Raw genomic sequence first — 68,920 nt, forward strand, 5'->3', positions numbered from 1 at the left:
AATATTTCACACGAGAGGGGGGTTTGAGTTGACGCTACCCACGTGGGTGGCGGCCTGGGTTGGTGGTGCCCCCTGGTGGCTGGCAGGAGCAAACGCAAATCTCCTCTGTAGAGAAGTGTTTTGTCTGATTTATCAAAGAGAACAAACAAACAAAACACTCAAAAGGCCGGTGCGGTGGCTCACGCCTGTAATCCCAGCACTTTGGGAGGCCGAGGCGGGCGGATCACGAGGTCAGGAGTTCAAGACCAAGCAATGAGTCACCATTAGCAAGAGTGCAGATGCAGAGCCAACAAGCAACAGATTGAAACCAGGATGTCTTAATGTAAATGCTATAAACATTTCGGACCAAAATCCTTTACTGTGGGGATGCTTAGCAGCAGCCCTGGTTTCTACCCACAAGATGCCAGTAGCATCTCCACTGCCACCTCCAGTCAATGCCACCAAAACTGTCTCTAGACATTGCCAAATGTCCCCTAGAGGAAAAAACTGCCCCCAGCTGAAAAACACTGATTTAGATCGTCAAAGACTTCAAATAATACAATAATCAGATAGGTTATAAAATAACAAGGTATTAAAAAAGTAAATGATGGAATAGAAACAAAGGATCGAGGAATAAGGGACAACAAAATGTACAGGCAGATGTTTATAAAAGGATCAAGTAGAACTTCTGGAAAAGAAAAAAAGAAATCTTTGAAATTAAAAATTAAATGGATGTGCTTGACACACAGATAAAGAAAGAATTAATGAATGAGAAGAGAGATTTGAAGAAATTACCACAAATGCATCAGGGAAGCCAAAGAATGGAAAATTTGAGAGACAGGTTAAAAGACAAGGAAAATATGAGAATGGTTAAGCTATGATTAATCTGTGCTCCCTCAAAAAAGTAAAAAGACAGTGGGAAAGAGGCCATATTCGGAGAGATAATGCCTGAGACTTTCCAGACCCACATATGCAGGAAAACTGAAAGATTCCAGGCAGGATGAAAGTGCAGGTTGTTGTGAGTTGCATGTATTAACAGAAAAGTTGAGGACTGGCTTGGGTGTGGTGACTCCCTCCTGTAATCCCAGCACTTTGGGAGGCCAAGGCAGGTGGATCATTTGAGGTCAGGAGTTCGAGACCAGCCTGGCCAACATGGTGAAAACACATCTCTACTAAAAATACAAAAATTATCTGGGCATGGTGGCATGTGCCTGTAATCCCAGCTGCTCCAGAGGCTAAGGCAGGAGAATTGCTTGAACCTGGGAGGTGGAGGCTGCAGTGAGCCAAGATTGTGCCATTGTACTCCAGCCTGGGTGACAGAGACTCCATCTCAAAAAAAGAAAAAGAAAAAGAAAAGAAAAGTTGAAGACTGAGCCTCCAGGGTTCCTCATTGAGACTGAGGCACAAATTCAACCCAGGGATCCATGGGAGGGCCACCCTGGCATCAACAGCAGGGGCCATGGAGTCCTCAAAGGGAGAAATCACTGTGGACAGCTGGCCAGAGCACAGCCTTGAAGGATGGGCTTGTCCAATGATGAATCAAGAGACCTTGGTCTGAGCCTTGTATTTTACAGGGCACCCAGGAGGTTCCCTGGGGATGGAATTTAGAAGGGTGAAGAGAGTGAAGAGGAAATGGGATGGTGTTCTAAGCAGGGAGGAAAGCATGGGCAAAGGTGTGGAAGCTAAACACTTCCTGAGCCAAAAGGGAGTCCTGTTGGGTCATACTGGGGAACACTCAGGGGAGTAATTAGAAACTGGATTGGATGAAGAAGGTAAGACCAGGCTAGGGAAGTCCCTTGAGAGAAAAGCAGAGGCTTTGGACTTGAAACTCGAGGCCAGGCATTGGCAACTATAGCCTGAGGGCCAAATCTGGCCCACTGCCTATTTTTATAAATAAAGTTTTATTGGAACAGAGCCACACTCATTCATTTGGTATCATCTATGGCTGTTTTTGAGCAACAAGAGTGGAGATGAGTAGTTGTGGCAGAGACCACATGGCCTGCAAAGCCTATAATATTTATCCTCTGGCCCTTTACAGAAAATGCTTGCTGGCCACTGCTGTAGGTGGGCACAGCCAGTCAATGAGGCTTTTCAGCAGCCACCAAGATGGTAAAGACAAGCCTAGCAGTGGCTGAAGGACAGGGTGTATTCTAAGAGGAAGGAGAAAAGTGCCTAACTTCTATTGAGTTCCTGCCCTATGATTTTCCTTCACCCACATTATCATTGTTACTTCTCCTAACCACCCTGCCCAGAAGCTGTTACTATCTCCATTTCAGAGATGAGGAAAATGGGGTCCGGAGAGGTTAAGTGACTTACTCAAGGTTACCCAGTGCTTCAGGGCAGAACTGAGATTTAATTTCAAGTCGGTCAGATTCCAAAGTCAACGTTCTTCCCACCACACCTCATTGCCTTTCAGGGCACTGAATATCCCAGGTGGGAGGGGACAGCCCCAAGTCAATGAATTGGCTACTGTGTGTCACAGCCTGCAACAGTCCAAACTGGGGAGATGGTACGTGTTTCACTTCCCTGAGAACAAATGTAGAGGCCAAGTCTGATCTGCAGAGGGGACTTCTGCCCAGGGTTCTTCCAGCAATTGCTCTCAACTTGTTCAAACATGGACTCCACCCTGTCCCCTCCACCCCATGCCTCCGGAGGCACTGGCTCTGCCAGGAATGCATATCGTTCCATCTTCCCCCAGCCTCATCTCACAGCCAGATGCTAAAGGCAGTTGGGAGATACCATCTCCCCATCTACAAAACACACACACACACACACACACACACACACACACACAAGGGTTGGAAGGCCTGCATGGTGTCACCCACAAGAGATGACCCAGTTGATTTGCAGTGAAATTGCAACACAGCCTCTGCTTCCACCCCAGCTGATCCTAAGCCCTGGAGCAGAGGGGAGCTGGCCTTGTTTCCACCCCTAGCCTGGCTCCTGTTCCTCTCGTGACTAATTCAGATCCTCATCTGACAGCCACCCATGACCACTTCATCCAGAGAGGCCCCAACAGACCTGCTTCTTGGTTTTGCGGTCAAACTGGTTCTTGAAACTTCCCCAGAGGTCCAGCAGGGTTTACTCTGTCTGTGGGGAACTGTAACTGGCTGCCCCTTGGGGTTGAGCTGGTTGAGGACTTGAGAAACCATGAGAAGGAGGTCAGGAAAGTACAACTTCTACCTGAGACCTTGGTTATCTGTATGGTGTGTAAGACAATAGGAATCCACCCAGTAGATCCCAATGGATGGGTCTGTTCCTTATCAGCTCCCCATTGGCCCAGAAGCCAGGCCAGATAAGCCTCTGACCCCAGTGTTTCTATCAGGAAATGAACACAAATATAGGCAGACAACCTCCCCAGAGTAGGTGGGAGGAACCCTGTGACCCCCTAGGCTCATTGGCTGGCTCTAACGAGCAATTGCTACACCCTCCTACTCTCTTGCCTTGGGAAACAGTTAGAGTTACCTGTCAGCTCCAGGGGAGACTAGACCCACACCTACTCATGAGCTGGGGTGTAGCTCTTCTGGATGCAGAGGGAGAGGACAGAATGAGAGACACCTGCCCATGCTACCCACCAGCCTTCCTCAGACATGGTTGCCAGCTCCTTGTCACAGCCCCACTTTGTTCTGCTGTGACCACAGTGTGTGCTCACATAGGAGAGTAGAAGGAAAAAGACCAAGAGAGGATAAGGCAAACAAGATTTCATGAGCATCTATTATGTGCCAAGCTCAAAGCTGGGCACACACAAGCATCATCATTTTTTTTCCTTATGCAGTGACACATCCATGATTTTTTAGACTCTGCGTGTGCATCATTAAGACACAGCATAACATAAACGTGAAAGGCAGCTGCAGAGACAGCCCTTCCTAGATCCCTGCTCTGCTGCTAACTATCTGCGTGGTCGCAGTTTACACATCTATCACATAGGAACTAAACAATAATAATTATTTCATACGGTAATTACAACGATTGAATGAGGTCATTTATATAAAGTACTTGGAATAATGCCTGACACATTGAGAATAAAATAGTAGTGTTAATTGTGATTTTTTTTTTATCATTACCCTCTTTTACAGCTGAGGAAATCAGACAGGGCTAGTGACCTATGTAAGGTCACACAGCTAGAAAACCGCAACACAATTAGCCAGGCATGGTGGTGCACGCCTGTGGTCCCAGCTGCACCAGAGGCTGGGGTGGGAGGATCCCTCGAGCCCGAGAGGTGGAGGCTGCAGTGAGCCATGATCTTGCCACTGCACTCCAACCTAGGTGACAGAGCGAGATCCTATCCAAAAACCAGCCAAACAAAAGAGAAATGGCAACACTGGTATTCATATCCGGGTCCATCTGATACCACTACTCCCCATTCAAAGATTTTAGTCCTTAAGGGTCAAGTTAAGAAGAGAAGCTCTGGAGTCCTTGAGCCCCAGAGCAAGGCCCCTGCAAAGGCAGCTGCCAGAGACTATGGCAGTCCCCAAAGAAGGGAGAGAGTCATCTTGATAAAGTCATGGGGGTAAGGCACTCTAGAAGGGCCTTGGGACTTCTCAGTAGTCCCAGGGCAATGGCTCTGGAAGAAAGCCATTTCCAGAGGTTGCCCATCCATGAAGACCAGCCAATGATTATGCCGAAAACACTCAGGGAGACAGCTCAGCAAGGCCAGTGGGTGGTGAAGGGCAAAGTCAGTGGGTGGTGAAAGGACCCCTGACCACAGATAAACATAAAACCCCACTGCCCAACACCAGAGCAGATGCATGACTAGCACCCACCTGTAAATGGTGGTAGCTGAGCATTGTATCACTCAAGACCAAAGTGGCAGAAGCCACTTCTGGTGAAGCATCCTTCCGTGGCAAGCCCACATCTAGACACAAAGTGGGCCAGGTGTCTGGAACCTAAGGGGAGCTTCCCAGCTCCCTGAGTATCCATTTTTCCAGCTGTGAAATGCAGATGATCAGACCCAGCTTCCAGGGCAGTTCTGAAGACTAAGGTTGGGTATACACAAGACAGAGTAGAAGGTAAGGTACAGAGTGTGATTAGCTTTCCTCCATGCATATCAGGGTGCTGGTAAGGTGTACTTGTGACCCTCTGCTCACCACTGTGCTCCTAATGCTCCTGCCCAAACCTGCTTCCCATTCCTTCAGAGAACTGGCTTCAAGATGGGCTTCTTCTGAGCTTCTCTCAATGTGACCCCCACACCTAATGGAGAATAAAACTGCAACTTGAATATCCCTGGACAGGTGTAGCTGATAGTTTTGTCTCCATGTTCTGGGGACCAATAAACATAAAAACCCTGACTTCCTCCAAAGATACTGAGTTTTCCATCATCAGTAGGTTAAAGGCAGAGGCCAGCACCACTTAGAGAAGAGACTGCAAAAGGGATTCATTCATTGAATAGAAGCCTTCAAAATCCACAAGGGTCGTCCTGAGCCTCTGATGCCCTGTGGTTGGACTTCATAACTACTTGGAAGGCAGAGCTCAAAGCCTTCTTGATAGAGGGCTTTCTGCCTATTGAAGGTATTTATGGGCACACAAGTTCAAAGCCAGTACAATATTGGCATGCAAGAATGAGAGAAGAATGAGGAGACAGGGTAGGAGTAGGGTGCCCCCATGGCCCAGCAGACCTTTCTGCGAAAAGGGCTTGCTCACTTCTTGAAATTCCTGAAACTCCACCTCTACAGCCCCAGAAGGCTGAGCTGTGATAAAATCTACCCTCTCCCAAGGCCTGAGGCACACCAGGTATCCAGGAGGGAGATGAACTCACACTCACTTCCAGAAACATCTTAAGATTCCACGATGGTTGCTCTGAAAATCTGTTGGAGGCTCAGAAAGGCACCAAGGCCGCTCTTTGGAAGACAAGCAGACAGCAGCGAAGGGAACCAAATCCTCAATGACTCTGGGGACTGGAGCCTTTGAAAAGAGATGGTTTAATGAAAAGGTGCTGTCAAGAGCTAGCCGCCTAGAAGGCAGCTAGTCCTCGGCTGGCTGCTTTTTCCCTGTTGCCTCCCTTCTCGCTTAGTCAGGAGCTCCTGCTCAGCCCTGCAGACCCCCAGACCTCAGTGCCTGAGAATTAATCCTTGCTGGTTTGGACAAGAAGGAGCCATAGCCCTCAAATGCACAGGCCTCCTTGATGCCTGGAGACTGTCCTGTTACCCAGCCTGTGGCCCTGGGTTCTAGACCTGTTGTCCCTGCCGACGCTCCATCTGCCACTTCCCCAGCCAGGTGGTGACCATGGCAACCGTGGCTTGGAGAAGACAATGCAGCCACAGATGGTTTTCTACAGATGGGTCAAGTGCACAAAGTTATTCATTGTTTGGCCAAGGGGACTTCTAGCTTAGAATTAGAATGCACCTCTAGGGAGGACTTAACCTTGACAAGTAATTTCTTATTTAATTTTCAACACTCCTTTGATATGGGTACTATTATGATTCCCATTTTAGAGACAGGGAAACTGTGAAGGAATTTGTCCTTGGTCACACAGCTAGGAAGTGACAGAGCAAGGATTTGAACCCAGATTGGTATTATTACCAATTATTATTACCAATCTGGGTTCAAATCCTTGAATCCAGTTCAAATCCTTGAATCTGACAATAGATAGATTGGCTTTAGAGTCAAGCTCACACACTTTCCTCCTTGCCCGGAGCTCCCTAATGCTGACACACTGTCTTGGAGCACCCTCTAGATGCTCATCTGATGCCTGATTCCTTGGCCCCATCTTTAACCTCCAAGTACTTCCAGGCCTGGCCTTCCCCCCGGGCTCAGCCTCCTCCTCTACAACTGCTCTCCCTGCTTCTGTTCTGCCTCTGCTCTTCTTCCTGGGTTCTGGAGCTGCTGCCACCTGCAGGCCTCATGTGCAAAGATGCTTGAGCTCTAATACAGGATGTCAGAGCAGGAGGGCTGGGGACTGAATCCCTGCTATGTATGCTCCGCCGTGGTGGCCAAGTGAGGGCAGAGGCCCAGGAGTTTTAGTCTCCTGGAGAGATTTGCATCTGGGCTATTCTGCAATGACAATCTGGATCCCACAGGAAAAAATGGGGGTGCACTAAAGTCAAGTGCACATAAGCAGTAGGAGGCATTGAGATGAGCTCCAAGGGAGATCTTACATCTGAGATGAGTCAGTCTCCTGCTGTAGTCCTGCCTAAATGCTCTCAGAAGGAATATTTTGTGTGTGTTTCTATACTACCTTTCTTTTCTAGTTCAGGAAGGTCTTTACTCACTGGACCATAATGCAGCTGGAGGAATGTATGAAGCTATGAGATGTCCCCGTGATTGAGATTAGGATGGGCTCTTTCCCTCCAAGTCATAGATACAATCAACACTGATCAGTGAGGGATCAAGAGAGCCACAACCTCGTGGTGACAAACAGATTTAGAATCTGCGGCTGAAATTCAGACTGCGCTGCAGAGCTGGGCATTGTCTGCCAAGGGACCCAGTCCAGTAGGAGAGAAAGAATAAGTCTACATAGCTCTGGTTTTATTTCTAGATTTGCCACTGGGACACTGTGCCAGCCTCGGTGGCCACCTCCCTTGCCCTCCATAGGTAATTCACATAGAGGAAGAAAGTGGGTGGAAGAAAGAAAGAGTAGTGGTTAACTTTGCACCCTGTAAGAGGTAAGCACTACGGGAGTTGCTTTACATAAACTACCTCCCAATCCCCTAGGGGGCAAGTAGCAGATTCCCACTTTAAAAAGGAGGAACTGGGCTCAGAAACATAAACCCCAACATCACACAGCGACTTAGTAATATGTATGGAATGCAAAGCAATAACAATAGCAATAATAGTAATACCAATCTGGCAACAGTTGATATGTATGTAGAACAAGCTGTGTTCTGGACAATATATTGATTCCTTGAAACCTCACCCAAAATCCATCAGGTCAGTATTATTATCCCCATTTTACAGATGAGGAAAATGAATATCGAGATCTGTGAATCCCACCCAGTGCCAGCCGCCCTGACATCTTTCCTCTTCATGTCACAGAATTGTCATGAGGACCAATGGCATCGGGCAGCAGAAAACATTGCATATTCCCCAAAAGAAAGTGGCCCCTGGGCTTTCCTTTGCTTCCTTCCCAGAGTGAGCCATGCTCTGGAAGGGATATTTCCATAGCTGTCCTCTTACAGCATCAGTAAGCACCATGACTTTCAGGAGTACAGGATTGCACCTTTGACGGCTCCAGGCCCACAACCGATTGCATTCCTAGACCACAGGGAAGGGCAGCAGATCACTGCCTCATCTGCCCAGAGCTGTGGAGGCAGCAAAGGGTGTTTAACCTCTGCTGGTGAATTGAAAGCCCAGGAGCTGGTGCAGATTCATTTTGTTTTATTTCTTCTGTGCTCCCATAAAACGGAGTAGGGGGTTTCACAGGTGCAAGTACTGCTGGGGAAAATCCTGGGGGTGGGGGCAGGGTAAGGGTGGGGAGGAAGAACTGGCTTAGCTGCCAATCTGGAATGGGTAAGCAAGTGGGAGAACGAATAGGAGATGAAGGACTGAGGATAAGAAGGGTAGGAGAGGGAGACAGACAGACAGAAAGAAAGACAGAGATGGAGACATAGAAACAAAGAGACAGAGACCAAAGCAGAGAGATAGGGAGAGAGAGAACACCAGGGCCGAAACTCTCCTCACTGACGCTGCTACTAGAAGGTTGGGCTGGGCCTGCGTCTGCCCAGGGCATGTGATTCTTGGCCTCTACTGGTCCTAGAGTTCTACCACCTTCCAAAGAACAGAGCAGAAAGGCTGCTTCTAGTCCAGGAACTTGCAGGATGAGGCTCCATCACGGTGACTGTACTCTAGATCAGCCTCACCACACTACCTGCAGCATGCATGGCCTCCTGAGCATGCTCATGTGTGCCATGCAACCTCCTACAGGAATGAGGTTAGAGAATGGAAATTTAAGCTTAGAAGGAGAGGCAACATGTTTAGGGTCACCCAGGAAGTTAGTTTCCTGCAGAGATTGGAGCCCCAGCCAAGGAGTTCACCATCCTGCAGGACCAGGGACCTGCTGATTCTTGGAGGTGAGTCAAGGGACAGAGTGCCTAGAATGAGGGCGAGGGTGCAGAAGTCTCTCCTACCTCCCTATCCCACTCCAGCCAAAAATCCCAGCCAAATAAAACACAGGAGCCGAGGTGTTTGCATAATCTCCATCTCTCACTATGCACTCCCATGCCATGGTATGGTGCAGTCCACTTGGTCCTTGCCGCCTGCTCACTCACACAGTCAGGGACCCAAGAGCATACCTGCCCACCAATCCCTCCAGTGCCCCAAACCCTGCTCACTCTGCAGGTTGAGAGGGGACTGAGTACTTCACTGCATCACTTTTAACTCCACATGGTCCCAGCATCATCCACCCTCAAAAAAACTCCTCCATGGCCCTGCCCTTACAGAGCTCACCAAGTAGCAAGAGACAAACACACATCATAACTCACCCGGCACAAGGAGAGAGTACAGAACAGAGTGCTGGGGAGGACAGGAAGAAGCAGGGGACAGCGAAGCTGGCAAGGGCTGGGGGCTCAGTGTGTGCAAAGGCACAAAGGAGAGGGAACAGGTGGTCTGGGGTGGCTGGAATGCAGACTGCATACTAGGGTGGAATGGAAGGCCCCAGGGGCAGGAGTCCTAGAGGCAGGGTCAGAGAGATGGCCTGGGGCCAGCTTATGAAGCATCTGGTCCCCTTCTCTCCGTTCTCCACTGCCATGGGGTCGAGGCTCATTCCTAGAGGCAACAGCCAGATGCAGAGGGTGCACGGGCCGCAGAGCGAACGACACTTTCCCACAGCATGAACTCAGGGCTGTGTCCAGGACCCGGTGCTCAGCCAGCCCCTGTTGCACAACACACTGCCTTCTGCATCCCCCATCCTCCCTCAGCTCCTGCATCCTCACCCCCTGCTGAGGATCACTGATGCAGGGGGGACCGAGCCTTGGCTCCCTGCACAGCAGCCCACACCACCTGCCACCCTTCGTAGTCAAGAGATCATGTTGAAAGGGAATCTTTTTAGGGAGGTCTTTCTATAGGAGGCAAGCCTGCGGCTGCAGGAAAACCGTCAGCATTCCTATCTCCTATGTTAAAAGCTGCTAAGTCCACCAGCTGATTCCTCAGCGGTATTAAAATGTGCAATAAGAACTGGCCCAGTGGGTTTTCCTAGCATTGGTATAGAAAACCCCAGGGTTTCCTCTGTGTGTTCCTGCATGTGTCTCCTAGCAGGGTGGCAAGCACCAGCAGTGTGCAGAGTCGGGGTGGACGAGAGTGGCTGAGATTCTTGATGCCAGCTGTGAATCCCATAGAAGTCCCAATACTCAATAGCCAAGCCTGGGGAGACTGGTTTTTATTGTGGTGGCTTTGTTTGTCGGGGCCATGGTACCAGTGCTGGGGCCTTAGGCTGTCAGGCTATGCCCCAAGGGCTTCAGGCAAGATTTCACAGGAGTCTGAGTCAGAAATCCTGTCCTTCCAATGCTTCCCCCTGGCCAGGACACAGATGCCAGGATCGGGCCATCATCTTCTGCTCCTTCTTTGGGGTCCCTGAAACTGGTCAGGGAATCCTCCATTGTGTGAGCGTCTGTGTCTCCTGACCTAGGCCCTGACCCTACTCTTGGATTCCTTCGGGACTGGGATCTACAGGATCCAGGATCAGGCCAGAGGGCATGGGAGAAACCTGAGGCGGAAGTCAGACAGAACTGCACTGTGAGACACACCTCTTCCACTTACTCACTGTGTGGCCCTGGGTGGGTTTCACAACCTCTCTTGGCCTCAGCTCCCTCACCTGTAAAAGGGAGATTCCATTGTTCCCCTTCAGGGATGATGTGTGGGCTGAACAAGGTGATGTCCAGACAGTCCTAAGCACAGCAGTAACTGGCCCCCAGCGGAGCTCAGTAAACTTCGGCTGTAATTATAAGCTGTTATAAGGCACTTGGCAATGGAGTAGATACTCCATAAACAAGCATCATACAAGTGTAAATAATTATTAATTATTATGATGACTAATCATCATTATTATTGATGATAAATGTGAGAAATGCTACCCAAACACCAGCTCCCCCACTCAATCTGTTTGCAGACAGACATCACTCCTCAACCATGCAGAAAAAGTCTGGGACCCAGAAGAAGAGCTGGTTCCAAGCACCCCAACAGGGAGCACTGTCCTCCCTCCAGTCTCCATGCAGCACTGTGCAGGCTGGTGTCACCCAGGCAGGTGACATTCACCCAAATGCATCCCATCTGTCTGTTCAGTCTGCTTATGGCCTGCGTCTTTTCAGCTTGGCTCCTCTGTGTCTAAGTTGTTAAATATTTTGGATATCACCTCAACAAGAAATGTCTTTGTGATTTCTTGAGTCCTGGCTCATGAGCAGCAAGGCTGACCTGAGTGCAGAAAGTGACCTGGGGAAATCCTGGTCAAGCTCCCAGAACTCTGCTTCTTAGATGAAGTCAGATAGACAAGGAGTGAGCTTTGCCGAGCAAGCAAATTTTACCACCATCCTGAAAAATGAATCAAGGCAAGGCCCACAGAGGTACCCAGGGCCTAGCTCAGCACCCAGCAGTGCAGGAGCTCAATAAGTACATGGATGGGTGGATGGGTAAGTGGGTGAATGGATGGGTGGGTGGGAGGATGAAGTATATTAACCATGCCTTTTTTCTGTAGCCCTTGTGCTTTGACATCTGGGGCCTTGCTGACCCTGGAGAGACTGCCGCAGTCTCTATAGATAGTCCAGCCAGTCCTACAGATCGTGAAGGACTTGCCTACGAGTGTGCCTTGCTTATGTGTCTGAGTGCAGTCATGCTGCTATAACAAAATACCACAGACTGGGTAATAGATAAAGAACAGAAATTTATTCCTCACAGTTCTGGAAGCTGGAAGTCCAAGATGAAGATGCTGGTGGGTTCCATGTCTGGCAGGTGAGGACTAGTCTCTGCTTCTAAGATGGTGCCTTAAACACCGTGCTCCAGAGGGGATGATACTGTGTCCTCACACAGCAGAAGGGCAGAAGAGAAAAAGGACAAAAGAACCTAGCTAGTTCCCTCCGGCCCTTTTGTAGGGCACTAATCCCATCCGTGGGGCGGAGCCCCCCTAAAGGCCCCACCTCCTAATATGATTGCATTGGAGATTAAGTTTCAACATAATTTTGGAGAGGATGCAAATGTTCTAACCATAGCAATATGCAAACAGTCCTGAGACTACCCCCGCCCCCCACCTCCTCTACTGGGCTGTCACACTCAGGGCCCCTATGCCCCTTCCCCAGTCACCCCAGGGCCAGGTACCAAACAACTAGGGACTGTGTCCCAGAACCTTACATTATTCAAACTAGCCGATCCTAAACCTGCTTGCCCTGCCCTGCCCATCCATTCCCATAGAAACCACCACAAAAGTTCCTGCCCATGTTTTCCCCTCGCCCCCTGCCTCCTGACTGCCCCTGGTGTTTCCCCACGTGGCCCCGCATGGTGTGGCATGCTCCCTTCTCCTGGAACTGTGAGTAACAAGTTTTCCATGGCATCAGCTCCTGATTTATTGGCCGTGCCATACCTGAATGATAATAAAGCCTACATCTTCAATGTAGAGGGAAGGAGGAAGGGAGGGAGGGAGGGGAAAGGTGGATGGAAGAAAAGAAGGAAGGAAGGGGGTTAGATGGATGGATGGATAAAAGGAAGAAAGCAAGGGAGGATGAAATCAACCTGGGCCTCAAGTTTCCACAGGAATGATCTGACTATAACTTTGCTCCATGGTTGAAAAGAAGCAGCTTTCTCCTACCAAGTTTTGGCTGTGTTTGGGAGAATGTACCTTCACAGTGCCACAGGCCAGCAATCAATACAGCATCTTCTCACTCCCTTTGCAGACAGAAAGACCTGGATCTGAATCCTGGCCCTGCCATTCACTGGCCATGAGACCATGGCCAACTGACTTAACCTGTGTGCGAGACACACACATGTATATGTCTACCTTCCGAGTTCCCTGATGCTAGAACCAGAAGATGCAGGCATAGCATGGTTTCCAGCACAGAGTACGCACTCCCCGACATTCATAATGAGTATTATTATTCGGCTATTCTGCAGTCCCGCACCCCAAGTGCCATCTGTTAGAAAGACTGTGCTATTTGGTCTAAATGTCTTCCTCACCCAGAAGCCCCTATTTGGGGCTCTTGGTCTCTGCCTCACCAAAAGCCATGCTAATCCCTTCCTGGTCCCCAGTCCGGAGTTCAGGGCTCGGCAGGCAAACGCGTGCTCCCTATCCAAAGGACTAGAAGGGCCCTACAACGCACCACATGCCTACATTTCACAGACCTCTCTTCTGGAGTTACGCTGACCCCTCCCCATTGAGAGGCTGCTTGGCTTTCCCTGCTGCTTTTAAAGTGAGAAGGGGGAGGACCTTTACGCTGGAATCGCATTTCAATTTCCCCATCTCCCCTGTACACCATCACTCAGTAAAAATAGCTAATTTTAAAATGGCTGCTCTTATGATGGACGAGATTAATGGATCTTGAAGAGCAGCCAGTATACCAACTGCTCCTGCAGCCATGATGAAAGCTAATAATGTAGAAAATTCTGCCAATTCCTTTAATTCATGAATATTTAAGCCTGTGAAAAATCTGTCAGATTATATCATTTTTTTCTGGTGATTTTCCGCCTAAGTACGTTCATGGCAGCCTGCCAGTTGCTCAAGAAACTTCAGCAGGAGCAAAATCATTTTTGTTGTTGTTGTTACTATGGACGGCCGTCTTCTCCTTGCTGAATTTATCCCCTCATCCCCGGGTGGAGGATCAGGTGCACTCGAGACAGCTAAAGGCAACCACGGTGATTTCCCCCAGCAGGCACAGATTCCTCTCCCAACCCAAAGGCTGGCAGGGGCTTTTGTGAAAGGAGACCATGGTTTTCAAATTGTGTTCCACGGCACCCAAGTCTTCCTCCTTGGGGCCCGGGGGGATCACTGGGAGGGGTTTGGGCTGGACATGCTGCGTGCATGGGGCTGCCGGACCCAACTCCCACTTGCACCAAGCAGTTCTGTTTGGTGCATTGAGATTCCCTGCAAATAAGTGTTGCCCCAACTTAAAACAATTTGAAAGGCATGAGCATGGAAACCACAGCTCTAACCCACCCCTCCCGGCTTGAACAACAAAGGGAGAAACTCAGCCCCCATGATGGTAACTGGTAAGCCCACCTCATGGGAAGCACTAGCAGTGGCACCTGAGCGGCAACCAGGATCCTTAACTGCAAGTGAGCGCTCTCTCCCCATCTCCAGCACACTCTGGGTGACCTCTTGGGCTCTGCCTGTTTGGGGAAGGCAGGAAATGAGGCTCAGATGGGCCACGCTCCCCAGCCACAGTGGAAAGTCCTCTCTGAAGCCAAGATGTTTCCTTGCAAAGACAAGAGAGAGCGAGAGAGAATGAGCATGTTTAGTGACTTGAGAGGGAGGGAGGGGTGGCCAACTTCAGAGATGATTATCATTCAGGGACTTGTTGGCTGGAGGAAGGAGCGAGCTTCTTTTTATAGGAGCTCCAGTTCCTCGTTTTGTTCTCTTCGGGTTATTCTCCAAAGAAAGCCGGCTCTTGAGTCAGCTGGCAGGAGAGCGAGGCGAATGCGCTGGTGCTGGCCGCAATGGCCCCGGTTCAACGCTCGCTCCAGCTGGTCACGTCCTCACCGGGGCGGCCGGCGGCCTGCCTGCCCACGCTCTGCCAGGAGCCCAGGTCAGCCCTTGCCTCGCCGGGGCCGGAGCCCGTCCAAAATCAACAAGTCTTTTGTGCCTCTCCTTTGGACGCTGTATAATTACAGCAAACATGTATTGGCGGTGCACAGCGATTGTGAGGCAATTGTTGAAGGATCTCAAATGCGCTTGGCATTTGGTCTTGGAGAGCAATTCGAGGAACCACAGCTCCAGTTGGCTCATGCTGGCCAGAAAACAAGAGATTTTCAGAAGTCGTGAGTGGTGTGTTGGCACAGCCTCCATGTAGTTCATCAGCTATTTCCTTGATAGTGGGTTGCGTTTTACCACCAAGCCAACTGACTGACTCATGAGTCAGGGACTTAAAAAATAAATAAATAAGGGAGGCCATCGGTGCCCGCTGAGCAAAACACGTCAGGCTGCCGACAAAATGGGCCCCTGCTGCTTTCCGGGTGGTTTCATTTTTCCTCTTTTTGTCTTTTTGTTTGAAAACTATGAAAGTGAAACTGCACACCTCCCCCCTCAAGCTATTCTGTTCCCATGGGCAGCCAGAGGAGATGGGTGGGTGACGGGGTCTCCCAGCAACACCATCTCTCGGCAAATTCACATTCCCATCAACCAGGCTTGAATGAGGTGTCTAGTGTGTGCCCGGCTTTCAGAGGGCCTCTGTGGAGGGAGATGATGTTCATTGAGCTGATATTAATTGAACACATGACATGGCCGAGGGCACTCACCCAGGTGTGGCTTGCTTTAGCCTATCGAGAGCTTAATAAGGGCAACAGCTTTAGCCTCAATTTATAGACGAGGAAACGAAGGCTTCTGAGGCTAAGATTCATAGGTCACACACTTAGTAAGTGGCAAAACTGGGGTTGGAACCCAGATCTGTCTGATTCCAGTACTCCTCCTACCAATATTCATGTCATTCCAAGGCTCACTTTTCCATAAATATCCAATGTTTTCAGTGCAGTGAGTTCCTTGAGCTTACAGGGGTGATTCAGACTGACATGGTCCTTGCCCCTCCAAGGCTGACATTTAAGCTGGGAAGACAGAGTCAAGGATGAAGTAGACAATTGATCCTTTCATTGCAATTGTGGTTCTTGCCCTCAAGGAAAAGGACAGAGTGGTTACAGCACAGGGCAGGGAACTTGGCCTGGCCTCACAGGCCTAAGAAATTTGAGGGATGATAGGAATTCAGTGGATAAAGCATTCCTGGAAGTGGGAACCACTGGTGCAAAGACCCCTGGGTGAGAAGAAGGGTGTGGTGTTGTGGGGGAGCTGACAGGAGGTCAGGGAGCCTGGAGTGCCCAGGGTGAGGGAGCCATGTGGGTGGAGAACCTGGCCTGGGCCCTGAAGGCCAAGGAAATGACTGCAGGGGTTTATCCCAACAGCAAGGGGCAGCCATTGATGGGGTCTAAGCAGTGCCATGATCAGATCTGCATTTGTAAAAGGACCCCCCAAAGGACCCCCTTGGTTGCTTTTATGAACAATAGACTAGAGTGACAGGAGTAGGTGTGGGGAAGGTCACTGAGAGACTAGTGATACTAGTGGCTCATGGTCTAGGGTCTAGTTCAAGACACACGCTGCTGAGCACAGCCAGGCCTTCTCTCCCCATCCACCTCATCTCCCCTCAAAGGTGCTCCCAAGGGTCCACCCGCTAACCAAGGTCATCTCATAATTGGGGAATAATCTTACAAATGCAGAAACAACGCCCAAAGAGCAGAGTGACTAGGCTGTGGCCTCACAGCCAGTGAAGGACCCCTATTCCTTGCACCTCTCAGTCCTGTGCCCCAGCCCCTCATCAGCACCTCTGCTGTGCCGGGAAGGGCTCCAGTGCATGCACCCAGCTCCCACTGAGGCCAGGGTTGTGGCGGCTGCAGAAGCCATGTCCCCTTTCTCTCCTCCCTCCTGGCTTCACACTGTTGGAAGCCATTCTTCTAGGCAGTCCCTTGTGGACCCTTCAAGTTGGCTTTTGAAATGGCTTAGCCAGATTTCTTCAGAGTTGAAAAGTGACTCCTTTCACATCTTCCTGCCTTTGCACCTGCAGTTTCTTCTCCAAGCAGTGTTTTTACTGTCTTACCCATCTGGTGACTTAGTGTGAAGTGGAGATCCAGGGTCCAGCGAGAGCTCAGGGATCCTTCCCCCAACTCCCACCCCAACCCCACTCCACCTCACCCTTTACTCTTGCCCAGGATGAGTCAGTCACAAGGGACAAATTTCACATTTTGTAGGGTGCAGGTTTCAAGGAGAACAGAGGTCACAGGACTATAAATGGGTCTCTTTTCTTTTTCCTCCCTGGCAAGACTATCTTTGGATCAGTCAATGCCTGATTGGCATGCTCTCCCCTCCCTTCCCATTCCCTCCCTTCTCTTTTTCTCCTCCCTCTCCTATCCTCTCTTCCCCCCTCCCCATTCCCTCCCCATAGCAGCTGGACCCAAGACCCTCTTTTCAGGACTAGGAGGCCGCAGGCTAGCCAGGGCAGTAGGCTTGGGGCAAATGCCTTCTCCTGCCCTCTGTCTTGTCCTCCCTTTGCTGCTCCCACTCCCTTAGAGGCCAGAGCCAGACTGAGATTTTGTCCCCATGTGGGTTAGGGGGAAGGGGCTCCTAGAGCTGTTCACTGCTGGGTGCCAAGCTTCTACCTCTCTAACGTGTCACTTTGGCTGTTCTGTACCATTGCTATGAGGAGCCGTCAGGGAACTCCTGGGGAAGGGCAGCATCCAGGGTCCCTGGAGCTTTTGACCTAACACCATCCTCAGAGCATCCCAATCTTGCTGCAATTTCTAATCCCCATTTTGCAGGAGGCTCAGAGGGGCTAAGGAACTCTCTTCCTGCTAAGTGGAAATGAGCACGTGAAGCTGAGCCTGTTCTATTGCTTCCCGGATCATGGAGGAGGAGGAAGAGATGGAGGAGGAGGAGATGGAGGAGGAGGAGATGGAGGAGGAGGAGGGAGAAGAGAAGAAGGACACAAGGCTCTGTCCCTATCAGCCATCTGGTGCCCAGAGTAGGGCTGTGCCCCTCAGAGCACATGAGCCCTGCAGAAAACTGGGACATGGAAACGAGCCTCCCCGCCCAGCACCCCACTCCCAAGAGCCCACATGGCAGGGCAGGGCCTGGAGACTGGAGGGCGAGCCCCTGAGACCCCAAAGAACATCGACCAGTCCCAGGAGGGCTGCTGAACCCTGTTCAGGCTCCCCGGCCAAAATACCACTGAGGGCATCAGCTTGATGAGGTGCAGCGACTGGGATTTGATTACTCTGGCCCTGCCTCAGGCTTTTCCCACTCTTTCCTGTGGCTCCAGACAGGAGTACCCGGCCCTTCCCACTCACTGCCCCTTAAGTCTCCCTCAGCATCCCTCCCACCCCAGCGCCCCAGCCCCTGCCAGCCACCTGCTCAAGGCAGGCCTCTCTCCCTCCCTCCGGGCGCCTGCCCTGCCCTCTCCGCCTCCCGATGGCTAGGACAAGATGATTTACAAGAGCGTGGCGGGAGGGACGGCGAGCCAGATTAATGCACCAGTGAGCGGCCGCCTTGCTCACCAAACACACATCATGAAAACTTATTGCTCAGAAAACAGCACAACGCCACTAATTCATAAATGTTCAATGCCCCCCACAGTGGAGCAGCCAGGGCTTATCGCCTCCAGGAAAGAGGAGGCTGGTTCTCCCCAGGCCACCCTCCTCCCACTCGCCCTGCCTGGCCTGGTGGCCTTCCCACCGGCTCCTCAGCCAGGCACCCGCCCATGTGCTGAGCAGGTGGTTTCACTTCCTGGTGGTTTTTATTTTATCTGGCCCGAGGATGCTTCTGGCTGAGCCCTGGGTGGTGTCTTGGGGCAAGGAGGTGGCACTCAAGATGGCCTCCAGGCCTGCTCAGTCAGCTGGTCCTCCACAGACACCCAGGCTCAGGGAGAGGGGCCTGGAGAACGGGACAGAGGAGGGCAGACAGAAACCAGGAGGGAAACCACAGCTGTCACCCCTGCACAGAGGGCCTGCCTCAGCTGACTGTTCTGGAGAGGGGAAGACAGAGACAGAAACAGAGAGAAAAACAGAGACACACACACACAGAGAAACAGAAGGAAACGAGAAAGAGCGGCAGAAACAGAGAAAAGAGAAACAGACAGAGAGAGAGAGAGAGGGAGGAAGCGAGACGAGGGAAAGAAGCAGCCAGCCCTTGAGCAGGAAGACTGGCCTTCAGGCTGGGGCGCTCTCCTGGGTGAGGAAGGATTCATCTTGCCTGGAAGCCTTGGGGACTTGGGGAAGAATGGCAGGCCCGCTGATGGTCCCGTCCTGTTTAGGACAGGCAGGAACAAAAGAGACACGGTCCTCACTGATTCTCTCCCATCCCATGGGTCTAGCCACACCTCTATTGTTTCCACAATGGTGGATGGCGTAACCACCCACCCGCCTCGGGTCTCTGTGTGGCCAGTCTCTGCCTGCCCCTCCCTCCCATTCTCCAGCCCCTGCAGACTGAGCTCTCTGGAGTGCAGCTTCCCAGCTCCTTTGCCTGCTGGCTTCAGTTGGGGTTCAGCCATAGGGAGTCGCCAGCAGGAGATGAGGAGGTAGGAGAGAAGTTAGGGGGTGTCTCTGGCATCCCTGCATCCTCTGTGCCCATGCCTCCTCCTCCAGGGGTCCCACTGTCACCAGGTTTCCATAACAGGCCAGGGCTGGTAGCAGCTTCCCACCGTCGCCGGGCTCTGGAGGCAGCTTCCCGCCGTCGCCGGGCTCTGGAGGCAGCTTCCCGCCGTCGCCGGGCTCTGGAGGCAGCTTCCCGCCGTCGCCGGGCTCTGGAGGCAGCTTCCCGCCGTCGCCGGGCTCTGGAGGCAGCTTCCCGCCGTCGCCGGGCTCTGGAGGCAGCTTCCCGCCGTCGCCGGGCTCTGGAGGCAGCTTCCCGCCGTCGCCGGGCTCTGGAGGCTGCAGCGTCTCTCCTTCACCCCTTCCACCCTGCCCACCCCTCGGTAAGAAGTCCCTGCATTCACTCTCCTCATTTGAGCCATCCGAGTGAATCCGTTCCCTGCCAGGACCCTGACAGGGGCTTGCTTCTACTCTACCTCTCACTTCCTCTTCCTCTAGGCCCTAAGAGAGGAGGTAGAGAGGGCAAGGTCAGGTGGGAAAGAGGGCCAGCTGTGGGGATCGGGCAGGTCTCGCATTGAGTACTGGCTGTGTCATTTAATAGCCATGAGAACTTGGGCCAATCCCTTAATTTCTCTGAGTCTCAGTTTCCTCGTCTGTAAAACAGAGATCATGAGAGCAGCTTCCTCTCGAGTTGAAAAGATGAACTAAGACCCCTGTTCGCTTGGATTCTTCACTCCTTTGCTCAGCACGCGGCCAGTGGGGAGTGGGCAACGCTGCAGAGAGGCCCAAAGGCCAGGGCTCCCCAGCCACTGTTATGGGTCCTGCAGAATCCCCCTGCATCTCCTAGGCCCAGCAGGCTGAAGACTTTCCCCTATGGGCCCCAAGTGTCTCAGGAACCCTCACCCCCCACCCCCAGACCTCAAAGCCACAAAGAAAGAGATGACTATCGCAGTTCCTGATGTTGCCCTCAGACCACAGGGAGACAACTGACTCACCCTGATCCCCAGAAATGAGGCCACCCTGAGCCAACTCTGGGCACCCCACCTGCCCCCAGCCCAGGGAGCTCCCAGGATGAAAGGAAGGGGACTACGAAAAGAGTCTGTCTGCCTGCCCCAGTGAGTGGCCTTTCTCCCTGTTTCTGCTGTGTCCCATCGCCAGGCTGTCTAAGAGTAATAAAAATAGCCTCTATGTAGATGCCACCTCTGTGCCACATGTGGAGCACAAATGCAGTGAGTGGGTGAGTGGGCAGAACGGCACAGAGATGAAGAGATTGGTTCTCAGCTCAGCCTGCCTGGGTTCCAATCCCAGAGAGAGGCTTATCAAAGGGTCATCCTGCTTTGATGAGCCTGCATTGCTGCTCAGAACACAGCAACAGTCACATGTCAGCTCCCAAGGGGCCCTGAACCAGCCTCAGTATCCAGGAAAGCCACCCCTGCTGCTTTGTTACTTTTTTTTTTTTTTTTGGAGACAAAGTCTTGCTGTGTCCCCCAGGCTGGAGTGCAGTGGTGCTATCTCAGCTCACTGCAAACTCCACCACCTAGGTTCAAGCAATTCTTGTGCCTCAGCCTCCCAGGAAGCTAGGATTACAGGCATGCACCACCATGCCCAGCACGTTTTTGTATTCTTAGTAGAGACGGGGTTTCACCATGTTGGCCAGGCTGGTCTCAAACTCCTGACTTCAAGCAATCTGCCTGCTTCAGCCTCCCAAAGTGCTGGGATTATAGGCATAAGCCACCACTCCCGGTGGTCCGCTACTTTTTTTTGAGATGGAGTCTTGCTCTGTCACCAGGCTGGAATGCAGTGGTGCAACCTCAACTCACTGCAACCTCAGCCTCCCTGGTTCAAGCGATTCTCCTGCCTCAGCCTCCCAAGTAGCTGGGACTACAGGCGCATGCCGCCATGTCCAGCTAATTTTTGTATTTTTAGTAGAGACAGGGTTTCGCCATGTTGGCCAGGCTGGTCTCGAACTCCTGGCCTCAGGTGATCTGCCTGCGTCAGCCTCCCAAAGTGCTGGGATTACAGGTGTGAGCCACTGTGCCCGGCCCCACTACTTTTTAATAGTCAAAATAATCTGACCAACTGGCCATTTCTCTTATACCATATGTTCATTCACTCAAAAAGTATTTACCAGGCACCTACTATGTGCCAGGCACTGCAATGAATGTAAGACAAAGAAGCAAGCAGAGGCCTGACCACGCATGCCTTGTACATCTTGCACAAGTTTTCTCTTTGTCAAGAGCAGTGGCAGGCATTTTTTTTTTTTTAACAGAGTTTTGCTCGTTGCCCAGGCTGGAGTGCAATAGTGCAATCTCGACTCACTGCAACCTCTGCCTCCCGGGTTCAAGCGATTCTTCTGCCTCAGCCTCCCGAGTAGCTGGGATTACAGGCACCCGCCACCATGCCCAGCTAATTTTTATATCTTTAGTAGAGACAGGGTTTCACCGTGTTAGCCAGGCTGGTCTCGAACTCCTGGCCTCAGGTGATTTGCCGGCCTCAGCCTCCCAAAGTGCTGGGATTACAAGTGTGAGCCACCGCGCCCAGCCTTTTTTTTTTTTTTTTTTTTGAGACAGAGTTGCACTCTTGTCACCCAGTCTGGAGTGCAATGGCGCAATCTCAGCTCACTGCAATCTCTGCCTCCCAGGTTCAACCGATTCTCCCCCCCAGCCTCCCGAGTAGCTAGGATTACAGGTGCCTGCCACCATGCCCAGCTAATTTTTGTATTTTTAGTAGAGACAGGGTTTTGCCATGTTAGCCAAGCTGGTCTCGAACTCCTGACCTCAGTTGATCCGCCCGCCTCAGCCTCCCAAAGTGCTAGGATTACAGGAGTGAGCCACCGCGCCCAGCCTGGCAGCCTTTAAAGCATCATGGGAAGGAAGGCTGCGTGATCAAGTTTGCGTTATTTCCTTGGCTGCAGCATAAAGAACAAATGGGTGGAACTGAACAAGGAGGGAGGGCATGGGGTGCCTCACAGCAATCAGGTGGGACACAGTGGCCACGTGGACCAGTGATGGAGATGGCGATGGAGCTGGAGAAGGGTGGATGGATTGGAGACTAAATTAATAGGGGTTGCTAAAGGACTTAAAATGGAAGGGTGTGGCACAGAGAAGAAAGGGTCAAGCGAGACTCTTGGGTTTCTGGATCCTATGACCAGATGGATGGTGCTGCTATTCAGTGAGATGCAGAACTCTGGAAGGGACCAGGGGTGGAGGGAAAAAGGTCATGACTTTGGTTTTAAGCATAATAAATTGGAGATAATGTTGAGGTATTCTTGAGAAGATGTCAAGTAGACAGCAAAACACGTGAACGTGGAGCTCCAAAGCAAGTCAAGTCTTCTAGGTGAAGGGGATCGTTCAAGGCAAGGCAGTGGATGAGATCTGCTGAGGAAAGAGGTCCACGCCCTGAGAATCTCCAAAATGCGAGGCCAGGTAGAAAAGGGGAAAAGTTGCAAAGGAGCCAGGGAAGCAGTAGTAACGCAAGAGGTAGGAAGGAAGTCAGTTAAACGATGTGTGCTTGAACCAAGAAACATGTATTAAGAAGGACAGTGCAGTGTGAGAAGCAAGGTTAAGGAAAATGAGGACTGAAAAGTGTCTACCAGATGGAGTAACATGCAGGTCACTGGGGCCCGAGCAAGAGCTGTTCTGGAAGGATGCTCAGGCTGACACCATCTTCATCAAAAATTTGCTCCTCCCCTACTCTGCCAGGCACAAGGTATATGATGGTGACTGACAGAGCTGCTCACCAGATCCTCTGGCTCCCCATGTTCCAGGTACATGGTGAACTCACACCTTCTAGTCCCCTCCAGCTGGTGGTGCCATGTGACTAGTTCTGGCCCATGAGTTGTGAGCAGAGCAGAACTCACAGAGGTCACCTGCAGACACAGCATTTAATTGCAGGTGCGAGACCCTCCAGGCTCTGTTTTCCTTCTGGTGTGGAGACTGGTGAGGGTCAAGGTGATGGCTGCTCTCTCAGCCCGAGCCTCAGTGACTGATGAGCAGAGCCTGCTTGCCTCATGCTTTGGGACTGCCGTGATTTTCTTCTATAGTAGCCCACATCCAGCTCAGTGTTCTTCCTGCTGACATCTCTCTCATAGTGGCACAAAAACAAACAAGTAAATAAGCTTTACCCATCAATTGAGGTTTGACTTCTCACAGCTGAGAAGGGTCTGTGGCACAAGAGTGAGCCACAGCCCTCTGGGTGGGAATCCCTGCTTGAGCAGATGGCCTAGGGATATAACAAAAGGAGGAGGTGCACCAGGGAGGAGCGGCTGATAAGAAGAGGAAGGAAGAAGCAGCAAGAAGAAAGATCATTGACAAGCCTAACTGGGAGCTTCCACACTGAAATACGCTTTTCCTGGCCAGGGAAAAAACTCTCAGAAGGCAGGGGAGTTTTCAGAATGCAGGCTTTGTTACTGGGCTGACCTGGGTTCCAATCATGTCTCTTCCACTTAGTTCCTTTATGTTGGTCAAGGAATGAATGATCTCTCTAATCAGTAGTCCAGGCCCCATCATTTTCCTGCTTAAATTCTTCCCATGGCTCTGCAGCTCTCAAAGCAAAGCAAAACTGGAAAATGCATGACATGCAGGTTGTCGCTCCAAACTCCCTGTCCCATGGAAGATATCACCCATGGATCAAAGCACTTTTTCCTAAGACCAGATGCAGCCTCAGAATCTTTCTTAACACAGTGCTTCAAGCAGTCACCACTAATCCAACACAGTTGGCTTTTAAGATAAAATGTTTTTGCCATCTTTAGCCTTCCAAATGTCTATAAATGTTGTAATTTAGGTCCCATCTGCTCTCCCCGCCTTAACTCCCAGAGGTCTTCCTCACTTATTTTATCTTCCAGTCACATTGAATTAGCTGTCATTCCCTAATTAAACCAGGTTCTCTTACCCCTCTTTGCCCTTGCTCATGTTGCTCTCTCCATCCCATTCCACTCCCCACCCTGAGCCCAACCTCAGATTCCTGGAGACCCTGCGTAAGTGTCAGCTCAAGGGTTCTCCACGTGCTTATTGCACCCTGTGTGTATTTCTGGTGGGGTGCCACGCTGGATGGCAGCTGTGCACTGCTGTGACAGTGACCCCCAACAACCTGAGGTCTCCTAAGGGCAGAACCATGCCTTTTCATGTTTAGATGCATCCCTCTACCTCTCCCTAGCACTGCTAGGGAGTCCTCCCAGTGAGTCCCAGATAAAGATGAAGAGAGTAAAGAAATGATGAAAATGCCAGGGAGCAGGCAGAGACTACAGGGCCCACACTCCTCCTCTGTCAAGTGAGGGTAAGGACTTCTCTGTCAAGACTGGCATAAAAGAGAGATAACATATGTAAAACACAGTGCCCGGGGCATGGGAGGCACTTCCTAAATATTTGTGGAGGAAATTAAGGCATGAAGGAAGGATTAAATAATGAAAGATGAAGAGAGGAAGAATAAATTGGAGAAGGAGGAAACTAAAGGCAGAAGGAGAGAAGACAAATTCTGAACAAGCACCTATCATGTATCACGCACTGTTCTAGGCCCCAGGTATACTCAGTGGTGAAAAACAACCCCAGATACATTGCTGCACCTAGGAAGCTCACAATCTAAAAGGAAGAAAAACCACCTTCTTAACCCAAGTGTTGGATCTAGGCCCTGCCATCCTTTCCCAAGACTTGAATCTCTTCCCATGACCTTCAGAATCAAGGCCAATCTCCTTAGCTCAGCATTGCAAAGTCAGGGTAGGTAGACTATGCTGCAGTAACAAACAGCCCTCCACATTTCAGTGACTTACACAAGTGTATTTGTCATTCAGACAAACCCACTGCCGTTCCAGTGTGGACTCCAGAGTGCTATCCCCACTGTGTTGACTCAAGATTTTGGGGTGTTTTGTTTCAGTGGCACCTCCATATGTCATATTGCCCATTTCTCTTCTGCTCAAGACAGTGAGGTTGAAACTCCAAGCCTCATTACAGAGCATTTGCTGGGCTATCTCTGAACCATTGCACAGCCTTGCCTCCTGTAGAGAAGAGGTACAACCCAAGTGTCCCACAATGGATAATTAGATAAAGATACCATGATATCTTTATCTATCTATCTATACACACACACACACATACACACACACACACACACACACACACACACAATGGAATTCCATTTAGCCATAAAAAAAAATGGAATCCTGTCATTTGAAGCAATGTGGATGAACCTGGAGGACATTAAGTTAAGTGAAATAAGTCAGGCCCAGAAAGATACATACCACACAATCTCATTCATATGCAGAATCTAAAAAGTTGATCTCGTAGAAGTAGAGAGTAGAATGGTGGTTACTAGAGACTGGAGAGGAGAGGGCGAGGAGGCATGGTGAGAGGTTGGTCAATAGGTACAAAGCTACAATCAGGTAGCAGGAATAAGTTCTGCTGTTCTATTACACAGGAGGGTGACTATGGTTACAATATTATATTGTATATTTTAGAGTAGCTAGAAGAGAGGATTGTGAATGTTCTCACCACTAAGAAATGATAATGTACGCGGTGATAGATGTACCAAATACCCTGACTTGATCATTACAGAATGTATACATGTATAAAAACATCACACTGTACCCCATGAATATGTACAATTATTGTGTCAATTTAAAAATTAAAAATAAATAAGTAAATAAAGGCATGGACAATTAACAAGAAGACACAGCCAACTCACTCCCACCTTGCCCAGCTGGAAAGTGTTGAAAGATCCTGAGATTCTGATGCCATGAGCTCAGCTGCACAGGAGGGCATGGGAGAGAGAGGCGGAAGCAAAGTGTCCGGCAACTTCCCTTTGGGCCTCATCTTCTCCACTGAAAAATGGGTAGATCTGCCTCTGGGAAGGGTCATACAACTCCAAGCAGCTGGAGTCTACCTCCCTGCAGATAGTTCCTACCCAGGGGCAGCTATGAGCCTGGCCTGTGAAGTGGAGAGAGGGAAGAAATTCTTCTTGAGGTTGGACATTCTCAGCCCATGGCCACCATGTGTCAGCTGAAGGGAAGCAAGCCAGGGAGTTCAAATAGAGAAACAGGAAGAAAGCAAACCAACCCATCTCCCTGGTTTCCCCCACGCCGCTGCAATGCACTAGAGGATGAACCAGCTCGTTCTCTTCACTTCTTTTTCTCTTGGTGGTAGCGGTAGGGCCAGAGGGTGAGTAAGCCAGAAGGTTCCCCAGTGTGGTCTCGGTTAAGGTTACTGGATACTTGCTTCAGTCCCATGGGTGATGAGTTCAGTGTCAACTCACACCTACCCCACCCCACCCCTGGAGGCCCTCTCCTGGGTTTTTCTTTCCTCTCCCAAGTTCAAGTCAAAACATGGTCAACCCCCCACACTTCCCTCACCCCTGGCCCGGCCCAACCAGCCCCTAACCAGAGCACAGGGCGCAGTCCATAACCACATCTTGCAACATGATTCACTGCGTCTGTGGAGGGACTGATGCAATTGTGGGTGAGGAGTCATTTCTACTGATGGGGAAACCACAGCAACCTGGCCAGGGGTGGGAGGGCAATCCATGGGGACCTACCCTGAGACAGGCCGCGATCAAGAACCCTCAGCGTCCCCAGAGCAACCCAGCCACACCATGACTGAGGCCAGAGAGCAGAGGCCCAGGACATGCTGTCCTCCTGCGGAGAGGCAGTAGGCTGGGGGCCGGGAGGAAGGCAGGGGTCTTGGCAAGAGAGGGACTGTTCAAAGACAGCAACTCTTCCAGGAACCCCCAGAGTGATCCATCTTTCTCTGTGAGCAACATGGACGTGTGAGGTTCTTGGAGGAGGCCAGGAAACCACAAGCAGGAAAATCGCTTTCTCTGGGTGCTGGGTCCGTGCCTGGACCAAAGATTGAAGCCACATTGCTGCTCACTGCACTACATGGGAAGCACACACACATGCCTGGAGAGCATGTACTCCCACCGCCAGAGCAGGTGCCCAGGAGACACACAGAACTGAATCTGAAATTGCAGGGGCCCAGCAGCCTACATGCTGTGGCCTGGATCAGCTGGGCACACCTGCCTTGGGTGCCTGATCTACTGTTCATTTCCAATGCCCAGCTCAGCCACCTGCCCAGTGGACCCTGCGCTTATCCCTCTGGCTATGTGAGCTCAAGCCAGCAATTTCCCCTCTCTGGACTGCCCTCTCTCTCTTCCGAACCCTAGTGCTCACTTCTGCAACTTAGCAAGGGATTATATGATGCCCCGTGACAACACTTGCTCTTTCCCTGTGTTTCTATCTTATTTCTCCATTTTCATCATAAGCTATTCTAGACAGGGCTGGGCTAGCCTCGAGAAGTTATCCCTGCCCCACCTCTACTCACTGATCTTGACGCATCTCTGCAGAGGAGGTATTTTTACCCTATTCCACTGAAGAAGAAACTTAGGCCCAGGAGGTAATAGAGCCAACAAGGACACTAGTAAGGGGCAGACTTGGAGCTAAGACTCAAATGCGCTTCAAAACCCCTGCCCAGCATTCTCTCCAAACCCCAGCCACCTAACCCAATTCCTTCATGGAGTCTCCTGGTGAAGGGCCAAAGAGATGAGGATCTCTCCAGAAGGTACCAAGCAAGATGTAAATATGAGAGAGAATAACGTCTGACCTCCCAGATCTGCAGGTCACAGACCTACAGCTCCAAGATCCACATTTTTTAAAATGTGCCACCCCCCATCCTCACCGTCCCTTTGGCTCACAGTCTGGAGGCTCCCTGGAGCACCATAAAAGACAGAACTTAGCCATCCGTGTGCAAGCCTGACCCCTGGTGACCAGAACCTTGAACTGCATGGCCAACCAGGCAGGCCCAAGAAATTAAGAGATCTGGCACTCACTCACTTGCCCAGCAAACTTCTGACCAGCACGGAGCTTATGGATTAGGCCACATCTACCTACCCTTCAGCCCAGGTGACTCTGGAACCACAGGCAATGGAGCCTTATTAACCTAACCCCTCACATGGCTAGCACATATGTCCATGATGAGCATAACTCATGCATCATGAATCCCACAGCCACCTGGGAGGCAGATGAAGTCCTAGCCCCCATCTAGAGAGAAACAAACTGAGGCCAGAGCAGTGAAAGCAATGCTCTGAGACGTCACAGAATCAGTGACAGATGCTACGCTCAAACCTACAATTTTCTGACTTAAAATACCATCCCTTCCAATTTTCCTAACATCCCCACCCTCTGGTCACTAAGGGGCAAGAAAGAGATGAGGGAACATGGTTCCCAGGACACCCCACTTAAAACAAGCGGATTTTTCCAAAAAAAATAAATTTACTTAAAATAGATATACTTATTTAAAATAAAATACATGGAAGATAGCTTTCCCCCTTCTCTCAATCAATAGCCCAGAAGCACAAGATCCTTGACCTGAGAGATTTCAGGTCCAGAGGGGATGGACTAGACTAGGGCTGCCAGGTTAGCAAACGACCATACAGGATGCTCAGCCACATGTGAATTGCAGGTGAGTAACACCTACACCACTTGGGATATACTTATACTTAAGTGTGGTTTACCTTGAAGTTCAAGTTTAACTAGGATCCTCTATTTTATCAGCCAACCCTAGACCAGATGCCACTGGGGAATGGGAGAGAGGGGCAGCCAGGCCAGAGGGGTGCAGGAAGAGCCTGAAGCCCTGCCGCGCGGGGAGAGAGGTGGGAGATGAAGCAAGAGACCTACATGGGAAGGTGGGAGTCACGGAGGCCTTGAGTGGGATGAGTGTTTTCTTGAGGATTATTCTGACAAACATGTGAGGAATAAGCTGAGGGGGGAAGTGGGGACGTGGGGGGTTCAGCTGGTTAGGGAGGGATGCCAGGGTGCCTATGGGATGGCGGTTTGTGCATGGTTGCCTGGCGGAGGTTGGGGGAAGGAGTGGATTCTGGATCCATCCCGAAGGTGGAGCTGGCAGAAACGCCGCCTTCCCCTGCAGCTCCCTTTGAATCTCTGGCCTTGGTCCTTCCCAGTTCTGCCCCTCAAACACCCGCTGGGTTCCCAGCCCCAGTTCTGACTTCCCCTCTCTTTCTTCTCCCCTGTGTCCTCCTCACCCCATTGCACTCTGAGTTAACAAAGGCAAGGAGAAAGAGTCACTTTGTTCTTTCTTTCCCCAGCTCAAGGCCTCCATGCCCCTCAGAGGATCCAGCGATATGGCCCAGGTCCCACTTTCCTGGGAGAAGCTGTCTCCACTTCTCCCCAGAACCCGGTGCCAGAGTAGGAAAGGGGTCCTGCCTGCCATCCCCAGAAGCAGGAGGCTGAGGCCCTCGAGGGGCTATGGCTCACCCCTTCCTGCCTGGGGAGGACTAAGATACCAGCGCACCCAGAAGCTCAGCACTTACCAGCCCCACTGCTGGGAAGTGCTCCCTGCTATCCAACCCCTGTTTCTGCTGCACTTTATACCCATCTCCTCGGGGCCGAATCTCAGAAGGAGATGGAGAATGCGCGTCCTCCTGCTCTAGACCAGTGGTTTCAGATTTGTTCCCCAGTTAGGCCACTGTAGGGGTGGGGAGCTGAGGGACAGGTCCCACTCCAACCATCCAAGTTCCACTTATCCATACCTAATAAACTGGGGCCCCTTGCAAAATTATCTTTTTTAAAGGGATCCACTCGTGAAAATATCCACCCATGTACATGTGAAAACCACAGATAGATGTGTAAGGGATGCTCTGCTCTCTACATAAAGACTCCTCAATTTCAGCTTTCCCAGCTCCATGTCATCTGACCCCTCCTCCCTGAGCCTCTATGCCTCCTCCTGTCACCGTCCCTGAGGCTTGGGCTCACTGACCCTCTCTCTGAAGATCTCTCTATCAGAATCCCTAACACCACATTGGGCGTGGATTATTGCCCCATTTTACAGATGAGATCACTGAGGCCCAGAGGTTGCAGAACCTGAACTGGATCCTGGGGGTCTGGCTTTGGATGCTGGCCCCACATGGGCTTCTGCTGCATCCCCAGCCCAAGCTGCCCATCAGGATACGGACCCAGGGTTCAGGAGTCCCAAGGCTGAGGGTGGCCTGACCCCTTCTGGAGGAGTCAGCCTCAGAGCTGGGAGTTCCCTGGGGGCCATGCTGTCATCAGTGGGGGCCAGACTCTCCAGCAGGGAGAAGAACAAGGTTTCTGCGGTCTCAGCCCTGGAGACCAATCCCTGGTGTGCCCTCCTTCCTACAGCACCCAGGGACCCGCCGCTGCCCCTCACCTATGAGCTGATGGGAGAGAAACGTCCGCCATGCTGGGAGACAGCTTCCAGCTGAGCAGGATGCTCCATCAGCTCTGTCGCTCACCCACACACATGCCGAGAGAAGCACAGCCCAGCTAACAGCAATCTAGTGAGGTCCTATGTCGCTGTCCTGTGCCAACCATCAGGGAGCCCAGAGCCATCCAGTTCAGTGCTTCTTGCCCTTCACTGGGCATCAGAATCAAAACCACAGAGGCTCAGAAGCACCCACAGAGGTTCCTTGACCTAAGGTGAGGCTTGGGCCTCAGAATTGTTTAAAAGTCGCCCCCGTGATTCTCCGGGCAACCAGGGTTGAGAACAACCATCTGGTCCAAAGCGTCCGTGTCACAGAGGAGGAAAGTGAGGCCCAGAGGGAAGACCTGGTGACACATCAAGATAGGGCCCAGGACCACTGGTCTGGATTCAGCAATCTTTGCACCCACAAACCAATGTTCCCACGTATTCATTCAGCCCTGGGTTGTGAAAGGTGCGGAGGGGAGGGGAGAATGGCCACTGTGGAACCAGCGTCTGAAGGAAATTCTGGCCTTCCCTCCTGTCCTCAACCCAAGTCCTCCCTCTCAGATACTGCTCCATGAGTCACACAGTGAGAAGGTGATTCTGTGTAGGCAACCACAGCTGTTTCTCTGCCTCAGTTCACAGTTCTAAGCACCTACTTCATGCAGAAACTCTTGCTAAATGCTTTGCTAGCATTATCTCGTCTAGAAGATCTGCTGTTTCCAGCCAGAACTGCTCCACTTTCACCAAGAGAAAAACACGAGCTGGCTTCACCCGACTTAGTAGTCTTGCCCTGCTTAACACAATCCAAAAGGTCTCTCTTGGACGTTGTGACAGCCAAGAGGAGCCGCAGTTCCTGCTCAAGGCAGGCAGCATCCGGTCTGACTCTGAGCCCCACCATCTGCCTGGGCAGAGCTCAGGAAGGCACAGAGCCAGCCATCAGGACCCCTGAGTTCCAGTCCCAGCTGTGTCACTGGGCAGCTATAGGGTCTTGGGTAGGTCATTTCCTTCCCTGGGCCTAAGTTTCACCATTCCATAAATGGGAACATTGAACTCAATCAGGGATATTGAAATGTGTTTTGTGGGACAACACTTTCTTCGCATAAAACCGCAAGCGGAACACACAGACCCCCATGGGAGTGGTAGAGGAGCAGCCAGGGTTCCAGAGTTGGGCACTTGGCCCCTCCCAGCCACTTGCTCTCTGAAGACACTCCCTAGAACTCTCCAAAGCCTCCTGGTTTGGTCTATAAAGTCTCCTTTGATTCCGTCATGTCCTCCTGGTGTATGACCGGAGACAGGGGTTCGGAGGAGGGCAGTAGGGAACATAGGGGTTCTGGTAAGGTAAGGGACAACTTAGGGAAAAAAAAAAAGAATATCTGCCGTAGGGTAGGGTCCAGAGTTCCTTTTTTCCGATACAATCAGGAGAAGAAATTCCATACTCATTTGGTGTGACTCTAATGGCTGCAGAGGCAAGACGGGAAGGAGGTGACAAGGCCCCCAGTGCACCCAGGTAAGGGGAGGGGGCCCCTGGGAGGAGGTGGGGCCTGCCAGCATCCTCGGTTCACACCTGGAAGAGGTCACCGATCTGTAATACGTAGGCCGGGGCTCCCATCGTGGATCCCCAGGAATACTCTGGTCTGTTTCCTATTCTGTGAGAGGGGCATACCGGGGCTGCTGGAAGGCTATGGGAAACATGCAGAGGCTCAGAGCAGGGCCTAGCCTGTCTCCAGCAGTTATGACTTCTCAGCTGTGGTTTTCTGTGTTGTTATTTTGCTCGCTTGTGGTTTGTAGGCTCCTTTGATTGGGTGGGGGCAGGGCAGAGTCATCTAATTCTTAGAGCTGGTGGAAACCTCATTTTAGAGATAAAGAAAGAAAGTGAGGCTCAGAGAAAGAAAGGTCCTTGCCCAAGTTCACAAGCTGGGGCTCAAGAACCCCAAGTCAGAACCAAGCTGGGCTCGGGCCCCAAACTCCAGACTCCACGAGACCCTCCCCACAGGCCAAGCACAGGCCTCCCCATGGCCACCGGCTTCCTCCCTGCTGCTCAGCCCACTGCCTGCCTGCGTGGACGCGTCCTCCCATACACCCTCCACCCACCCGGCCAGTGGTGAAATCACTAACCCCTAGGGCAGCCTTGGGTTCCCGGGTCCTGATTCAGCCTCCCACTGAGAGCACAACCCCCTGGCCTCACTGTGCCAGGGCCTGTAATTGCTCTAACTGCCCCCTGGGGAAGTGGGGCAGCCTGGTCTTTGTCCACATGAGTCAGGTTTCCAGAGCAGAAACCTCAGGCAGAGCCACATCGCACAGCCCAAGCCCTGCCACCACTCCCCACAAACCACTTCCTGCCCCTTTCCTGGCACCACCGGCCTGAGGCTCGTGGCAGCTGCACGGCCCTAGTCTCTGCTGCTCCACTGGCCCCAGCCCACCCCTAGCCCACTACCACCCCACCCACCCACAGGCGGGGCAGGGCAGGACTCTGTCTGTCCAGGTGGGCGGGCCACAGGCTGGGTCACCCAGGCAGTGGAAACCCCCAGCAGGAAAAGCAGGCCTGGCTGTTCATCAGTCCTGTCACTGTCTGTAATTTGGTTGTCCGCAGGTCCTCCACGTCTGTCCACAGCAGAGAAAGGAATGAAGATGCTGGGCTGGCAGCTCCCACCCATTCACCCAGGGCTGGGGCCCAGCTGTGCCAGTCTTTCCAAAGGAAGCTTCAAGGAGAATGGAAAGAGCACTGGATATAGAGTTAGATAGATCTGGGTTTCAACTCCACCTACCTCATTGCCTTACTGTGATCCTGATCAAGTGATTTCAGTTTCTTCATCTGTAAAATGGGGAGCATAACATCACCCCTTCCAGATGTGTTGGGAGGAGTAACTGAGCTAATACACAAGCCTACACAGTATCTGGCACATAGTAGATGCTCAATAAATATGAGTGTCCTTCTTCTGCAGCACGATGACAGGGGTTCTGGTGAAGCAAGGACAGGCAGCAAAGTGTTGGGAAGAGCCCTGCAGTGGGAGTCAAGAGGCTTTGGATCCAATCCTGGCACTGCCTCCAACTTGCTGTGTGGTGTTAGGCCAGTTGGAGCACCTCTCTCATCTTTAGTTTTCAAGCATAAGTCTGGGATATGGGAGCAGATGGTTTCCAAGGTCTCCCTCAGCGGTGACACTCTAGGACAGGGGCTTGGTGCTGATAGGATAGTGACACTGCTCAGGGTGATGGGAACGGTGAGAGGGATGTGGTCGTGACCATTACTAGGTGCACGGTGCAGCTCATCGGCAACAGTGAAGACAGCAAAGCCAGTGGTGGCCCGGGCTGGGGCCCAAGCTCGCTCAGGCAGGGCCCAGGAGGTATCTCCAAGGACACTATGCTGAACAGTGAGAGTGGCCTGCGCTCAGGACAGGTGGGCACCCTCCACCAGCCAGCCTAGCCTCACCCACCATGCTCAGGAATCAGGCCCTTGTTCCCACCCAACAGGTGAGCACCAAGAGTCCCACGAAAGACTGAGGACCTCCTCTACCTTCAGGGAGTTTCTGCTGATGGAAGACAGACTTCACAATGCATGCTCATTAATTATTAACCATCATAACCACACATCAGAACATTGATTTACTGCTTGAGGTCGTGCCCTGTGTTAAGCCCTTAATGAGCATTATCTCATTTAATCCTCCTGACAACCCGGGATGAGGTCATCACTATCATTATTTCTATTCCGCAGCGGGAGGAAAATGAAATGCAGAGAGGTTATGCTCCCTGGCTCCACTGTAAGCAGCAGAATAAGGATTCCACAGAGGCTCAGGGGGAGCCTTGGGGCCTCCAGAGGAAAGGATCTTTCTGCTGGGAGATTGGGAAGGTGTCCCAGAGGTGGGGACATGCGAGTCAGGTGATGACAATCCTGGTTCTCATTTATCAAGCACTTGCTAATGTCACGCACTTCTAAGTCTTTAGGGGAGATTCTCATTTAGTCCTTACTTCCACCCCTGTGGCAGGTACTATTATTATTCCTGTTTTACTGAGGCACAGAGAGGTCAAGCCCTACCCTGTGCAGGGGAAAAGGAGGCCAAGCAGAGCGAATGGCTTGGAAGGTACCATGCTCAGGAAATGACAGGCGGTTGGTGTGGCTGGAGGCTTAGGTGCTGGCAATAGAGGTTAGAAAGGCAGGCAGGTGGGGCCAGGTCATGATTCCCCCACCTTCCCCCACAACACCCCCTGGGAGGAAGGGACCCAGGTCCTAGCCTCGCTCAAGAAATTGGCATTCAAACTTAGGGGCCTCCCCTTCCCGCCCAGTTCCCAAGGAGGCAGCCTGTTAGTCACCCTGTGACTGATACATTCAGACTCAGAGTAAGCAAACAGATCATAGGGGCCCCTAATCCCCTCACACCCAGAAAGCTGGGGAGAGGCTAGAGAGACAGGCCTGGAATCCATGGCCTCCGGGGGAGATAAGGAAACCTCATTCCACCCTCCTTCCCCAAACCAGTAGAGCAAAATGCCAGCGTGATTCATTTTTTGAAGACAGAATAAACAAGTCCAGAGAAGAGATTAAGTCTTTGTTTCACCCGACTCAAGACAGTTGGAAAAGCAGAATTAGAAATGCTGCAACCCAGGGTTGGCAAACAGAAAATTAGTGGCAGATTAATTTCATTGTCTCACTGGGGAACAGAATCCTGTATGTTAAGTATAGGTTTCAAGGGAGATTAATTTCCCATCTCACCAGGTTGGAGGGAGTCGCCTGCAGGGAGTTCACTGGAGTTCTCTGCCTCTGGAGAGCAGGGAGACCAGTTTCAATGGGGGAGAAGCAAGAATCCCCAGGGTATCACGACGGGGCTGAATGGGTTGCTGGGTCCAGGCCTCTCCTGTCAGCCCTGATAGCTGGAAGGGAAGCTCTGAGCTTTCAGCAACCCAGTGTACTACATCACAGCCCCTCTACATAGCTTTGCCTTCACGCGAAGGTATGCTCAGACCCATTCCTTCCTACTCACAAGCCCTTCTGTGCTCATTCTGCCCTTCCTTGGAACAGTCTTTATCTAGTGTTTACTAAGTGCCAATGCTTCCCTTAGAATCATTCGGTTAACTCTTGCAACAAAACCAAGAGGAATAACCATTATTATTTCCACTTTACAGATGAGAAAACTGGCACACAGAAAAAGATAAGTAGTAGAGCTGGTAAGTGGCAGAGCCAGGATTTGAGCCCAGGCCATCTGGAAACCAAATCTGTGCTCTTCACTTCAAGTTTATGCCGCTCCAAATACAGGGTTTGCTTAAAATGGAGCATGCTTGTACTACGTGGTGTTTCTCTGGGCTATTGTAGTGGCCCGTCTTGGAATGGTCCCCACCCTGCCCATAGGCTCTGCCCAAACTGGAAGCTTCTCGGGGAGAGATTGGAAAGTGGTCATTGGACCTAATGTGGTGGCCCCAGCTGCAGCTTCTACAGGTGGAGAGTAAACCAGGCTGGGCCACGCCAAACCTGCTCCTGTAGGGGGATCTGCCCACCCAAGCAGTCCAGTGCTGGCCAGGAATGGGTGTGCCACTGCCCTTGCTGTGGGGAAGGCAGGGTGGAACAGCCCAGGCTCAGCCAAACCTCAAATGGCAGGCTGCTCCGGCTGCCTCCCAGACCATGGGTAGGACAGATCCAGAGAAGGCCAGCATAAGAAAAACAAAAAACTATGTCTTGTCAGCCAACTGAAGCCAGACCACAGTGTGGCAAAGACAGGAAGGGTTTGATAGGACTCCCAGCTGGGTGCAAGGATGTATGTCTGGTTTCAAGAAGGACCAACGTCTAGTTCTCACCCAGAGGGGGCAAACAGCCTTCAACTTACATGTCAATGCCAATCAGTTGGTAGTGGCTGCTGAGAATGATGCTAAAGTCACATCCTGGCTCAGCAAGGACACATTCTATCATTGATTAGCAATGTCTCCTTGGTTGCAGCATCAAGGTGATGGCACGACTGCAGCTTATTAGCCACCCGTTAGCTCCATAGTATGACACTTCAGACCCTCCCCAACAGCGCCACAGCTTCATCTCCCCCTCCTCTCCGTCCCTCTCACCTCTAGCCCTTTAAGCTCCAGCCGCATCTAGCTGTTTATTGTTTTCTGGTAATAGTCTCAAAGGCAATGTGGACATGCTTTGGAGAGGCCTTTGTTCCTGCTGCCTTCAAAGCCCTTCCACCCTTACCTGCCTGGTGAACTCATTTCATCCTTCAAAACGCTGTCCTGGCATCACAGCCCTCAACCCCTACCTTGACAGAGCTCATCACTTTCTCTTCTGTACATTACAATCAACAGAGTCAACATTGCTGAGTGGTTCCCAGGCCCGGCCTAGCACCAAGTTCATTACATGCATCATCCTTATAACCCTGTATTACCTTCTCAGTTGATGCCCATTTTACAGAGAAGGATGTGACACTAAATGGTGTTGAGAACTTGCTCCAGGTCCCCTAGCTGGGCCATGATGGGACAAAGATCTGAACCTGGCTTGTCTAATTCCAGAGCCCAGATTTTAATCATTGTGCTGTGACGTGGCAGCTGTCTTCTCTCACTCTATTGGCCCGAGCTGTAATTTATTATGTACATATCTATCTTCCTTTATACATAGTTGTTTCCTAGATGGCAAGGGCCTTTACTTTATCCCATAGCCTCCGCAGCTAGCCCAGAGCCCTGCATACAGTAGGCACTCAATAAATGCTGGCCGAACTGGATTTGACTGAGTGCAGAGAGCTTTCTTGTCCTGTCCCCGGCCTCACAGGCCAACCCAGTCCTCCTCCCAGGAATCCCCTCAGCCCCACCTGTCTATTCTGGGTAGTGAAAGTTTACTGGTGCCTAATGGGGTGGAGTGTTTGTGGGTTATCTCAGGATGGGCGAAGGCAGGAACCTTTTCTGTGTGGGTAATTTATCTACCTAGAAAGATTACAAACTCACAGCAGAAGAAGGCAAAATATACATCTTCCCTTTTCTTTATTTTCTTCCTTGCTCTTGCTGCTTATTTATTGAATGCTTCCATTGTATGAGGCACGGGCTGAGTCCTAGGGGAGCATGCCTCCCCGCTAAAGTAGCGTTACACCAAGTGCACTCTGTGGACAATCCACTGGTTTAAAACAGAGTCCTTGACTTGCCACCAACCCTCCAGATTCCAATTCTGCAGGGCCAGCCTGAAGCCCTGCCCTGCCTGGCTTTAACAAGCCATTTCTGACGTGAAGCCATCAACAGCTGCTGAGCCATAGAAATCCCCAAGCTGGCATCTAAGCCATCAGCGACATGGCAGTTCGGTGATTCACTGAAGGTCTGACTGTACAGGGAAGGGGGCTTTGGGCATCCTGGCCCCCTTGCTGCCCACAGGGAACTAGGGCCTCCTATCTCCAACTGGCTCACTTGAAACGTCCCTTCCCCCAGGAAGTTCTCTGATTTCTCAGGCCAGGTTCCATGCACCCTTCCTTGTCCATTCATAGGCCCCACTGCAATGGCCTGGTCATTTGCCTCATGCCTGCGCTGGACGGTGAGATGCTGGAGGGCTCTGATTCACTAATGCACGGTGTCTGGCCCACGTTGCTTGTTTGTCCAAATAAATAAAACATTTTAACCTGCCCAATACAGCCTGGCTTGAAAACATATGAGCCACCCATCCATCTGGGTTCCAGAGGGCAGTCAGGGTGGGGGTGGAATCAGAGAAGAGGAGGGACTCAGTGGTGCTGGCACCAGCTCCCAAGGGGGAGTTGACAGGGAAGCCCGGCGGAGCTCCAGGCAGATCAGGTGAACACGCGCAGCGACATGCTCTGGTCTGAAATGCAGCCCCAAATTCTGCCCCAGAGAATCCTGAACAGCCAAGGCCAAAAGGGACCTCAGGGAAGCCAGCCCCTATGGTGGTCTTTTCCCCGTGAACTCCACGTGGTAGCTGCCTTTGTCTGCCTGGGGTTTGTTGAATTGTCACTTGGCTTTTCCACACTCGTTATGGAGAGAGAACACTAACTGGCAACTCCATTAGCAAGCACAACCAGGAAAGCCACATGCCCAGGACACCATGGAGCAGGGGAAATAATGCAGGCCTCAAAACCAAATAGATCTCGGTTCTCCTCCACAGTTTGGCTCCTAGCTGTGTGACTTCGGGTCATAATGTGCCCTTTCTGGGCCTCTATTTCCCCACTTGTAAGATGGAAATAATCTTTGACTCAAAGTTGGGGTGAAAAATAGATGATAAAGCAATTCTAGAGGGCCTAGGAATTCTTCCCCACCCTGCTATGACTGTGTCCCACCTCTTGTTTGAGGACTTTCCCAACACTGATCATTCATCTGCCTGAATGTCCTCTCCCAGTGGGGTCTTCCACTGGTTTTTGGTCCAGTCCTCCATGATGTGGGCAACCTGTTGTTGCAAAGCTCTGGTTAGGGCAGAGGTTATCTCTGCACACCCCTTAGATAATGCATCACTTCTTCCGAGGCTGAAACATGTCTTTCCTAAGTGGAGGAGAGCACAGGGCATGATCCCCCAAGAGGTCGTGAGCTCCATACACCTGCACTGGGCTCAGTGACACCTCTGCAACCTGGTCAAATTCTTAGTGATGTCTCTTCCTCAGACAGGCCTCAGAAGAAGGGTATCTTCCTTTCAGTATTTGTAGGGGAAGCTGAAGCCCCCGGAGACTTTGAGCCAGGGAGCACCCAGAATTATTAGCACCCTGGGGTGTGGAGGCCCCTTCCATCACTGACATGCACACATCTGATAAAGTGGTGTGGGCTCTTCCTGGGCACAGCAGAGGCCTCATGGTGGCCAAGGAAGACCCTGAACCACTCCCAACAATGGCAGACAGGCCCCTTCCCTTCCACAGAGCTGCAGTGGGCACAGATGATCATTACAGCAAATCGAGAGGCTGAGAATTAAGGGGAGTGTCCTCTGGATGGAAAACATAAAGAGGGGATAATGACGTGTGTGTCACGAGAGCCTCCTGCATGCCAGGCCCTGGGCTAAGGCTGTTTGCAGACATTATTTTCTGGCTGACCCTCACGCCGATCCTTACAGGGAGGAGCTGCCACTTGCTCCATTTTGCAAATGAGGACACTGAGCTGCACAGAATGTAAGTTACATGGCCCACCACAAGTTAGCGAACACTCACGATCCAAAGCCCCCAGGCCTGATTCCAGAGCCCTAATGCTTTCATCCCCCAAAGTGCAAATTCAAGGAGCTGGTTCTTGTGGGCTGGAATCTCGTTTTTCAGCTCCTCCCTAAACAAGCTCCATTCCACCCACCCTCAAATAGGTTCCCATCCACATCCAAGGGAGGAAATTGACATCCCCAAGCCAGGTGGCCAGGAGCCAGCATGTTCCAAACCTGGCCCTGTCACCCAGAAGCCATCAGCGCCTGCTGCTCCTGCAGGAGCCACACAGCACTGTGCTCACAGACCAAGCCTTAGTGCCACCGGGACCCAGGCCTGTGTCCCGGCTCCAACAGCCCCCAGCTCTGTAACTGAAGGAAAACAACTTCAACTCTCTGAATGTCAGCTTCCCACCTGTGATATTTGGACAAGAATCTTTATTTTAGACTCATATAAACTAAATAAGATAAAGAATACATGAAGAGTCTGGCATGTAGCTCATGCTCGGCTAATGCTAGTTCCTCACGTGAGTTCCCTGTAAGGCAACACCCCCCCAGACAAAGCACATCATTCCATCAGCTGCTTCTGATTTTTTCTGGTACCCCTCTCCCTCACCAAGAAAGGAGATAACTAAATATTTCTGGGTAGGAGGCAGGAAATAACTAGGTAGGCCCCAGCTGCCTTCGCATATTACTTTAAATTTTTATGAAATGAGGAAATTCTCTCTCTCACCTCCAAGTTCCTGGGCTTGATGAATCCAGCCCCGGAGGAAAACATTCGCTGCTACTCTCTGGTGGGTGTGTGGGTGGAAAAAGCAGATATTCCCTGGTCCCACCACCCCCAGGCCCACCGAAGCAAAAGATGAGTCCTTTGTCTTCACTGATGCCAGGCAGGGAGGTGGGCATATCTTGAATTATCCTACAGTAGAGCTCACACCGAAATGCACTTCTAGGCTTTAGGAATATCCAGGATATTAAAAGCCAAATGTACAGAGGAATTCTATCAGGAAATGGGCAGACGCCATCCCCATTTCAAGGGAAAGGACATGGACATGCGTATAAAGACTTGGAGAGTCCCCAGACGTCAGAGGCACCAGCAGCCTCCTCTGACTGGCCCTGCGACCATTCCTCAGGCCAAATGTCTTGACAATGTGCATCAGAAAGCCTGAATCTGCCCGGGCACAGTGGCTTACCCCCTGTAATCCCAGCACTGTGGGAGGCTGAGGTGGGAGGCTCTTGAGCCTAGGAGTTCGAGACCAGCCTGGGCAACACAGCCAGACACTGTCTCTATTGAAAGTTAAAAAAAAAAAAAAGAAAAAAGAAAAAAGAAAAAAAAACCCTGAATCTGCCCATGTAGATGTGGCTTCCACGATCAGACAAACAGCCCTTTATAAAAACTTGTAAGAAACAGTTCCTTGTGGGGGTGGTGGAGTGGGTAGGAGGGTTCCAGGGCATGGGGGCAGCAGGCGAATAGAGGCACCCATCGTCTCCCACTGAGAGGATGCCCAGGCACCCACATGCCTGCCCTCTATGCCTAGAACCCACCCCCTCACCCGGACTGGCCAGTCAGAGTGGTCGCGCTCCCACAGACTCCTCAGGCCTGGTGGTATATAGTGTCTAAGGGTGGTAGGGTGGGGATTGGGCAGAGGGAGGAGAAGGAGCCTCATCACTTGTTGGTGCTTCAAGAGCATGAGGCTCCCACACATAAATAGCCCAGAGTCACCCAAACCTGGCTCTGGAGCCAGACTGGTTTCAGATCCCAGCTCTGCCACAGGCTGTGTGACCTCAAGCAAGTCACTTAACCTCTCTGAGCCTTAGCTTCCTCTTCAGAAAAATAGGGACAATAAAACTACCTGCCGTGTTGTCAACATGGATTAAATAATAATGAATGTGCCTGAGGTATTGTTTGAGATCATCTGGAATCTATTATTACGGTAACGCTTCTGATCAAGGGGAAGGGGTTGGGCTGCCCCTCTACTTCCTCCCCCAGTGCCCACAGTTGCTACCCTCCAGGGGCTTCTTCCCCTTTCGTGGCTGCCCTGTCTTCAGTGTCCATTTTACCTCAATGTCACCTGCATCTTGGGTCATCAATTGGCCTCAATTCACCTGCAGAAAGCCCATGAAATGTCCCAGCATAAGCCTCCTGGCTGCAGGAAAGGTTCAGCTCTCTGTGCAGATACCAAGATGGGCTTGTATGAGAAGTGACAGTGAACACCAGAAAGGACCTGGGTAGTCAGGGAAGAAGAGGCCCCATACCAGGAGTCAGGGCCCGTGGGCGCCAGCCCCAAGTCTGAGCCACTTCTCCGCTCTGGGTCCAGCTCTTCTTTGAATAAAACAAGAAGGTTGGACCAAAGCTGTAGATTTCAAATTGTGCTACTTGGTGACACCTCCATACCCACGGGCCCAGGAGGGCAAGGCTGAGATGGCACAACTCTCTCTCTGGTCTGTTTGATATGGTATTGGGGCCCCATGGGTGTTCTCACTTGAGACAAAATCAGCTCCTGCAAAACCACCACTCCACCAACTGCCCTGGACATCTGCCTAGACCCTGGGCCAAGTCAGGAGGAGGTGGTCAGTTCAGTTGCTGAATGAATTATGGGAAGAGCGGGCCACTGATATGGGAAGAGCAAGTCCTGATGGAAGTGCATGGAGAAAGGAAAAAGAAGAAAACCCGGTAAGCAAGAAAGAGGGTGTCTAGAAAAGAAAAGGGATTGAAGTGGAGGGGGCTTCCAGGGTCCCCATGCACCAGCGCCCACACCAACCTCACGAGGGGCTGGCCAACCTGTACGCCAAAAGGGGCTGCTCTCTCTCTCCCAGCAGCTCCACCATCTTCTGCCCTGAATGTCTGATGGCCCCGCAGGAAGGACGGTGCTTCCCAGATCTGGAGCAGTGGAGGCCGAGCCGGTAATGAGACCCCCTGGGTCCCCTCCTGCAGTAGCCATGCTGCATCTGGCAACCAGCTGGGCCCTCCCTCCCTGCTGCCACCCCCTCCATCCACGCCATGCTTGTTTGTTTCAACTGAAGCTCACAGTGTAAGAGCCACAGATCTCACTGACGGCTAATGGCCAGGGCTGGGCTGCCCGGCCAGGTTCCCATGGCGGGCTGGTCAGACCGCCATCCCACCTGTGCCCACACCAGTCCCTCCACCTACTGCCTCCTCCACTTAGCATTTTTTTCTGGGCAGAAGAACCTTCTAGAGAGGTCTCAATGCTCAATAATGACAGGCACTGGCACCTGCCACTTCTAGCATCTGAGAGATAGGTAGGTCCATTTAACAGATGAGGAAAATAAGGTCCAGAGAACAACTTGTCCAGGTCCACACAGCTACTTGGGTAGAAGCAGCACTTGAACCCCGGTCTTCTGATTCCAAAGCGAGCACCCTTGCCAACAATAACAACCACTGCATATCAGCCATACTCATGTCAGTCTTTCTGACATTCATTTACATATTTACATCACAAGGTGAAAAAGAAACTAGTCAAAAGTAATAGGCAAGAAAACTTGAGACACTGATTCTCACAGTGTCACATGGAAGGAGAGAAGGGGCCTTCCATTTGTCACCACTTTCAGAGTGGGCCTTTACATCCTCAGTATTCAAATGTAGAAACTGAGGCCCAAGGAGGTTAAAGAACCGAAGTCGCCCCATGTTTCATGCAGCAAGACCATCACAGGCCAGAAAGTAAGCCATTTCCACTCCCCAAACCGCCCCCCAAGCTGGGCAGAGCGCTCACTGTGCACCTTCTGTGCTCTCTGCAGACAGCAGAGTGCTGGATGCTGAGGCTCCTGTCTCAGGGGAGCTGATGGTGTGAAGGAAGGGGTTAGAATAATGTCGCTTCCTGCAAGAAGCTTCCTACAAGAGTCCCCTGGCTCCCTGGCCTGGGGCCAGGACTTGGTCACACCCTTTCCTCGCACCCTGTCCCTTTTCTTCACACCACAAATCACAGCCTGTCATTCTACATAGGGGGGGTTAACCAGGTGAAGCTTCTGTCCCTTTTCTAGAGTGTGCAGAGACCCAGTCTCTGCCCAGCACAGAGCCTGGCACAAGGAGACACCCATAAACAGCTGAATGAATGAATGCATGAAGGAACAAATGTTGAAGCAGGCAGTGAAGTGGGAGGGCAGAGAATAGAGAGAGGGGTACAAACGCAGCCGCCCAGGGAGAGCGTAGAAGAGAAAGGTTGCATTTATCTGTGGGCGGGGAAGACAAGCCATGGCGGGTATCCACAGCAGAGCTCACCCCCGAGACCAGCCCAGGGCCTCGCGGCTGCTCTTCTCTTAAACAGGCAGTGGAAGACAGGGGAGCGGGCTCCATTTCCACCGTGCTCCCAGCCTGCTGGAGACCTTGCTTGGGGGCCTTTGCTCCTCTGGGCCTCAGTTGCTTCTGCTGTAAACAGAGGATGGAGTTGTCTTTGTCAACCTTTGAAAACACTTCTATTTCTGAAACCTCACAGCTGGGCCCAGCCTGCAGCTCTCAGGGTTTCTTCCCTCAGCACCAAAAGCCCATCCCCTAAAGCCTTGAACCCCAGCAGGGAACACTGCCTCCAAGACAGCTGGGATAGGGGCTGACCCTGAAGTGGCCACGTGGTTCCCAAAACTTGTAAGAGTTCCCCTAAATTCCCCTGGGTCTACTTATGGCCCCAGGCCAGCTGTGCCTTACTCACAGCCACAAGGCCTGGCTCTGCTGAATCTCAGCTCTGTGGTCTTGGGCAAGTCACCATGAGCCTCAGTGTTCCCATCTGTGAGACAGGAGAGGAGCCTTATGCCAGCAACACCCCTCCCCAAAGTGACTGTGAGCTCCAGGTGGAATCAGTGAAGCTCTGCATGTAGAGGGAGGACATCAGGACCAGGGAGGAATGTGTCTTTGAGGTGGCCTCCCCTCTCCACCCCGTCTTGTTCCCATGAATGACACGCTGTGTCCTGGGGCCTTTCTTCTTTGTAATCCCAGTGTCACTGAGGGCAGCTGAAGTGCTGCTTCTTCCCAGAGCTGTGTCAATGTGGGGGTGGGGGAATCTCCTGAAAGCCAGATCAGCACCCTCTAACCTCAAGGTTCCTGGCAGTCATCAAGGGAGCGCCTGGGGACAGGAAGCACTGAGCTTCCTCCACCAGCTGCACACTCGGCCAGCTCCTGAGAGGCTCTGGGCTCAACAGAGCCCAACGTCCGGTGTGACCTGCAGAAGCTCCTCCCCCGATGCCAGCACCTGAACCTCGGGGTACTGCCTGGTGACGAGTGGCGGAGCTAAGATGCCAGCTCCAGAATGTTCCTCAGGGAACCTCTCACTGCACAGACAAGGGGGCATGAGCTACCCAGCGCCCCCCGGCGAGGCAGTCCCAGGCCCCGACATTTCAGCTGCATGTGGTGCCCCACAGGTGCCCATGAGGAGGAGCTGAGACTGCAGAGGGGAGCGGCCCGCTGGGTCCATCTGCCCACCTGCGGCACGGGGGCGTCTGACGGGCACCCCCACGGCACCCCAACACGGGGGCTTAGGGACTCCCACATCTCCATTATGAGGGCTCAGATTTGTGGGCCAAATTCAAGCCTGAAGCTTCTCTGTTATTTGGCTGCAAAAGAATTCCTGGTGGGAGTGAACACCACCCACCCCTAACAAGGTGTCAGCCCTTTACCTTCTAGCTCCTGCTGCTCCCAAACCCCAGAAAAACCCACTCTGATTTGGCCTTGAAAACCAGAACAGTGACCCTTGCTGGCAGCCAAATGTTTGCACCACAGGCTCTGACATCCAGGCGTCTTAGGGTTGTCTTAGACATCCAGACAGCAAGACAGGCAGTGGGCAGCAGACCAGAGGTGATTGAATGGCCAACTACACCCCATGTGAGAGCAAAGTCCATGAGGGATACCCCTCTCCCCAATTCTTCTGGGGCCTTCCCTCCCCATAACACTTCCATCTGCCCAGACAAGGGCTTCTGGTGCCAGGGGCAGCTCCCTTCTTATCCTTTATACTTGGCTGTTTGTGCAGACCACACAAAGATGAGTCATGCTGAAAGGCAGAACCTGCCCAGGGCTCCGTGAGTAATTTAGGCACTCACTCTACTTCTATTAAATCCCCTTCCCTTGAGGATATTAATGGGAAAGAAATCTGACTAAAGTAATTCACACTCAGGTGTAGCTGACTAATAGCACTATGCGGGTGGGGAGAGGTGGGGAGGATTACCTTTTAGGTGTCTTGCTAACCCCAGATAGAGGAAGAAATCTCAGGCAGTTGACCAACCCATGATATCAGCCCTGAAGGCAGCTTAAGAGAAAAGGCAGGGGGTTGCATTAGTTCCCCAACATCTCTGCCGGGAAAGGACCTCAAGATCCATTATGCATTTGTGAGGTTAATCACAGCATCATAGCTGCTCAGAGTCAGAAAGACCTCACAGGCCAGGCAGACCCCTGGGGTATGCAAATGTGTGCAAACTAACATCCAGATTGGCATTCATTATTCTGTGGTCACCAGCTGAGGGACTTCTGTGTGGAGCACAGCTACGCTGCTGGCAGGAGCCCTGATGTGGAGCAACAATATCCTACTGGAAATGCCCAGGGTGGCCTTGGAGAAACTCCAGAGGGGCACAGGGATTGGCCTGCTGGACCCAGCTCTGGAGGACCAGCCAGAGATGCACACACACTCACTCAAGATGAAGTGCAAGCCTGTGTGTTTTAGTAAAAGGCAAATCTGAAACCGCCTTTGCAAAAATCATAACTAAGGAAATTATGACAGTGAGAGAAACCTGACAGGGCTGACTCCATCTTGTCTCAAGCCTCACAAGTTGGCTCTCTTTGCTCATTCTTGGGCTTGGGCCAAGCTAACTCTGGGAGACATTTATAGTTTAAATAACAGCTCTTCCCAAAAGCTAACGTGTTCTTGTAAAACAAATAAAAGGCCACCAAGTTAGGATAAGAGGGGCTTGAATTCTAATTATTATCAGCTATTGTTCTGGAGGTCATAAGATTTACAACTTCTCCAATTACTCTTGAAGATAACATCACTGTTGTAGAACCTAACATTGGCCTTTTGAGATAACTTTTCAGTTTTTTGCATGTCTGGCAACCTGATGGCCCCAGCTGGACCTGCCAACCACTTCTGTGGCCCCCACCCAGGAACCGCCTCAGCATAAGAGGACAGCTTTGACTCCTTATGATTTCATCCCCAAGCCAACCAATCAGCACTCCTGACTCACTGTCCTCCTACCCACTAAATTATTCTTAAAAACACCGATCCCTGAATTCTCAGGGAGACTGATTTAAGTAATAATAAAACTCCAGTCTCCCGTACAGCCGGCTCTACATGAATTGAACTCTTTCTCTATTGCAACTCCCCTATCTTGATAAATTGGCTCTGTCTAGACAGCAGGCAAGATGAACCTGATGGGCAGTTACAAATCATGCAAAGATGATATGAAGCAAATTACAGGGGAATGACCACAAAACAATCACCATCTCTCCCTGCCTGGTAAGGGTCCTACAACCCTGACAGAGGCGGTATAGAGCGGCAAATCAGGGGGAAGGGATAGCCTCTCACCACACCCAAATGTCCTCCAGCACCATCCTCCTTGGTCTGTTGCCCAGCAGTGCTCTGGGCCAGATACCTGTGCTCGGCACTGAGGGGCACCCAGTGTGACTCAAGCAGAGTCTCTCCCCCAGAAGGGGTTACTGGAGCCACATGTCCAACCACCAGGTCAGGTGAGAACTGAAGCTCAGAACCTCCATGCCAGGATGGGTCTCCATCTGTCCATTATCCACTACTGTTGTGTAGACTGTGCAAAGATGAGTATCAGGCTGGGCGCCGTAGCTCATGCCTGCAATCCCAACACTTTGGGAGGCCAAGGTGGGTGAATCACTTGAGCCCAGGAGTTCAAGACCAGCCTGGGCAACAAGGAGAAACCCCACCTCTACAAAAAATACAGGCACACACAAAAAATTAGCAGGGTGTGGTGGCACGCACCTGTAGTCCCAGCAACTCAGGAGGCTGAGGTGGGAGGGTCTACTGAGCCTAGGAGGTTGAGGTTGCAGTGAGCTGTGATTGTGCCACTGCACTCCAGCCTAGGTGTCAAGATGAGACCCTGTCTCAAAAAAAAAAAAAAAAAAAAAAAGAAGAAAAGAAAAGAAAAGGAAAAGATGAGTAACAGCTCTCCAAGGCAGGGCTCACCCAGGGCCTCACAGATAACCACTCATGTTGAACAAACCTTGCCTCACCAGGCTCTTAAAAGTGAATTTCAACAGAGGGACAAGTGAATGGAATGAATAAATAAATATTTACCATGTAGTATGAGTCAGGCACAGCAAATAGGGTGTCTTGTTTACTCACAGTGGCCTTAGGAGGAAGGTATTAGCATCTCCAATGGACTATTGAGGAACTAAGACTCAAAAAGATTAAGTGCCTCACCACGTCACACAGCTAGAAATTGATATGACCTCCACATTCATGGAGAAGTGAGGGGAAGTGGAGGGAGCTAAGGTTAATGTGGGTGATGTCAGAGGTACTGGTGACTTGCAACTGCCCTCCCCCTCATCTGGCCCCTCCCACTTCCAGCATGCACTCTCTCACCCACCTCATGCCCCAGCACTCACACACAATTCATGCTGTAGAGCACAGTTGGGCAAGGCAAGTGGCAGCTTTGAGCTCCCTCTGGAAGGGGCAGGGGAGGGGGAAATCATGCCCTTAGAGGCCCCTCCCCAACCCCTCCCTCCCCACCCCCAATCTGCTGCAGCATCTGCCTCCCCAGTGTCAGCATCAAAGATTCATCAAAGCTGAAGCCCAGCAAAGTGTGTGCTTCACATCTCTAAATGTGCTTCTTCCCAATGAAAAATTCAGTGGAAAATGCAGGGAGTTAAAGAGGGGAGAAAAAAACAGATTTGAGAAGGAAACAGGGAAGGAAGAAGAGAAAAGAGAGCTGCCTCTGCACTGTGGTTCCACTGAATCCACCCACACTTACTGAGCATCTGCCTTATTTAGGGCACTGTACCAGGCACAGAGGTGCGACCGCCAAATACAGCCTCATAGGCTGCGCACTGCACAACTTTGGGGGAACCATTCCCAGAGATGCATTCTGGCTCCTGTCCAAATGGCGTGGGAGTCAGGAGGCCTGGGTGTCTGAGTCTGCTCCGCCACTCATTAGTCATCTAACATTCTTGAGTCTCAGATTTCTCACATCCAAGCCAGAGGTTCCAATACCCACCCCTCTCTTCTTCCAGTGCCCTGAGGAACATGTGCACAGGTTGTAAACTGTTGTGATAAAAAGAAAGTAGATAACTCATCCTACAGAGAAGCCCAAACAATGGGTTCAGGAAAAGAAGAGGAAGGGACCATTTCCAGTGGGGACAGTAGAGGGGGCTGCTTCCTGGAAGAGATCTTTGATCCCAGTTGTAAAGGATAAGGAGGAGTTCAGCAGACAAGCCACTGTGACAAATGAGCAGCTACTGCAGGTCCAGGCAGAGTGACAATGTGGGCAAACACCCAGATAGAGGAATGAACAACTTGGGCAGTGAAAGGGACTGTCTGGTTTGGCCCAGGAGGAGCTGGTGTAGGAAGTCCAACAGAAGGATGGACTTAGCTGATAATAAGATGAAAAAAGATTTTATCACTACAAGGAAGGCCTTGAGTGGCCTGCAGGTGTGGCAAGGAATCAGGAGATTGCTCGCCTCCACCTCTCATTGGTTTTGTCACTTTAGATGAGTCACAGCTTCCCTCAAACCTCAGTTTCCTCATCCATAAAATGAGGACATCAGACCAAGTGATCTGCAAGTTCCTCTTTTGGCTCATTTGGTCTGTACTTCTAGTTCTAAGAAGTTGTTCCGTTGGCCATGGGGGTATCCCAAGAAGCTCAGGTTGACAAGACTTACCCAGGGCTTCCTCATAGGGCACCCCCAACCCTACATCCTCATTTCAAATCAGTCTCTTGTTGCTGTGCTTTGGACAGAGGATCCTCCAAGTACATGTGAGTGAGCCTTCCTGGACGTGAGGCTTTACCTTCCTCTACAGTGGAGACTCAGCACAGCTCCCACCCCACCCGGCAGACAAGCCAGGAGCACCCACACCTAGAGCAGCCCTGAGTAAGCAAGCAGCACTCACAGCGCTGGTGTCACTAGCTTAGGCCCAGGAACGTCCAGGGTGAGCAGTTGTACCCCACAGGCTGCACACTATGCCCTGCACACCAGCATCCCCAGCCAGGTGTGACCTGAAGATAAGTCTCCACATCCTAGCCAGTCACATGCCTCTCAGACAGAACCAGAGTGACACTGTGAAATAACAGGTCCCTGAGCAACCTACACATGGGCAGGGCTGGGGAGCTTCCAGCTTCTGTGACTAAACCTTCCCTCTCCTCCCCTGTGGGAAGTGTGGTGCCTCCCCAGCCCAGCTCTGGGAGCAGCACAGAGGAGCGGTCTCTGGCTTGGGCCTTGGGGTTAGTTGTGTGAGCTGAGAGTCTCAACTCCACTCCTTGCTAGCTAGATAATCTTGACCTTGAACAAGTTCCTTATCCCTCCTAAGCCTCAGTTTGCTCTTACCTGTAAAATAGGAATAATAACATCCCTCTTGTAGGGTTAATGTGAAGATACAATGTGATCCTGCTTTTAAGGCACCCTACCCAGTGTCCTGCTCAGTGACCTGCTCATAATGAGAGTCCAAAAGATGGTAGAATTTGCTGGTAGAAAAAAATCAAGGAGGACCCTTCCTTAACTCGTTCTATGAAGCTGGCACCATCCTGATACCAAAATCTGGCAACGGCACAGTAAAAAAAGAAAACTATAGGCCAATATCCTTGAAGAACATAGATGCAAAAATCTTCAACAAAATACTAGCAAACCAAATCCAACAGCACACAAAAAAGTCAATTCACCACCATCAAGTAGACTTTATTCCTGGAATGCAAGGTTGGTTTAACATACACAAGTCAATAAATGTTATTCGCCCCTCATAAACAAACTTAAAAGCAAAAATCATATGATCATGTCAATAGATGCAGAAAAAGCTTTCAATAAAATCCAACATCTCTTTATGATTAAAAAAAAACCCTCAACAAACTAGGCATCAAAAGAACATACTTCAGAAGACTAAGAACCATCTACAACAAACCCACAGCCAATATCAAACAGAATGGGCAAAAGCTGGAAGCATTCCCCTTAAGAACAGGAATAAGACAAGGATGCCCACTCCCACCACTCCTATTCAACATAGTACTGGAAGTCCTAGCCAGAGCAATTAGGCAAGACAAAGAAACAAAAAGCTTCCAAGTAGGAAAAGAAATCAAATTATCTCTCTTCACTGACAATATGATTCTATACCTAGAAAGCCCTAAAGACTCTGCCAAAAGGCTCCTAGAACTGATAAACAACTTCAGTAAAGTTTCAGGATACAAAGTTAATATACAAAAACCAGCAGCATTTTTATAAACCAATAATATTCAAGCTGAGAGCCACATCAAGAACTCAATCCCATTTACAATAGCCACTCAAAAAAAAAAAATACCTAGGAATACATCCAACCAAGGAAGTGAAAGATCTCTAAACAGAACACTACAAAACACTACTGAAATACTGAAAGAAATCATAGGTAACACAAACAAATGGAAAAATGTTCCATGTTTGTGGACTGGAAGAATCAATACTGTTATAATGGTCATACTGCCCAAAGCAATCTACAGATTTAATGCTATTCCTATCAAACTACCAACATCATTTTTCACAGAATTAGAAAAAAATTCATATGGAACACTTACAACCATTTGATCTTTGACAAAGTCAACAAAAATAAGCAATAGGAAAAGAAATCCCTATTCAATAAATATTTGATGCTGGGATAACTGACCAGCTATATGCAGAAGAATTAAACTGGACCCCTACATTTCACCATATACAAAACTTAACTCAAGATGGATTAAAGACTTAAATGTAAGACCTAAAACTATAAAAATCCTAGAAGAAAACCTGGGAAATACCATTCTGGACATCAGCCTTGTCAAAGAATTTATGACTAAGTCCTCAAAAGCAATTACAACAAAAACAAAAATTGACAAATGGGACATAATTAAGGAACTTCTGCACAGCAAAAGAAACTATCAACAGGGTAAACAGACAACCTACAGAATGGGAGAAAATATTCACAAACTATGCATCCAACAAAGGTTTAATATCCAGAATCTATAAGAAACTTAAACAATTAAACAAGCAAAAAAACAAATAACCTCATTAAAAAGTGGTCAAAGGACATAAACAGACACTTCTCAAAAGAAGACACACAAGTGTCTGACAAACGTATGAAAAAAATGTTCAATATCACTAATCATCCAAGAAATGCAAATCAAAACCACAATGAGACACCATCTCACACCAGTCAGAATGGCTATTATTTAAAAGTCAAAAAATAACAGATGCTGGCAAAGCTGTGGAGAGAAAGGAACACTTATACACTGTTGGTGGGAATGTAAATTAGTTCAGCCACTGTGAAAAGGCAGTTTGGAGATTTCTCAAAGAACTGAAAATAGAACTATTATTCAACCCAGCAAGCTCATTAGTGGGTATATACCCAAAGGAATATAAATTGTTCTGCCAAAAAGACACATGTAGTCGTGTATTCCTCACAGCACTGTTCACAATAGCAAAGATATTAAATCAACCCAGGTGCCCATCAGCAGTGGATTGGATAAAGAAAATGTGGTACATATACACCATGGAATACTATGCAGCCATAAAAAAGAATGAAATCATGTCCTTTGCAGCAACATGGATGCAGCCAAAGGCCATCATCTTAAGCAAATTAATGCAGAAATAGAAAACCAAATACTGCATGTTCTCACTTGTAAGTGAGAGCTAAACATGGACACATAAACACATGTCCATAAACACATGGACATAAAGATGAGAACAGACACTGGGGACCACCAGAGTGGGGAGAGAGGGAGAGGGGCAGGGGCTGAAAAACTACCTATTGGATACCATGCTTATTACCTGGGTGACAGGGTCATTCATATCCCAAACCTTGGCAACATGCAATATACTCGGGTAAGAAATCTGCACATGTAACCCCTGAATTCAAAATAATAGCTGAAATTTTAAAAAAGAATTTGCTGGTGGGGCACCCTTCGGAGTTGGCAGCAAACCAGGCGGTCGTCCCAGGTGAATCCTTGAAGGTAGGGCTGGCCCTACCCAAAATTATGTACTCCATGCTTGGCTCTACAGCACCCTCTTCCTGCCAAGTCAGGCCACTACCACTGTCAGTGCAGCCCAGAGACTTGAGCACCCCACAGTGGCCGCACCTCTGCTCTGCTGGCCCCAAGTAAATGGCACACACAGCATAGTGGCTCCAACACTGAAGATTTTTCCTGGACACAGCAGCCCGTGGCCCTTTGTTGAGCCACACAAAGACAAAGCAGCTCAATTGCGATACCTAGCAGGCTAATGTAAGCTTGTACTCCCCCAAATTAAAAGGGATCAGTGGCATATATTAGTTATGCTAGAAAAAGAAACAAGATAACATTTTTTTTTTTAACAGAAAAGCAAAAATGACAGAGGTGCAGAGTGGGGAGAGGTGGGGCGAAGAATGAGGGGAAAAAAATCAATTTTCCACAAACTACATTCCAGGGCACAAAGTGGAGAATGGGAAAATTAGTTTCCAGAACGACTCCTGTCTACTTTGTCCAAAAAATAAGGTTGACCTAGGAAAGTCTAGTTGGGGCAGAGAAGTGCAAACCGCGGTGGGATAGCAGCCTGGCCGGGTCCTGTGCGAGCAAGGGGGCACACACTTCACCCAGCCCTACGCTCTAAGGGATCCTCACTACCCAGCCCCTGCTCAGGAACCTTGACTGCCTTTGTCATTGGCTGCAATCGGCACAGGGCCCTCTGTCTAGCAATGACAGAAAGTGCCTTTAAATGCAGAGTTTTAGAGTGCCCCCCAAATGATCAAGTACAAAGGGCTGAGCACTGCCTGTGAAATGAGAACTGACAGATACATTCTCTACCCTAAGTGCTCATACAAGTAACCCAAATGCCTTCAGCCCTCTGGATTTCAAGGGTCACCTTTCCTCTAATAACCCAATCACTGCCATCCAAGCAGCCATCTCATATGGCAGCAGGGAGGCCAGTGTTCCCTGGGATTTCTGGGCCTCCTCATGGGCTCCGAACATGTTCAATAGGATCAACAGGACACTGATTTTTCCTTATTACCTCCACCCCCAGCTATTTGGTCCCAGGCTGCACCTGCACTGCATGGGGGTCACCTCCTGCCATCTCATAATTTGATTCTCCAGGCCACCGCATGCACCACTCCCTGACTGTTTCATCTCAGTCCTGGATGCGAGCCAGTGTCTCCACCCTCAAACTCAGCTAAGACCAAACCAGTATGTTAACACAATTTTACTGAAGGTTTAGGCATGATTTATGTACAACATGGAGGTTAATTTACAACTGCTGCTAGAAGTTACTAGTCTTAGAGCTCATCATCGAAAAACCTGACCTCAGAATGTTTGCCCAGCTCCCAGCAGGCTCCATATGGAGGGGAGCAGCTCTGTCTCCAGGAGCCACCACACCCCACCGTCCATTCTTTTGGCCCCAGAGGGAGAAGAAAAGCCTCCCCTCCCCAGGCAAGACCTGCCTCCTTCCATGCCCCAGGACATCCCTTTCCTTCAGGAGAAATTGTAGGCCTCCACAAGGTGTGGTCTGACCACCTGGACCCAGTCCCAACGATCAAAATGACTCCTGGTTTTAGGGGTCACCCTATTGAATAAGGGAAGTACAAGGGCCGCCCAAGCCCAGTCCCGTGCACAGTCATCTGAGAGGAAGAGAGAATGCAGCTCGCTCACCTCTTTTGGCCTAGTTCAGTCTTGGCTTCAGATCTCCCCAGAGAAAATTCAAGAAACGAGGATGAAAACAGCCTAGCGGACAAACAGTAATTTTCCAACATGAACTATTGTGAATCTAGATGTTGGAGGTAAGCAGGACTCTGATGCCACAAGATCAGGCTCTGCTAACACACTAGGTACATTCTAAACAGACACTGAACACCACAGGCTGCAGCCTCTGCTTCCAGGGCGCTTCACTGACGTTTCAGAGATTCCTCAAGAAAAATGGGCAGGTATCTACTGCCTCGACTTAAAGACCTCACCAAGTGGGACTGCCAAAATGATGAATTCCAATCTGCATCCTAGATTGCTGCAAATGTTTGCAGGTCCCCAGGGCAGTTTTCCAGCTCCAACTTGATTTTATAATCCAGTGTCTTATCAGATACTCCACATTAAATACATGGAAAATTGAGAACCCCTTTGTCAAATGTATCCAGGGGAAGAACAGCTGCAGTCCACACTCTTATTCTTCATCTGTCTCCTTTTCATCCAGGATCTGCCTCTGGATCCCATTCTGTCTATCCATCTAGCTTCCTTCTCTTTATCTATGTATCTACCTGTCATCTATATCTACCTATTATCTCTATGTATATCTGTCTACCTATCATCTATATCTACCTATCTATCATCTATATCTGATATGGTTTGGCTATGTCCCCACCCAAATCCCATCTTGAACTGTAGCTTCCATAATTCCGACGTGGTGTGGGAGGGACCCAGTGGGAGATAATTGAATCATGGGGGTGGTTTCTTGTGGTAGTGAATAAGTCTCACAAGATCTGATGATTTTATAAGGGAGTTCTCCTTTCGCTTGATTCTCATTCTGTCTCGCCTGCTGCCGTGTAAGATGTGCCTTTTGCCTTCCACCATGATTGTGAGGCCTCCCCAGCCACATGGAACTGTGAGCCCATTAAGCCTCTTTTTCTTTATAAATTACCCAGTCTCCGGTATGTCTTTATCAGCAGTGTGAAAACAGACTAGTACACTATTTATATATAATCCCATGCTAATCTTTGCTGAAATGGTCACCTTTCTGCATCAAAGCATTCTCAGGCTCTGTCTGTGACTGCTCACAGGTTGGACTTTAAATTCCTAGTCTCACCCATTGGATTCTACATCATTGTCCAGCTCTGTTCCTAGCACTTCCAAAGACTCAGTCAACACCAAGAATTAAGATAGCTTGTTTCCCTTCTAAGTGTGCCTCCTGCAAAATGCCTGCTGCTTCTTCATTTATGTCATCTTATTAAATTTATAAGTTTTCATTTCTAAAAATTTGAAAAATGCAGAAAAAATACTGCCTTGAAAAATATCTAGTTTGTTTAACAGCAATACAAAAATTTTTTAAAAAGGAAAGAATCCTATTCCCAAGACCCAGAATTAAACACTGTTAACTCCTTGGTATAGTTGTTTTCAGGGTTTTCAACTTTAAAACAAACAAACGGAAAAAAAAACTCACTGTATAAGTATCATTTTTAAAAAATAAGTTCATTATAAAGAACTTAAACAGGCTGGGCATGGTGACTCACACCTATAATCCCAGCACTTTGGGAGGCCAAAGCGGGTGGATCACTTGAGCCCAGGAGTTCAAGACCAGCTTGGGCAACATGGCAAAACACCATCTCTACAAAAAAAAAAAAAAAATATATATATATATATATACACACACACACACACACACACACACACACACACACACACAAATTAGCTGGGCATGGTGGTGCATGCCTGTAGTCTCAGCTACTCAGGAGGCTGAGGTGGGAGGATCGCTTAAGCCTGAGAGGTGGAGGTTGCAGTGAGCTGAGATCATGCCACTGCACTCCAGCCTAGGTGACAAAGTGAGACTCTGTCTCCAAAAATAAATAAATATAAATAAATAAAGAGGGTTCTCCACCCAGTTTTGACCAATTGTTGCCTCATGAGAAGGATGCAGGACCAATGTTCCTAATTCTTTCAATTTTCAAGAGAAGCCAGAAATACGGATTTTACATGGAATTTTCAAAAGTGGGCAATGAATTCAACAATTTTAAAATGTGCTGACCCCTCCAAAAAATGTGGGACTCATCCAATCCCCAGTCACATATTTGCAAGTCAGTAGTAAACGCTCAGTAAAGCAATGTGCTGATGCTGGTCATGCAGTTTGCACATTTGTTGAGGCTTTGGTGAGCCTCACCTGGAAAATAATATGCTGTGTCCTTTAACAGCTGCCCTCTGTTCGAGTGAAACAGCTTGAATTTCCACACTGGATAAACTCCATGCAGTTCTCTTGGTTCTGACTCTGTTTACCCCTGGCCCCTCACAGTCTTCTCCAAGGCCGGACTGTCTTGGCCACCCTCAGAGCACCTAGAGTGAGCTCAGGCTGGAAGTGGCAGCAGGAGGACAAGGGAAGCCACCAAAGGCCAAGAGCTGCAGAGGCTCCATTGCCAGCAGGTGGCCTGCACCAAGGGATCTATGGAATGCTCGGAGGACTCCCTGCTCTATCTAGTCTTCTCTCGGGCAGCAACTTCTCCACCCATATGTTGAAAAAGAGGAGATGCCATACACAACTGAAGCAGCAAAATCACTGAGTCTGTGTGACTTGGAGCAATAAGGCCAAGTCCCTAGCCATATCTGTGAAAAACATACCGAATTCCAACTGTCCTGTGGTGTGTACCTGTGCACACACCCATACTCACAAAGACGCACTCGGGGACAGTCATGCGTGCACACACACACACCCACAAATGCATAAGCACAGGAGCACACCCAGATTCCCACCCAGACGCTTCCACCTGTGCCCGCTCCTGCCACCCCACCCTGCATGCCCACAGGCACATAGCATGCACTTGCCTGTGTACACACGCGCCAGAGAGGAGAGGCTTCCTGGAAAGTCTGGTCTGCAGCACTGCCCTAACTGGGAACCAGCTTTACCAGCAAACCCCCTTCCCCCAGCCCTGCCCAGGGAGTCTGCCCCAGGCAGGGGCGCACATGGTGGAGTTGATGACCTCAGGTTCATAGAGGAGTTTCTCTAGGACGTGACGAAAAGAGGCAGAGAAGAGGAGACAGAAACAGAGCAAGCATGAAAATGAGAATGCGTCCTCCATTCCTGGTTAGGCACCCCCTCCCAAGCCTTTCTCCAACACAGACTTCTCTCCTCCCTCACAGCTTCCCAGGGACTTTTACTCCAGTCTGTCTTTCTCCCCCTACCCCCAGGCCCCCAATTAGCACCTTAAACCAGTCCTTTCTAAGCCTAGTGTCTTTCACTGAATGTGAGTTCCTTACACTAGGCCCCTGCAGTTTGCTCATTCCTGCTAAAAGGTCTGCAAGAGTTGTAATCGGTGCACTTGACTTCCAACCCTCCTGCACCCCTCAAAGTCTCCAGGAAAAAACACCCTACCTGTCCCTCCACTGCTGAGGTTCAAGAGCACTGAGTGAGGGTCAGGGAAGTCACCCAAGGATGATGTGCCCCCAGCCACAAGCATCTTAACAACCACGGGTCTTTATCATTTATTTTTCCTTTTTTTTTTTTAGACAGTCTCGCTCTGTCTCCCAGGCTGGAATGCAGTGGTATGATCTTGGCTCACTGCAACCTCTGTCTCCTAGGTTCAAGCAATTCTCCTACCACAGCCTCCCAAGTAGCTGGGATGACAGGTGCCCACCACCATGTCCAGCTAATTTTTGTAGTTTTTAGTAGAGACAGGGTTTCACCGTGTTGGCCAGGCTGGTCTCAAACTCCTGACCTCAAGTGATCCGTCTGCCTTGGCTTCCCAAAGTGCCAGGATTATAGGTGTGAGCCACCGCGCCTGGCTGAGTCTTTGTCATTTCTCAGGTCAGAATAGGAGCAGACAACTTGTGGACACAAGCGGGAGAGGTCCCCTTGCTAAGAAGGTTTGCCTTTCCTCGCTTGCCAGCCTCTGTTCATGCCTGGACAGACAAGCCAGGCGGGACACAGGGGAGGCTGCCTTCTGCAAATGCGTCTCTGTGCCATCACCTCAGAGCAAACAGGGTTTTTGGGCTCCCCCTGCCTCCTGGGAGATGTTCACCACACCCAAAGGAGCCAACAGAAGCCAGCTGCCAGGCAGGGCCCCAGAGCCCCAAAGCCTTCCCAGTTACTCATGGGCTCCTCCAGACTCCTCTAAACTCTAGGAGTTCCCGACCACGCCCTCTAGCCCTAAGTCACATCAGTCACTTCCATTAGCTGAGCAGTCATTATCTGCTGTGCAGTGAAGTGTTTTGAATCCATTCTCTTTCATCATCTCAACCATCCTGCAAAATAGGCGCTTTCATGCCCATTTTGCTGAATAGAAAACTGAGGTTAAAAGGCTGGCTCTCAGCCAGTCAATGGAACATCTGAGATTCAAACACAGTTAAGCTGCCTCATGGAAGTCTTATCTCTCCAGTGGGGACCCTAAACTCAGTGGAGTCAAGGAGTGGCTTTTCCTTTTGAGTCTGAGCAGTGAATAGCATGCAGTACACTTAAAATTGGCCCTGTGTTCCGAGAAGGGTCACGCTTGTGCGCCCTCTCCGCCCCCTGCCTTTTTCCCCTTAGAATGAGATCTTCCCATGAGGTCCTTCTAGTCTTCATGCACATAGACCCCCAGTGGCCTGAGCTCACAGCTCTGCAGGGCAACCCGCTTTCTGTGGCCTTGGCCAGGACAGATGGGGACTCACTGGGCAGCGGGGTCCTTTTCCATCCACTTTCCATCCAGATCTTGCCTGTGACCTTTAAGCAGTTGCCACCATGGACTCCTAATCACCCCTCCACACCACTAAGCACTGTGCTAGTGCTAGAAGGCTACAAATGACTGGCCCACACAGCACGATTGCAGAGAACACACATACACACACACACACACACACACACACACACACACACAGTGAGAAGTTGCACTCTAGAGGCATCAGTTGGGAATCTGTGCTCAGAGCCATGTGCATGATACAGGGAAAGAGAAACACAGAGGAGGGACGTAAAACTTAGTTCAGGTTGGGGCTAACCAAGGAAGGCTTCAAGGATGAGGTGAGATTAGAATTCAGCATGAGACGTTTTGTCAGTCTTAGATTGAGGCGAAAAGTGAAAGGAGAACCAGGTGGGCCAAGGTGCCGCACTCTCAAGATGCTTAAAGCTGCAGCTTCCAGTTAGAGGAGAGAAAGAGAAGGTGATGCTGGCCAGGGGATGATCAGGCTTGGTCCCGGGGCTGCTCCTTCACTCCTCCACTCCTCTGCATGTCCTGGCTCATTTCATCCCTGCCTGGCACCAGCTACTGAGGGACAGTGTCATGGGCACCAGTGGAGTGACTACCCCTGGACTCCCATTCTCTGGGAACAGCCCTTGATGGATACTGGGCTGGGGCCAAGAATCGTGATGATGCCCTAAGCCCTGCCCTGGGTAAGGATCACACACACACACACACACACCCCAATCTGGGCCACTCAGATTCTCTTCCCTAGTAGATTAAAAAGGAAAACAAGGTTATCAGGTGCTAGCAGGGGCAGAGTGAAGTCTCACCAGCTGGAGGTGGAACACAATCTGCCTTCTGTCTCTATGGATTTGCTCACTCTGGGCATTTCATACAAATGGAGTCACATAACATGGACTTTCATGCCTGGCTTCTTTCACTTAGAATAACGTTTTCGAGGCTTGTTCATGTTACAATGTGCACCAGTACTTCCTTCCTTTTGAAGGCTGAATAATATTCTGCTGCATGAAGATTCCACATGTGTTTATCCATTCATCAGTTGATAGACATTTGGGCTGTTTCCACCTTTTGGCCGCTGGGAATAGTGCTGCTATGCACATCATGCACAGGGTATTTTTGAACACCTGCTTTCAGTTCTTTTGAGTATACACAAGGAGTGGATTCCTGGATCATATGGTAGCTCTATGTTTAACTTAATGAGCAAGCAAAATAGTTTTATATATTTCTTCTCTTGAAAATGTCCACAACATTCCCCCACTATTGTAAGACAGTCTGGCAAAGGACAAAGAAATACGATGTTCAGGAGACAAGAGAGAATCTCCTTAAAAATTTTTGAAAAGCAAACAGTTTCTACTCCTAGGTGAAGGCTTATAATGTATAGATAGAGCACTGAACACTTTATACAACTTGTTTCAAGTGCCCAGAACCTACAGGAGCAGAGTAAACTCTTCCCCAACCACCCATGGGACCTGGGAAGGCCTGAAAGGGTGCTCCGGCCAGGGACACACAGCATCTGCATTAATGTGCCTCCCAGCACTCCAGCAGAGCATGAGGAGAAGGGGATGGTGGGTAATTGCAAATCTGCATTTCAATTCCCAGATACAAATTAAACCCAAAGTTGTCATCAAAGAAAAGATGAAGATGAGGATCAAAATGATTCCACACTCTTGGAAAAGCAGAGATTAAACACAATTTAAAAGAGGTTTTAAAAGGTGTTAATGCAGGCTAATGTAGTTAATGAAGGTTAAAAAAAAAATAAGTGGCTGCTCAATTAGCATTTTCAGCTAAAAGAAGGGGAGCTTTTTGTACCTTTCCTCATATCAAAGCCTGGATTCTTCCTCTTATGAAAAGACAGCCTCGATTATTTTAAAAGGAAGAAGAGATTAAAAATAGATTTGCAATAATTGCTTCATCCATAATAGCAACAATGTATTTCTCTGCTCCCCAAACTCAGCCTCATGGCATATGGTCTTTGAACCAGCCCTGTGGGGGTTGGGGGTGAGCTTTGTAAAACCATTGATTAAGATCAAACTTTCTGCAGACTCCCTTCTTCCCTGGATTTGGTGGAAAGGGATCCTAGATGGACCCAGAAAGTGATGGATTTGCATCTCTTCTCCAGTGTTCACTGTTGTATAGCAATGTACATGCAACGAACAAGAACCAAACAATCGGCCCTCCAGCATCACTGGAGGTCAGGGACTCCACGTGGCACTTTCCAGGAGAAGGTAAGGTTGGGTATGGGTGTGGAGGGTCTCCTGGAAGCTCCTCCCAAGACAAAATAAAGTCTGGGGGAGTAAAATGCAGCAGCATACCACATTTGGTTAGGTTTTTTGTCTGGGGAGGGATGTGGAGGCAAGGTCAGCCAGGAGTAAGTGCTTAGGGATGAAATCAGATGTTGGTAATAAGGGGCAGTGAACCAAGCAGGTGGAACCCCAGGTCGGAGTGGCAGCAGGTGGTAGCGGCTTGTCACATATACACAGTCAAGTCAGGGAGGTAGGTGCCAGGGCAGTGTCCCAGCAGGTAGGGGTACCGGGAGCAGGTAGGACGCTAAGATCCCAGAAGACAGCATAGCGGAGGTGAAACAGCAGGTGTGGGCCCCAGGCAGGATGTGATCCCTGCAGGAGAGGTCTCGGGAGACAGGCGAACCCTGGTCTCAGAGGAGTTCAGGTTCCAGACAGGTTGACAGGACATAAGGGAGTAACACAGTGTCCTGTGTTTCGTCGTCGTGGTCATCATCAACAGATAGCTAATGTTACCTGTTGAACACTTCTTATATGCCAGACAGTATTCCAAGCACTTTACAAATATCCCATTTAATCCTCACAGCAATGTTACAGGGCTGGTACTTTTATCATTCCCATCTTACAGAGGAGAAGCTGGGGCTCAGAGAGGTAGGTAAGCAGCCCTCAGTCTGAGGAGGTGGGGGCATATTTCAGATCACTGCTTTTCATCACTCCCTGTCCCAGGCACAAGGTCAGGGCCGGCCCCCAGTTACCATGGAGGGCTCCTTCAAGACCTCACCCCACCCTACCAGCCACTAGGGTGCCAGACCTGGAGGCTGGAGCCTGGAGGGAGTGAGTGGGGCAAAGCTTCGCTTGCGGAATGGGGGCAGGTTTTAGAGTCATAAGACCATCACCCTCTAAAGGCTCCTTCACTCCCTGAGCTCACAGCTCTTACATACAGGAGCCACCTGTGGGGATCCCAGGAGGGACTGAGGGAGCTGCGGGCAGGGAGAGGATAAGGAGATGCCTGTGATCTTTCAGCAGCATTTGCTGAATATGTGCTTATTGGGCATGTAACTTCAGCTGATTCCATATTCATTCAGTCAAGTCAGTCAGTCAACAAACAGTCATTGAATGCCAATAAAACACAGTTCCTGTCCTCAAAAACTCTCAGAAGAGAGACTGTGAAGCAGACAGGATAACATGTAACACAGTGGGATAAGTGGGATGGTGAAGGAGGACACACAGGCTCTCGTTGAAGTACTGAGAAAGAACACCATACCCAACAGGGGAGGGGCATTCAGGGAAGACTTCCTGAAGGCGGTGACAATGGGGCAATGTTCATGGTAGGACTCACCATGGGGCCCTCAGCACCATGCACAGGCTCCAGATATAAAAAGCTGCTCATGCAATTTCCAGTGCATTAAATATTAGAAGAGCTTCCAGGGCTGGACTATCCACTAGGGTACCAAATAAAGGGAAGTGTACCACCTCCACCATAAAGTACCTTAGGCCTCCTCAGGCATCAGAGACATGGGCATCAATCATGAGCAAACCCTTCTGCCTGAGGCACCTGCCACCACAATTTATTTCACTTGATAAAAATGCCCTGCATCCTGGAGAGGCAGTGGAGAAGCAGGCACACCAGTCCCTGCCCTCATGGGCCTTATCACCCAGGAAGCCTGAGCTACCTCTTATTTAGTGTGTTAGTCCGTTTTCACACTGCTATAGAGATACTACCCAAGACTGAACAATTTATAAAAGAAAAAGGCTTAATTGACTCACGGTTCCATATGGCTGGGGAGGCCTCAGGAGACTTACAATCATGGTGGAAGGTGAAGAGGCAGCAAGTACCTTCTTCACAAGGCAGCAGGAAAGAGAGAGGAAAGCTCAGCGGAAACTGCCGTTTATAAAGCCTCATGAGAACCCACTCACTATCAGGAGAACAGCATGGAGGAGGCCGCCCCCATGATCCAATCACCTCCTACCAGGTCCCTCCCTCGATACATGAGGATTATGGGGATTTCAATTCAAGATGAGATTTGGGTGGAGACACAGCAAAACCATATCACTTAGTGTTTTGGGAGCTCAAGAATTTGGATTAATAATCTTAGATTAAAAAAAGGAAAATTTTCAGAAGTGACCACATGGCTTTTCCCTATTGGTACGAACAGCCAACTTTTGAGAGCCAGTTCAGCTGTTGGGCAAATGGCATTCAGAGGAGCTGATGATTGGATACACTTGGGCAGGGCCCCAGGACTAAACTAGAGCAGCGGTTCTCAAACTGTAATTCTTGGACGAGCAGCAACAGCATCACCTGAGGAGTCCTTTGAAATGCAAATGATCAGACCAGAGCCACCCCAGACCTACTGAATCAGAAACCCGGCAAGTGGGGCAGCGCCTGTGTTTTAACAAGTGCTTCCGTTGATTCTGCTGCACACTCAAGTTTGCGAGGCACTGAACTAACAGGAAAACTGGTCTAGGGCCAGTGTCTGTGCTAAGGTGAGAGTCCAGGAGCTGAGGAGCCATGCAGAAGACCCTATGGGGGCCTCAGCCATCCTCCCCCCTACTCCTGGCCTTCAGGAGTCAAGAATGATGGCGGTCAAGATGAAGATGGAGACGATAAGACGCTGCTGCTAGTAACCATTTATCGAGCTCTCACTGTTGGCTCAGGGTGCATGCACTATCTCACTCATTCCTTACCTATGAGGTTAGTGGTGTTGTTACACTTATTTTGCAGATGAACAAACTGAGACATGAAGAGATTATATTTCTCACCCAAGTTCACACAGCTAGTCAGGTGCAGAACTGGGATTTTTACCCAGTTTTGCTGACCGCCAGAGTCCCCAGTGTCATTGACCACCAAATTATCCAGTTAGGTGTCTGCAAAGGAAAAACCATTGCTTTGTCACACCATCTGCACTTCTGAAGTATCCACAGTGCATAAGGTTCAATGAGCAGGAGCCAGATGGGGGGAAAAAAAACTCTCCACCCAGCCCCCTAGGAATTTACAACATAAATATTGTGTGTCGCATAGGCAGATGCATCCTTAGAGGATAATTGACCCTTGTTATTTGCAGATTTACTATTTTTGGTTTTGACTGTTTGCTAGCAACCCCCAGATCCCACGGTCTGTAATCAGTTGCAGGTCTGCATGTAAATCCCAGGCCCTGAAAAGCTGGTGTGGGGGAAGAGACCATTGAGCGGGCGTGAGCGAGAGCCTGGTTCAGGTGCCTCTCAGTTCCCATTTCTTGTTCTCCCTCATCAGTTGCAATGACCATTGGAAAGTGATCCAGAGTTTGCTTCCTTTTGGAAAATGACCCAGGAAAAAAGGCCCTTGTCAGTGCTGTGGTGATATTCGTGACTCTGGGGCTTTGCACAGATTCAGGACATCTCTCTCCTATTTACAGGGGTCTTCCGCATTCTGTAGTCTGTTCTTACTACAATAATGTTAAAAGTTACTCTTCTTTTCAACTTCCCCCAGACATAGAAAGCTGCAATGCGTCTCCTACCCTCTCCCACCTTCCATCAGAAGCATGTCCTGCGTGCTCTGAGTCCTCTGAGTCCTTGCTCATTCCGCTTTAGTGGATGTCACCTGCCACACTGTCCTATTTGCACATTCCTCCCACGTGAAGCTGCAGGCCACTCGAAGGTGAGCCTGGTCCCAGTTTTTTTTCATCAGCACTGAGCACAATGCCTGCCACCAAGGTGCCATGGAAAAGTGTTTCTTGGATGGACACATAAATTAGTTACTTAGTTAATTCATTGATTCATCATTTCATTATAGCCCTTTGGAGGGAGTAAGGGTAGGTGTTATTGCTATTTTGAGGCAGGAAAATAGGGTCTGGAAGCAGGGAACATAAGACTGATTCACACTTCAGCTATGACAGGAAATATCCTCTCCATTTACATGGGGCATTCACCGAGTAAATGACTTTGTTACTTTACTTCATCCTCTCCATTTACATAGGGTGTATGCCAAATAACCAATGGAAACCTCTAGAGGATATTTAAACCCCCAAAAAAATCTGTCATGGGGGCCCTTGAGGCCCCTATGCTCAGGCCCACTGCCACACTGTGGAGTGTGCTTTCCTTTTCAATAAATCTCTGCTTTTGTTACTTCATTCTTTCCTTGCTTTGTTCATGTGTTTTGTCCAATTCTTTGTTCAAGACACCAAGAACCTGGACACTCTCCACCAGTAACACTTTGACTGCTAAGGAAACTGAAGACCAGAGAGGGTAAGTGACTTACCCAAGGTAACACAGTCACTGAATCCCTAACTCCTGGTCCAGAATTCTTATAATAAGTGTCGAGCCCAATACCTGCAATACCTCATAAACTCAATGCATTCTAATCTTCACACCACCATCCCTTTGCCTGTGCAGTCTGTGGGCAGAGCTGAGGCTAATTCCCTCTTTATCAGTTATTCCTGCACTTGAGATATTTGAGTTAAGAACCTACCTCTTAGGGCATCCAGCCAATTGCAAAGAGAAGTCAGCACCCAGTGCCTCTATTTCTTATCACAGGTTGATGTCGAATCTATGCCTGGGGCATCAAGGGATGTTAGTTGGCTGGAAACTTACACAGTGAATGAACGAGTATATTCCCGCACACCTCCAGTGATAGGAAACTGTGACATTTTCAGATAAAATCAACGTTGAGAAAATGTTCCCAACTCATTCTGCTTCTGCCTTCTCCTCGTGGGTCCTAGTGAGGTGTCGAGAGACCTCAGAGAACCAGTTCAATGCCTCTGCCCACATGGCCTCCCCCTATTTGAAGACAAACACTTTCACTGCAACAATATCCCTACAGAATGTAGGTCTTTCTGTTATTATCAGTCCTACTCTGGCTTGAACTGCTTAGCGTGGTGGAGGAAAGACATGTTTATGTTCTGTATTCGTCTCCCAGGTTGGAGTCAGAACCCTTACTTTATGTTAAGGCCATGTCTCCTTTCCATTTCTGGCTCCCTGGGGCCGAGGTCTCTGCCTTCCCCTTAATGAAGTCCATATAGCATCCAGATCTCCCCAGATGGGGACCTGCCTGGAACTGGCATCAGGCCAGGGCACATGCAGGAGTGCAGAGGAACATCCCTTGGGGGAAAATCCGCCTCTCCCTGTGCCACCCACACTTTGCAAATCACCCAAATAACTCTCTGCCCAGGAGCCACGTCTTTGCTGGGGGAAGGGCAGCTTAAATTGGTAGCTTCCGCACATAACAAGCTCAAGACCAGACAAAGCCTGCCGAACAGCCCCCGGGGGAACCAGTGGTTTTATGAGCCCATCATATTTACTATTATCCAATGAGTCATCGGCTGCGTGCTTTCATTTTGAGGCTGCAGGACGAATAGGCTCTCATCAGAGCCACTCTTAATCCATTATTTATGCCCGCTCTTTGTCCTCTCAATTGTACCTTTGCAGACAGGAGCTTCAGTCCACATCTACCAGCAGCATTTGCCAGACTAATGCACATCCTTAGTTCCAAAGTCTGTGGTGTTTAAAAATAGCAAACGAGGCAAACACTCTGATTATGAAATTTCTAGCTGATATTTCCCTTGCCTTTCATTAGGGAGAAAGCTAGCATTAAGTGAACCCACAAGTCCAACGGGTAGAAATAAGGAATACTGTGTTTTTGACTTCTGCTCAGATCCGTTTCCCAGGAAGCTTATGTGGGTCTTGGAACAACGGGGATCAACAATGTGAATATGTCTATTGTGCCTGCAGATCCCATTGCTAATGCCCGGGAAGGACAAGTAATTAGTTTATGAGTAAATTGTCCTCAAGTTTGCATTTCTAGTACAAGAACTAGTCACTAAGCTTTGAGAATTGACCTACGCATTTCATGCCATGGGAAAGAAAACATAAGGTTTGTGATTTAAAGTCACTCATTACTTTCTACAATGATGGATAAGCAGAGGACAATTCCCTTGGTAGCTAATTGTCCTACTGCTGCTTGTATCACTGCTCAGAAGGATGTGTTACCTGGGCTAGGCAGAAATCCAGCACCCTCATGGAGGCAACCCTGGAAACCCCTTGTGGGGTGCTCTATGCATGTCTGGGTGGGTATCGGGTGATGGATGGGACTGTGAGGGATGGGCAAAAACCAGGAAAGAATAACAGGGATAGAGCAGCAGATGGTGAAACAGAAGCACATGCTAGGCCCACTTGGATTCTCCCTGGAGTTTGAATCTGCAGCAGAGTGGCAAAAAGACAAAATGGTCGACACTCATTAGCCCTGGCAGTAGGAGCAGCAATGGCAACCCCTTAAGAACCTGTCCTTTCAGGCCAGGCGTGGTGCCTCACACCTGTAATCCCAGCAGTGTTTTTGTTTGTTTGTTTGTTTGTTTGTTTGAGATGGAGTCTTGCTCTGTCGCCCAGGCTGGAGTGCAGCGGAGCAATCTCAGCTCACTGCAAGCTCCGCTTCCTGGGTTCATGCCATTCTCCTACCTCAGCCTCCTGAGCACTTTGGGAGGCCGAGGCAAGCGGATCACTTGAGGCCAAGAGATTGAGACCAGCCTGGCCAACATGGCAAAGCTCCCCATCTCTACTAAAAATACAAAAATTAGCCAGGCATGGTGGCGTACACCTGTAATCCCAGCTACTCAGGAGGCTGAGGCATGAGAATTGCTTGAACCCGGGAGATGGAGGTTGCAGTGAGCTGAGATCACGCCACTGCATTTCAGCCTGAGTGACAGAGCGAGACTGTCTCAAAAAAAACAAAAAAACGAAAAAACAGTTCTTTTATCAATAGCTCCTGTTTCTGAGCCCCACACCCCACCCTGTTTGTGATCCCAATTCTAATTGCTCTGAGTTGGTTCTCTGCCCTCCATTCAGTTCCATGGGCTCTGCTACATGCTTCCAATAAACTCCTTAACGCCTACATTAGCCACAGGACTTCCTGTTGCTTACACTCAAAGCACTCTAGCAGATAAGAGCTGGAAAGTGAAAGCAAAACAGGAACATAACCCAAGATCAAAGGCCCAGTCGCCCAGAAGAAGGCTTGAATCAGAGAGGCAGGCACTGACCCAGGGCACAGGGTGCATGAAGCCGGGGGTGAGCGCCCAAAGGACAGGAGTGCATGCCTTGGAGCTCAGATGTCACCCTATCAGGCAGGTGACATTGTTGTTGACATCTTAGATCAGTGGAAGTCAACCGTGAGGCACCCCAACCTTGGTTCTTAATGGTGTCAGATACAATATGACAGGCCAGGTCTTAATCCGCCAAGTGTTTATTTTAATTTTGACCAATATGAGAGGTAATTTTGGAAGGTAAATAGGCATTTTTTTTTTTTTTTGGCCTAGGATGACTTGAATGTCACTGTAAGAAAGCAGGGCACTGGGTTAGAATTATATATTCATTCATTAAACAAACATTTATTGAGCTCCTCTTCTGTGCAAATATCTGCTCTGGGCGCTGGGGAGACCAAAGTGACTAAGTCATAGGCTCTGCTTCTGAGCATGAGGAGGGACGGCGGCCAGCACACAGCATGCCCCAGCAGTGCATGGTAAGGACCCAGAGACTGGAACACATGGAGTTCAGATGCAGAGAAACCTCTTTGAGCTGACAGGGTCAGGAAGGTGATGTGGGGCCAGCATTCAAGGTGCTCCTTGAGGGAAAGAGAAGGTTTCACTGACAGCAATTCCAGATGCAGAGGAGAAAAAGAAAAATGGCAAGTGGTCTGAATTGGCTGGCATGCCTCCAGGCCCAGGCAGGATGAGGAGGTAGGCTGACGTCAGATTGTGGAAGATCAGGCTGAGAAGT

The 68,920-nt window shown here is 50.0% G+C and overlaps 2 long non-coding RNA genes across 3 annotated transcripts in view, besides 16 other annotated features; both read right to left on the bottom strand.

The window, feature by feature from the left end:
* Positions 9-508: an enhancer, noted in NCBI's record as "H3K4me1 hESC enhancer chr15:70752651-70753150 (GRCh37/hg19 assembly coordinates)". NCBI's record gives its function as "activates a minimal SCP1, AML or CMV promoter by ChIP-STARR-seq in primed H9 embryonic stem cells {active_cell/tissue: H9 hESC(primed)}" and the evidence as "EXISTENCE:reporter gene assay evidence [ECO:0000049][PMID:30033119]".
* Positions 2,550-2,629: an enhancer, noted in NCBI's record as "active region_9688". NCBI's record gives its function as "activates an Ori minimal core promoter by ATAC-STARR-seq in GM12878 lymphoblastoid cells {active_cell/tissue: GM12878}" and the evidence as "EXISTENCE:reporter gene assay evidence [ECO:0000049][PMID:35858748]".
* Positions 18,419-18,648: an enhancer, noted in NCBI's record as "active region_9689". NCBI's record gives its function as "activates an Ori minimal core promoter by ATAC-STARR-seq in GM12878 lymphoblastoid cells {active_cell/tissue: GM12878}" and the evidence as "EXISTENCE:reporter gene assay evidence [ECO:0000049][PMID:35858748]".
* Positions 20,272-20,331: an enhancer, noted in NCBI's record as "active region_9690". NCBI's record gives its function as "activates an Ori minimal core promoter by ATAC-STARR-seq in GM12878 lymphoblastoid cells {active_cell/tissue: GM12878}" and the evidence as "EXISTENCE:reporter gene assay evidence [ECO:0000049][PMID:35858748]".
* Positions 26,434-26,493: an enhancer, noted in NCBI's record as "active region_9691". NCBI's record gives its function as "activates an Ori minimal core promoter by ATAC-STARR-seq in GM12878 lymphoblastoid cells {active_cell/tissue: GM12878}" and the evidence as "EXISTENCE:reporter gene assay evidence [ECO:0000049][PMID:35858748]".
* Positions 32,038-32,087: an enhancer, noted in NCBI's record as "active region_9692". NCBI's record gives its function as "activates an Ori minimal core promoter by ATAC-STARR-seq in GM12878 lymphoblastoid cells {active_cell/tissue: GM12878}" and the evidence as "EXISTENCE:reporter gene assay evidence [ECO:0000049][PMID:35858748]".
* Positions 32,499-33,043: an enhancer, noted in NCBI's record as "H3K4me1 hESC enhancer chr15:70785141-70785685 (GRCh37/hg19 assembly coordinates)". NCBI's record gives its function as "activates a minimal SCP1, AML or CMV promoter by ChIP-STARR-seq in naive H9 embryonic stem cells {active_cell/tissue: H9 hESC(naive)}" and the evidence as "EXISTENCE:reporter gene assay evidence [ECO:0000049][PMID:30033119]".
* Positions 43,191-43,716: an enhancer, noted in NCBI's record as "H3K4me1 hESC enhancer chr15:70795833-70796358 (GRCh37/hg19 assembly coordinates)". NCBI's record gives its function as "activates a minimal SCP1, AML or CMV promoter by ChIP-STARR-seq in primed H9 embryonic stem cells {active_cell/tissue: H9 hESC(primed)}" and the evidence as "EXISTENCE:reporter gene assay evidence [ECO:0000049][PMID:30033119]".
* On the bottom strand, positions 43,604-45,625 carry LINC02205 (long intergenic non-protein coding RNA 2205). Its single transcript, NR_146562.1, has 2 exons — positions 45,606-45,625; positions 43,604-43,822 (listed from the first exon to the last, which is right to left on the bottom strand). It is a non-coding gene; the product is annotated as a long intergenic non-protein coding RNA 2205 (long non-coding RNA).
* Positions 43,717-44,240: an enhancer, noted in NCBI's record as "H3K27ac-H3K4me1 hESC enhancer chr15:70796359-70796882 (GRCh37/hg19 assembly coordinates)". NCBI's record gives its function as "activates a minimal SCP1, AML or CMV promoter by ChIP-STARR-seq in primed H9 embryonic stem cells {active_cell/tissue: H9 hESC(primed)}" and the evidence as "EXISTENCE:reporter gene assay evidence [ECO:0000049][PMID:30033119]".
* Positions 43,754-43,893: an enhancer, noted in NCBI's record as "active region_9693". NCBI's record gives its function as "activates an Ori minimal core promoter by ATAC-STARR-seq in GM12878 lymphoblastoid cells {active_cell/tissue: GM12878}" and the evidence as "EXISTENCE:reporter gene assay evidence [ECO:0000049][PMID:35858748]".
* Positions 43,994-44,133: an enhancer, noted in NCBI's record as "active region_9694". NCBI's record gives its function as "activates an Ori minimal core promoter by ATAC-STARR-seq in GM12878 lymphoblastoid cells {active_cell/tissue: GM12878}" and the evidence as "EXISTENCE:reporter gene assay evidence [ECO:0000049][PMID:35858748]".
* Positions 44,174-44,223: an enhancer, noted in NCBI's record as "active region_9695". NCBI's record gives its function as "activates an Ori minimal core promoter by ATAC-STARR-seq in GM12878 lymphoblastoid cells {active_cell/tissue: GM12878}" and the evidence as "EXISTENCE:reporter gene assay evidence [ECO:0000049][PMID:35858748]".
* Positions 45,514-45,563: an enhancer, noted in NCBI's record as "active region_9696". NCBI's record gives its function as "activates an Ori minimal core promoter by ATAC-STARR-seq in GM12878 lymphoblastoid cells {active_cell/tissue: GM12878}" and the evidence as "EXISTENCE:reporter gene assay evidence [ECO:0000049][PMID:35858748]".
* Positions 52,470-52,549: an enhancer, noted in NCBI's record as "active region_9697". NCBI's record gives its function as "activates an Ori minimal core promoter by ATAC-STARR-seq in GM12878 lymphoblastoid cells {active_cell/tissue: GM12878}" and the evidence as "EXISTENCE:reporter gene assay evidence [ECO:0000049][PMID:35858748]".
* Positions 56,474-57,050: an enhancer, noted in NCBI's record as "H3K4me1 hESC enhancer chr15:70809116-70809692 (GRCh37/hg19 assembly coordinates)". NCBI's record gives its function as "activates a minimal SCP1, AML or CMV promoter by ChIP-STARR-seq in naive H9 embryonic stem cells {active_cell/tissue: H9 hESC(naive)}" and the evidence as "EXISTENCE:reporter gene assay evidence [ECO:0000049][PMID:30033119]".
* Positions 68,155-68,204: an enhancer, noted in NCBI's record as "active region_9698". NCBI's record gives its function as "activates an Ori minimal core promoter by ATAC-STARR-seq in GM12878 lymphoblastoid cells {active_cell/tissue: GM12878}" and the evidence as "EXISTENCE:reporter gene assay evidence [ECO:0000049][PMID:35858748]".
* Positions 68,370-68,920, bottom strand: part of LOC107984781 (uncharacterized) — a 7,075-nt gene continuing 6,524 nt past the window's right edge. For both annotated transcript variants that reach the window (XR_007064698.1, XR_001751594.2), the window contains exon 2: positions 68,370-68,920. This exon is cut by the window's right edge. This is a non-coding gene — a long non-coding RNA (uncharacterized LOC107984781).

This window comes from Homo sapiens, chromosome 15 (assembly GCF_000001405.40).
Source record: "Homo sapiens chromosome 15, GRCh38.p14 Primary Assembly".
Classification (NCBI taxonomy): Eukaryota; Metazoa; Chordata; class Mammalia; order Primates; family Hominidae; genus Homo; species Homo sapiens.